The following is a 60,948-nucleotide window of genomic DNA, read 5'->3' on the forward strand; positions in this document are numbered from 1 at the left end:
CTTTGCCATTTTTATCTCTTCTCTTGTGAAGTCTCTCTTTAGCTCCTTTGCCCATTTCCTAATTGGTTTACTGGGCTTGGAGGGGCTTAGTTTTTTGAGTTCTCTGTAGATGACAGATATTAGGCCTTTGTCTGTTGCTGTGCTGGTAAAGATCCTTTTCCATATGGTTGGCTGTCTTTCTAGTTTGGTGGCTATGTCCTTAGCTGTGCAGAAACCTTTTAATTTGTAGTAGTCCCATTTGTCGAGTCTCTCCCCTATTTGTTGTGCCCTGGGACTCTATTCAGAAAGTTCCTTCCTGTGCCTAGAAGTTCTAGCGTCTTTCCTACTCTGTCTTTTTTTTTTTTGGCCAGTTCTGGGCCTCAGGGCTTGAGCACTGTCCCTGGCTTCCTTTTGCTCAAGGCTAGCACTCTGCCACTTGAGCCACAGCGCCACTTCTGGCCGTTTTCTGTATATGTGGTTATGTGGTGCTGGGGAATCAAACCCAGGGCCTCATGTATACAAGGCAAGTGCTCTTGCCACTAGGCCATATCCCCAGCCCCCGTCTTTCCTACTCTGTCCTTCAGTAGTTTCAAGGATTCAGATCTGATATTGAGGTCCTTGATCCATTTTGAGTTGATCTTGGTGCATGGTGATAGGCTTGGGTCTACTTTGAGTTTTCTGCATATGGCTGCCCAGTTCTCCCAGCACCAGTAGTTGAAGAGGCTATGTTTATTCCATTGTATGTCTTTAGCTCATTTGTCGAATATCAGCTGACTGTAAGAGTGCGGTTTTATTTCTGGATCTTCAGTTCTAATCCATTGGTCTTCCGGTCTGTTTTTATACCAGTACCAGGCTGTTTTTGTTATGATGGCCCTGTAGTAGAGCTTGAAGTCTGGTATTGTGATACCTCCTGCACTGCTTTTTTGCCTAGAATTGCTTTGGCTATTCTAGGTCTTTTGCTGTCCCATATGAATTTATGGATTGCTTTCTCTATTTCAGTGAAGAATGTGACTGGGATTTTGATAGGGATTGCATTGAATTTGTATAACAATTTGGGCAATATGGCCATTTTCATTATATTGATTCTGCCTACCCATGAGCATGGGAGGTCTTTCCATCTCCTTGTGTCTTCTTTGATTCCCCTTATTAGATTTTTATAGTTCTCATTAAATAGGTCCATCATGTCCTTGGTTAGGTTGATCCTTAGGTACTTTTTTTTTTTTTGGCTACTGTAAATGGAATTGTTCCCATAATTTCCTTTTCTGCTTGTACATTGCTGGTGCACAGAAAAGCTGCTGACTTTTGTGGATTGATTTTGTATCGTGCTACTTTGCCAAAATGATTTATTAGGTGTAGGAGTTTGGGGACTGAGTTTTTTGGGTCTTTCAGATATAAGATCATGTCGTCTGTGAATAGGGATAGCTTGATTTCTTCCTTGCCGATGTGGATCCCTTTGATGTCCTCCTCTTGCCTTATTGCTATGGCTAGGGATTCCAGCACTATGTTAAACTCTTGACCACCTGAGTTGTGGAACGTTCAAGGTTAAACCTGTGCCCTCTCATGAGTAGGTGTATCCGCCTGCATCATATGAGCCCCGCCAAATCCGTGTGCCAAGTCTGACTAAAATGATAGGTTGGCTCAAACAGTTGCTATCAGGCAGATTGTAACTCCATTGGCCACCTGTATGTGACCTGGCATGCTCTGTAAGTGTTGTAACCTCACTGGCCACCTGTGTGTGGCAGGTTTGACCATGTGGTATTTGCCTTTATAACCCCACCCCGAGCATGACCAGGGGCACACAGTTCCAGCTCCCAAGTCTGGGCTGAGGCCCTGGCCAGTGAGTATACTTTACTTCCCCAATAAATCCATCTTTTTACTTAAGACTGTCTCTGAGTGGTGGATTCTTGGAGGGATGGGGGATCTCCCCCACCCTCGGGCCCCATCACATTGTGGTCCCCTCCCTTGGGGGGACTCCATTACAAGCATCTAGGGAAATCCCATGAAGAAACACCTTTATATGAGTAATGTTTTTCCTGAGAATGTGTAGTTGAGCTGGCCATAGCTGGCCTTCCCTTCTCTTCTTCACCCTGCTTCCTGACCAGTTAGTCGGTCTCTTTTCTTGACTTTTGGACACTTCCATTCAAATGCTTTCTGCTGCTTTTCTTGCACAATGTAGGGTTCTTTCATCAGTATCCGCAGATGCTGCCCTGATTCAATTTGGCAAGAGACTTAGAGCACTTGGGGACAAGTTGAGAACTGAAAATAGATCCTGCCATTGACAGGGCAGGATGAAAGGGCCTGCTTCTTAACCGCCCAACATCAAGTTAGAGCTTGTCATGGCTAGGACATCTTATTCCAGTCCAGGGTGGATCTGATTTTGATCCAAAGGTGGCTTTCCTATTAAAACAGAAGTACTGACAGCTGGCACCGTGTGATAGTCTCCCTCTTCCAGACTCAAAGGAAGTTATGCAGATACACAAGTCTGGTGACATTTCTCTTCTCTTTTAAAAGAAGCACAAACCTCCCAGAACCCAACCTCTATCAAGGCCATCTGGGGAAACAAGACCTGTTATCTTTCTAAGACAGAAAAGATTATGATTTTCTTCCATCCTGTAGACTGAAGACCTTTTCATTTTACCCATTCTAAACATCTATAGTTATTTGTTAGGTAAATTTCTCCATGCCTTTGATTTACCTGACTGGGTTGACAGCAGATGTGAGAAGATTTCTTTATAAGGTAAGATGCCTTTCAGGAGGGAGGATTGCTGGGTTGAGTTTTCCCCTCTCACTTTGTCTTCACAGTCCTTACAAGACCTGACAGGAATTCTAGGCTTCCTCCTGTCTTCCTCCTGTTTCCTGGGGTGAAGGCTCCTTATGTAGGTTCGGATCTGTTTACCTAAATTTGAATTCCTGCTTATCTTCTGCCTATAGGATTTTGGGTTAGTTTAGTTTCTCTGGCCACTAGTTTTCTCATTGCTAAAATAGAAAAAGAAAGGAAGAAAGATATATATGTGTGTGTGTGTGTGTGTGTGTATGCTGTACTTACATTCTAGCTTATATTGATTAAGGAAAATAACATACAGTATCTGAAGGTGTCTTCAAGTCTGAAGACACAGCTCAGTAGTAAAGCACTTGCCTGGTTATGTGCAAGACCATGGGTTCCATCTCAAGCAGAGAGAAAAAAAGAAGAATGAAAATGTTTCTCAGACATTGTAAGAATTCTGTGTATTAGCCAGGGGCTGGTGGTTCACACCTATAATCCTAGCTACTCAAGAGGCTGAGATCTGAGGATCACAGTTCAAATACAGCCCTGGCAAGAAAGTCCATGAGACTCTTATCTCCATTTAACCACTAGAAAACTGGAAATGGCACTGTGGCTCAAGTGGTAGAGTAAAAATAGCTCAGGAACAGCACCCAGGCCCAGAGTTCAAGCCCCACGACCAACAATAAACAAACAAATAAAATCATACATAAAGGACCTGGGCACTGGTGACTCATGCCTGCAATCCTAGCTACTCAGGATGCTGAAATCTGAGGATCATGGTTCAAAGCCAGCCCTGAAAGGAGACTCAGTGAGTGAGACTCTTTACTCCAGTTATCTTAAAAAATCTGGAAGTGAAGCTGTGGCTCCAGTGGTAGAATGCTAGCCTTGAGTGAAAAAGCTAAGGGACAGTACCTAGTTACAGAGTTCAAGCCCCAGGACTGGCAAAAAAACAAACCCAAAAACATCAAAAAGATATGGCAAAATTGTTTCTGGTAGGGCTTTTTGTATGCGTGCGTGCTTTTATTTTTTTGTGGGTTTCCTTTATAAGTTTATGTTAGAAAGAGGAATTTCAATGTTACATTTATATACATGTTTACAATATGTTCCAATCAATCTTTCTCCCTGCTCTACACTTTCCCTCTTCTCTTCCCCCAAACAATTTCAGTGGGTTTTCTTATTCAATTTCATAGTTGCAAATACCTATTTAGAACAGATTCAACTTCTTTGATAATGTATCTCAAATTCTTTTTTTTTTTTTTTTTTTTTTGGCCAGTCCTTGGGCATGGACTCAGGGCCTGAGCACTGTCCCTGGCTTCTTTTTGCTCAAGGCTAGCACTCTGCCACTTGAGCCACAGCGACACTTCTGGCCATTTGGTGCTGGGGAATTGAACCCAGGGCCTCATGTATATGAGGCAGGCACTCTTGCCACTAGGCCATATCCCCAGCCCCAATGTATCTCAAATTCTTCACCTTTTATTAAATAATTCATTTTTGCTTCTCCCATCCTAGTTTCCTCTTAACTAGTTGTTTAGTTCGATTCATGTTACATGTTTATACATATACATAGTTATGTAAATGGATATTATATATGTAAATATATACGCATATATAGGCTCATGAATATATGTGTCTTTTAGAGCTTGCTGCAACATATGACTAAAAACATACAGAATTTGCTTTTTGACTTTGGTTTGTCTTGCTTAGTTTAATGTGTTCCAATTGCATCCATTTTTCTGCAAATGAGATTATTTCATTGTCCTTTATGTATAATATTCCATTGTGTGTGTGGGGTATACATTTACATTTCTCTTTTTCTTCATCTGTTGTTGGGCACCTCATCTGATTCTATCATTTAGCTATTGTGAACTGTGCTACAGTAAATATAGTTAGGCAAGTATCTTTCTGGTGTATTGATTTATTCTCCTTTGGATATATGTCCAATCTGCTAGGGTTTGTTTGTTTTTTGTTTGGTCCTAAGTCTCAGAAATAGCATCCAGGCCCCCTGAATTCAAGTCCAATGACCAACAACAACAACAAAAAAGCCCAAAGTAGAGCTGTGTTGAGACACAGTGGTAGAGTGCTAGCCTCAAGCACAAAAGCTCAGGGAAAGAACCCAGGTCCTGAGTTCAACCTCAGGACCAGCACACACACACACACACACACACACACACACACACACACACACACAGAAAGAGAGAGAAATGAAGTACAGTGGGTTCCTTTAGTACCTGTCATTTATAAAAAATTTAATTAGGGCTGGGAGTGTGGCATAATGGTAGAGTGCTTGTCTAGCATGCATGAAGCCCTGGGTTCCATTCCTCAGCACCATATAAACAGGAAAAAAGCTTGAAGTGGCACTGTGACTCAAGTGATAGCGTGCTAGCCTTGAACAAAAGCTCAGACACAGTGCTCAGGCCCTGAATTCAAGCCCCAGGACTGGATAATAATAATAATAATAATAATAATAATAATAATAATACAGGACTGGGAATATGGCCTAGGGGCAAGAGTGCTTGCCTCATATACATGAAGCCCTGGATTCAATTCCTTAGCACCACATATATAGAAAACAGCCAGAAGTGGCACTGTGGCTCAAGTGGCAGAGTGCTATCCTTGAGCAAAAAGAAGCCAGGTCAACTGAACTCATTGGGGGGAGAGGGGGAAGGGGAGGGGGGGGCAAGAGGGAGGAGGTAACAGTACAAGAAATGTACCCAAGGCCTAATGTATGAAACTGTAACCTATCGGTACATCATTTTGACAATAAATAAGAAAAGAAAAGACAAAAAGCCAGCTACAGTGCTCAGGCCCTGAGTCCAAGCCCCAGGACTGGCAAAATAATTAATTAATAACAACAATACAATAAATAAAATGACTTAAATTGTTTGTAAAACTATAAAACACAACAATTGAAAGACACTTAGAGGTTTGGAGGCATGTGGTAGAGTGCCACCCAATGAGTGGAAATGTTTGGTACCATGTTTCAGTCACAGCCTTGAACTTAAAAAAAAAAAAAAAAGCAAGGGCTGGGCATATGGCCTCATGGTAGAGTGCTTGCCTCTCACATACATGAAGCCCTGGGTTCGATTCCTCAGCACCACATAAACAGAAAAAAAGCTGGAACTGGGATGTGATTCAAGTGGTAGAGTGCTAGCTTTAAGCAAAAAGAAGCCAGGGACAGTGCTCAAGCCCTGATTTCAAGCCCCAGGACTGGCAAAACCAAAGAAAGAAAGAAAAAAAAGTGCCTATGCTTGTTTCATAAACACAAATACTAATATCGGAATGACCCAGACAAGATCAGTGTAGCTCATGAGAAAGGATGACATATGAATTCATGAAGCATTGCATACCTTTTGGTATTGACAATGATTTTTCTAGGTAGGACCCCCCCCCCCATAGCACAGGAAACCAATGCAAAACAAAACAAAGACAAATGAGATGACATCCAACTAAAAAGCTCTTCATGCAAAAGAAACATTAATATGGTAATGAGACCACCTATAGAATAGGAAAAATAGGGGCTGGGGACATGGCCTAGTGGCAAGATTGCTTGCCTTGTATACATGAGGCCCTGGGCTCGATTCCCCAGCACCACATATATAGAAAACGGCCAGAAGTGGCGCTGTGGCTCAAGTGGCAGAGTGCTAGCCTTGAGCAAAAAGACACCAGGGACAGTGCCCAGGCCCTGAGACCAAGAACCAGGACTGGCAAAAAAAAAAAAAATAGAATAGGAAAAATAGTCTCCAGATATTCATCTGACAAGTGGTTAATATCCAGAATATATAAAGAGCACAAAAAGCTTAACAACAAAAAATAAATTAATCCAATTAAAAACATTCAAGCAATAAGAATAGATACTTTTTTTTTTAATAGGTCATAGGGTTTGAAGTCTGGGCCTGGGCACTGTCTCTGAGCTCCTCAGCTCAAGGCTAGTACTCTACCATTTGAGCCACAGGGCTACTTCCAGTTCTCTGGTGGTTAATTGGAGATGAGTCTTATGGATTTTCCTGCCTGGGCTGGCTTTGAACCTTGATCCTCAGATCTCAGCCTCCTGAGTAGCTAGGATTAGCAGGTATGAGCCATCAGCACCCAGCAATAGATTATTCTTAAAAGAAATTGTAATATTCAATATTATTAGGCATGAGGGAAACGCAAATCAAGACTATAATGAGAAGACAGGCACCATAAACAAAGAAATCTTAAGCTGGTGCCATGGTTCATGCTTGTAATCTTAGCTACTGAGGATCACAGTTCATAGCCAGCCCAGGCAGTAGTCTATGAGACTCTTGTCTCCAATTAACCACTCAAAAGCCAGAAGTGGGGCTGGGAATATGGCTTAGCGATAGAGTGCTTGCCTTGCATGCAGGAAGCCCTGGGTTCGATTCCTCAGTACCACATGCACAGACAAAGCCAGAAGTGGCGCTGTGGCTCAAGTCGTAGAGTGCTAGCCTTTGGAACAAAAAGAAGCCAGGGACAGTGCTTAGGCCCTGAGTCCAAGCCCCAGGACTGGCAAAAACAAAACAAACAAAAGCCAGAAGTGGAGCTGTGGTTCAAAGTGACAGAGCATGAGCCTTGGGCACAAAGCTCAGGGACAGTGTCCCAGCCCTGAGTTCAAGCCCCATGACCAACAACTCATGACCAACAACAATAAAAGATAATAGTGATGCAAATCTTCCCTCTTAATGTAGCTTTGGTCAGTATATTTCCTAGCCCATTTGCCAAAAAGTAGAGATGGACTGAGATGCAAATCTACCAGCTCAAGGACAGTGGCTAACAGTGTGGGAAAGATGTAGAAAGAAGAAAAGAAACTAAGAGAATTGGTATCTGGACATTTAGGGGAGATATACATGAGCTGTATCTTGAAATGATCCAGGAAGCATTTATGTCCGGTGTGATGACTATCAACTTGCTTTTATGGTTGAGATGTTTGGGTTTTTTTTGCCAGTCCTGGGCCTTGGACTCAAGGCCTGAGCACTGTCCCTGGCTTCTCTTTGCTCAAGGCTAGCACTCTGCCACTTGAGCCACAGCGCCACTTCTGGCCATTTTCTGTATATGTGGTGCTGGGGACTTGAACCCAGGGCTTCATGTATACGAGGCAAGCACTCTTGCCACTAGGCCATATCCCCAGCCCGGTTGAGATGTTTTGAATGATTGATAGACAAGATTGTCCATTGAGTAATTCTCACATTCTTTTCTCAAATATTTCAGAGCTTGTATGGCTCATGGGCAGAATGTGGGCTTCTCTCATTAGAGCTGATCTGGCTACTGCCATTGTTGAATGTCAATCTGACTTCTATCCTCTAGTCCACAGACCTTGAGCCCTCAATTCAGTACCACGCTCTACAAAAAAAGACTGCCACCATGTGGCAGGTTGATTACATTGCCCCCCCCCCACTTTTTTTTTTTTTTAACTCTCTAGGGAATAGCAATTTGATCATTTATCCTCATTGGAATAGAAATCTATTCTAGATAATCAGCCATTCTTCCTTTTTTTTTTTTTTGCCAGTCCTGGGGCTTAGACTCAGGGCCTAGTCACTGTCCCTGGCTTCTTTTTGCTCAGGGCTAGCACTCTACCACTTGAGCCATAGTGCCACTTTCAGCTTTTTCTGTTTATATGGTACTGAGGATTCGAACCCAGGGCTTTGTTCATGCTAGGCAAGCACTCTACCACTAAACCACATTCCCAGACCCCCAGCTAAAATTCTTTAGAGGCATGTAATGCCAAATTTTTTGGTTTTGTTGCCCTTTGTAGAATTGCTTTTGCTCTTATGAAAGAAGTTTCTAATGAATTAATTTCATCAGGCAGCTTTAATTCTGTTTACTATTTATTTACAAGCTAGGGAACTGATTACTATTCAGGGTTTTTCTTCTTTTATCTAAGTCCTTTTCTAAAATTTAGGCCATGACAGTTTGCCAAGCAATAAAAGAAAATGGCTATTGAAAAAAAATACAACCACTGAGATTTGACTGAAAGTTCCAATGGAATTGAATAACACCACAACACTGCTAATACTTCTGCTTTTCTTATGATTCTTAATCTTGAGACTGAAGCATTAGAAGAGTTATCTGCTGCTAGTAACTTTAGTTAGTAGCTGGTTTGTAAACCTTGAGATTCACATTTCTCTTCTCAGTGAGATACAAAACAGAACTTTGGACATCCACAAAACCACAGATTCTTTTTTCACTTTTCCCATACAGGATAGATTAGAAAGAATGGAGAATAAAAAGTACTTTGTGGTGTCTGGGAATGTGGCCCAGTGGTAGAGTGCTTGCCCAGCATGCATGAAGCCCTGGGTTCTATTTCTCAGTACCACATATACAGAACAAGCCAGAAGGCCAGAAGTGGTGCTGAGTTAGGCCCTGAGTTCAAGACCCAGGACTGGCAAATATATATATATATATGTGTGTGTGTGTGTGTGTGTGTGTGTGTGTGTGTGTGTGTGTGTATGTATATATATGTATACATATATATGTATATATATGTAGTGGGCCAAGTGCTATGTTATTTGTTTATGTATGGAGTCTCAATCTTCAGAATGACCTCATTACCCACATTTAACAAAAAAGAAATTGAGGCCCAGTCTAGTTAGGAAATAACCAAAACATTGGGCAACTGATTAGTTGGTAAGAGGCAGAGTGCAAACTAATCACAGATCTGCCTTTATTCTAATGAGATACACAGCACAGGAAAAGATGAAGTTAGCATGAGTCAACAATCAATGTTTTATCCAAGTACTCTCAAAAATTAGAGGTCAATACAAAGCATTAACTTCAAAATTAATCATAAACTAGACCAATAGAAGTTAAAGTGGAGGGCTGGGATGTAGCTTAGTGGCAAAGCGCTTGCCTAGCAAGTTCAACATCCTGAGTTTGATCCCCAGTACCAAAAAGAAAAGAAAAGACAAAAAAAAATACAGTTTAAAGAAAAGTCAAAGTGGAGCCAGGTGATGGTGACTCCTACATCCAATTAACCTCTAGAAAACCCGAAGTGGTGCTGTAGCTCAAGTGGTAAAGTGCTAGCCTTGCCTAAAATTGCTCAGGAACAGCGTCCAGGCCTGGAGTTAGAGCCCCACGACCACCACCAACAACAAAAAATAAGTCAGGGTGATGTAGATTACAGGTCAGTGGTAGGCAACCAGGAGGCAAGGAACAGAGGTGAGGGGTTTATTTTATGCTTTTTTTAAAAATCACTCTTGGGGCTTGAACTCAGGGTCTAGGCACTATCCCTGAGCTTCTTTTGCTCAAGGCTAGCACTCTACCACTTGAGCCATAGCACCACTTCTGGCCTTTTCTGTTTATGTGGTACTGAGGAATGGAACCCAGGGCTTCATGCATGCGGGGCAAGCACTCTACTACTAAGCCACATTCTCAGCCCTATGCATTTTTGTGTACTACTGGGGCTTGAACTCAGGGCCTGGGAGCAGTTCCTGAACTTCTTTTGTTCAAGGCTAATGCTCTACCACTTGAGCCAAAACTGGCTTTTTGTTTTTGCTCTTTAGATGGAAATAAGTCTTAAGGCATCATCACACATATTTGACAGAAGGGAAATTTGAGGCTCAGTGTTGTTTAGGAATAATCAACAACTCTGGTACATTGATTAGCTGGTAAATTAGAAAGGAATGTGGGCAGAATATGAGCCTGCTTTTTATTTTCTACTTCCTTGTTAAGACCCATATAAGCCTGACCCCAAAGTCACCCCCTGGCACAACCTCCAATTCCATAGGAAGGTTGCTGCTCCTCCGTTTTCTTCAATCAACAGCCCTTCCAGTGGAAGGAAGATCAAGTCCAGCTTGTTTCTTTCTCCTCCATTTTCCTAACAATGATGGAGTCAGAAAAGAGTCTATGTGTCCCACAATGCCATATTACATGGGTAGTCTCTGTGCCTGTATCAGGAAAGCATAAATATCTCCTAAGCACAGGTCTCTGTGAAATTCCTCCTGCCACTCCTACTGCCTTGTTCCCTCTCGCCATTCCAGATTTTCTTTGCATCCAACTTGGCCAATAGTGGATGCTTTTGCTCTGTTTGGATGTCACTCACTAGTTCAAACTGGCTCTCGGTTTTGGTTTTGGACTCAGTACTGGAATTTGCCCTCTAGTCTCGTTTCCAGGCCTGCAAAGAGAAGCCTATGTATGCTTCTGCTGTCAGTATACTCATGAAATCAGGTACTCAAGGAGAATCTGATCAAGATCTACCATAGTATCAGAGTGAGGTCAGGTAACACACAAGTGAGAACAGGAAAAGCATGTTGCAAAAGCAGGAAATTAAGCAGATAAACAATCAAGCAAGGTCAGGGAAAATCTGGGGTGTGGATTAAGTGGTGCAGAGTGCCTGCCTAGGAAGCACAAAACCGGGAGTCCAAACTCCAGTTCTGAGGAAGCAGGGAATACAGGAATTAGTTTTGTTTGGTTTTGGTTTTTTGCTAGTACTCTACCACTTGAGCCACAGTGCCACTTCTGTTTTTTTCTATATATGTGGTGCTGAGGAATCGAATCCAGGCCTTCATGTATATGAGACAAGCACTTTACCACTAGGCCATATTCCCAGCACCAGGAATTAGTTTTTTTGTTTTGTCAGTGATGGGACTTGAACTCAGGGCCTGGGCATTGTCCCTGAGCTCTTATGTTCAATACTAGCACTTTATCACTTTGAGCCACAGTGCTACTTCTCATTTTTTCTGGCAGTTTGTTGGAGATAGGAGTCTCCCAAGTGGTGCTGTGGCTCAAGTAGTAGAGCGCTAGCCTTGAGCAAAAAAGAAGCTCAGGAGCAGTCCCCAGGCCCTGAGTTCAAGCCCCAGGATTAGCAAAAAAAAAAAATCAAATAAGAGTCTCCCAGGGGGCTGGGAATGTGGCTTAGTAGTATGGTAGACTGCTTGCCTAGCACTCATGAAGCCCTGAGTTCGATTCCTCAGCACCACATAAACAGAAAAAGCTAGAAGTACTGTTGTAGCTCAAGAGGCAGAGTGCTAGCCTTGAGCAAAAAGAAGCCAGGGACAGTGCTCAGACCCTGAGTCCAAGCCCCAGGACTGGCAAAAAAATAAAAATGAAAAATAAAAAAGAGTCTCCCAGACTTTCCTGCTTGGGCTGGCTTTGAACCATGATCCTCAGATCTCAGCCTCCTGAATAGCTAGGATTACAGACCTGAGCTACTGGCTCCCGGCTAGGAATTAGCTTTAATATTTTTTAATGATAACCATTTAATATAATATAAAACATTTAATATAATTTTAAAACTTTTTACCTAGGTACCAAGTGACTCATGCTTATAATCCTAGTCACTCAGGAGGCTGAGATCTGGGGATCATGATCTGAAGCCAGCTCAGGAAGATAAATCCATGAGGCTCATCTCCATTTGACCAGCAGAACCTCATGTGGAGCTAGGAGGGACAACATTGTAAGGGGTTGAAGTCACAACTGGGTGGTGGGGCTCCTGAGTTTGCTGGGTGTGCTTTAAAAGTGTCTGGATGAGCTCATTTGTACTTACAGGCCAGAGGCATGGGAAATCTTCAGATTTAATAAAAGAAGCTAGGGATGTTGGCAGGCTCTTCTCTGTGGGGGGACGGGGCAGTACTGTCAGATGCTCTGCTACTCCAGCTATACCTCAGCCTTAAAGGAGTTCTCTCAGTGTTATGAGGAGTACACACCATTTAATGTAGTTTATACACGATATGGTGGGTTTTCTGCTGGTCCCAAGGCTTGAACTCAGGGCTCAGGCAATGTCCCTGAGCCTCTGCTCAAGGCTAGCTAGCGCTCTACCACTTGAGCCACAGCACCAGGTCTGGCTTTTTCTGAGAAGTTTACTGGAAATAAGAGTCTCAAGGACTTTCCTGCCCAGTCTAGCTTTGAGCCATGATCCTCAGATCTCAGCCTCCTGAGTAGCTGGGATTACAAGTGTGAGCCACCTGAGCCCCACCCTTGGATTCTTTCTCCCTTCCTTCCTTTCTTTTTTCTTTCTTTTTTGCTATTTTGTCTCACACTTAAATGAATTTTATTTTTTGTTTTGTTTTGTTTTTTGCCAGTCCTGGGGCTTGAACTCAGGGCCTGAGCACTGTCCCTGGCTTCCTTTTGCTCAAGGCTAGCACTGTACCATATGAGCCACAGCGCCACTTCGGCTTTTTCTATATATGTGGTGCTGAGAAATCGAACCCAGAGCTTCATGTATACGAGGCAAGTACTTCACCACTAGGCCACATTCCCAGCCCCCGAATTTTATTTTTTAATCCAATTTTCTGATTTCTAGTCATAATTTTTTGTGTAGACTGCCAGTCCTGGCGCTTGAACTCAGGGTATGAGCCACCAAAGCCTAGCTTCTGTTCATATATATATATTTTTTATTTATTTATTTATTTATTTTTTTGCCAGTCCTGGGGCCTAAACTTAGGGTCTGAGCACTGTCCCTGGCTTCTTTTTGCTCAAGGCTGGCACTCTGCCACTTGAGCCACAGCGCCACTTCTGGCCTTTTCTATATATGTGGGAATTGAACCCAGGGCTTCATGTACAGGAGGTAAGCACTCTTGCCACTAGGCCATATTCCCAGTCCCTGTTCATAATTTTTAAAGACTTAAACACTAAATTAAATTGCTGGTGGCTCATATCTGTAATCCTAACTAATCAGGAGGCTGAAATCTGAGGATTGTGATTCAAAGCCAGCTCTAGAAAGAAAGTCTATGAGACTCTTAGCTTCAATTAGTCACTCAAATGTCTGAAGTGGAGCTGTCGGTCAAGTGGTAGAGCCCCAACCTGGGGCAATAAAAGCTAAGGGATAGTGAGTGCTCAGGTCCTGAGTTCAAGCCCCAGTGTGAGCACTAAATAAATAAATCAATAAAATTGCTTTTAGCTTTGAAGGCTTTCAATTGAAATTCTTTGTTGCTATTGAACTTTAATAAAAGGTTCAAAAGTAAGGTTTCCTCTGTTCTTACAGTCTTCTCCCTCCTTTTCTTTCTCAAGGGGAGGATTGTTCTAGGTGGATCTGGGGTAACAGGGACTTAATTGGTGGAGGAAGACTAAGAAAGAGAAGGGATAATAATGCACTTTTTTGTAAGCATCTCATTTTAGTTCTTCCCGAAGACAATATTCAATGACCAACTTTCTAAACACAGAAGAAAGTACTTGACTTCTTTTAACTTTGAAGACACATATTCTCCTTATGAAAACTGACATTTATACTGACTTGAAAATTCTGTGACATTTTTGGGAATTGCTGTGCTCAAATGGCTTTCTGGAAACAGAGAGCCAAAGAACCTGCCAGATGACATTTTTGCTCCAGGGAGGGAGGGAGGAGATAGAGAAGAGAAGGAAATTTGGATTCTTGGCTGAATGTCTGGCTTAGATGTTAAGCCTCTCTGGCTGAGACTGTGCTTTCTTGCCCCTGTTTTTTGGTGTAGTGCCAAGGGAACTGTCAGACTACAAATAATCATTGTTAACCTGCAGTGGAAACCAGAGCCATTAAGAAAAATATTAAAAAGCCTGTTCCAGGATCCTAGCATTTTTTGAGGGCATAGAAATAAGACACCTGTCTAACCTGTTTTACTAGGTCATAGATGGAAAATGTGCTGAGCAGCTGAATTTTAAGCAAGAACGGCAAATTTTCCATATGGCTTGTCAAGGACTTAAAAAAGACAATGTGCTTAGAAAAACAAAGCTGTTGTAAGTTGGGTCGTAGGGAAAACAGAGCAGAAAGTGTGGGTAATTCAGATTCATGATGTAACAGAATGATTTTGTTACTTGGCCAGGATTTTCTGTCTGATGCTTTTAAGCTCCAGGAAGTTGCCTGAGTCTTCTTTACAGGAACAACCCATTCTTCTGCAGACTGTACCCTGTACTTCTTTGTACTTCAATGTAAAAACCTTCTCAAAAGTGTATTTTAGAAGATGTTACTGAAAGGTTTAGCAAATGCAGCAGATCTCAAAAGGTTACTTTCATCAGTATACTAGTGGCATATGCCTGCAATCCTAGCTACTCAGGAGGCTGAGATCTGAGAATTGTAGTTCAAAACCAGCACAGGCCGGAAAGTCCATGAGACTCTTACCTCTAATTAAACCAGGAAAAGCCAGAAGTAGAGCTGTGGTTGAAGCATAGAGTGCTAGTCTTGTGGAAAAAAAAAAAAAAAAGCCCAAGGAATCCTAGCCCTGGATGGGCATTAAAAAAACAAAAACGATTACTTTCAGCAGAATCTACAAGTCTCCTGAGTTAAGGTAGTGAAGGACCACATGAAAGTGATAAGTAGGGGATGTGATGAATGGATTTGGTTCATTGGCTTCAGTTAACTATTTCTCTCTATGCATATGAAATCATTACATTGTATATATAATTTTGCCAGTCCTGGCACTTGAACTCAGGGCCTGAGCACTGTCCCTGGCTTCTTTTTGCTCAAAGCTACCACTCTACCACTTCAGCCATAGTGCTACTTCTGGCTTTTTCTATATATGTGGTGCTGAGGAATCGAACCCAGGTCTTCGTGTATGCAAGGCAAGCACTCTACTGCTAGGCCATATTCCCAGCCCCTACTCTTTTTAAAAAAAAAATTTATTGTCAAACTTATGTAAAGAGAGGTTACAGTTTCATACATTAGGCATTGGATACATTTCTTGTACTGTTTGTTACCTCCTCCCTCATTCCCCCCTCCCCACTCCCTCCCAGCCCCTACTCTTATTTTTATTATTATTATTTTTTTTTGGCCAGTCCTGGGCCTTGGACTCAGGGCCCGAGCACCGTCCCTGGCTTCTTCCCGCTCAAGGCTAGCACTCTGCCACTTGAGCCACAGCGCCGCTTCTGGCCGTTTTCTGTATATGTGGTGCTGGGGAATCGAACCTAGGGCCTCGTGTATCCGAGGCAGGCACTCTTGCCACTAGGCTATATCCCCAGCCCCCTACTCTTATTTTTGATGTTGTTTTGCTTTTTTGTTGTGGTTTTGTTTTTTGGCTAGTCCTGGGGCTTGGACTCAGGGCCTGAGCACTGTCCCTGGCTTCTTTTTGCTCAAGGCTAGCACTCTACCACTTCTGGCGCTATGGCTATATGTGGTGCTGTGGAATTGAACCCAGGGCTTCATGTACAAGAGGCAAGCACTCTTGCCACTAGGCCATATCCCCAACCCTCTCCTCACTTCTTTTGGGGTCGAAGGTTACCTTTTCTGCCAACCCCCCACCACACCCAACCAAATCTATATAAGCAACCCTTAGTTAGTGCACCCATGCAAAATTATTCAAAATTAATTAAATGAGTTATCTCTTTGCTTCTAGTCCTTCTGCATGTTTTATCACAGTCTTCTAAGGACAGTTTATATTATTATAGACTAAGAAGTAGAGGACTGACTCGGTCTTGTGGTCTAATATAATGTCCCAACCCATTGCTGACCTTCATCTGCTAAGGTCTACCCTGCAATATCTGGCCTCAGAGCTTCTCCCTTACCCTGCTGTCTTAGCCTGCCAGTCACCACATTACACCTCCCTCTATTCCCACAGCCTCCTGGTGGTCCCAACCACTACCATCTCCTTCTGTTTCTTCCACAGCCTGTGACCAACCAGTCTTCCCACCAGTCTTGCTTATTTTTGTTGGTCCCTGGGCTTAAACTCAAGGCTTTGGTGCTGTCTCTGAGCCTTTTTCTCAAGTTTAGTGTTCTACCACTTTGAGCCATAGTGCTACTTCTGTGTTTCTGGTGGTAAATTGGAGATTAGAGTCTCATAATGCCAGCCACAGGAGCCTGTAATCCTAGCTACTCAGGAGGCTGAGATTTGAGGATCATTGTTCAAAGCTTACCAGGACAAAAAAGTCTGTGAGAATCTTATCTCCAATAAACTACTCTGAAAAAGCTGAAAGTAGTGCTGCGGCTTAAAGTGGTAGAGTGCTAGCCGTGAGTACAGAGAGTCTTGGAGACAAAGCCCAAGCCCCGAGTTCAAGCTGTAGGACTAGCAAAAAAAAAAAAAAAAAGAGTTCCATGGACTTTGCTGCCCATACTGGCTTTGAACTGTGATCCTCAGATCTTAGCCTCCTGAGTAGCTAGGATTACAGAAGTGAGCCACCAGCACCTGGCCAGTCTTGCTCTTTTTTATTCACTCCTATACTGCAGTCAGCTCTCATCTATTTGCTTCCCAAACCTTTTAGGCTTAAAAATTGCTCCATGGTTTTCTACTGTGTTTAGGCTAAAACCCAACATACCTTACAAGGCTCATGAAGCTTTTGAGAACCTAGAGGTCAATGCCATCACTTTTGACCTGAGCAGCTGTTCCTGATGCTCTGGCCCTCAGCTAGACTGTCCTTATATTTCATTTATGTTTTTATTTTCTTTTGCCAGTCCTGGAGCTTGAATTCATGGCCTGGGCACTGTCCCTGAGCTTCTTTTGTTCAAGGCTAGCACTCTACCACTTGAGCTACAGTGCCACTTCTGGCTTTTTCTGTTTATGTGGTACTGGAATTGAACCCAGAGCTTCATGCATGCTAGGCAGGCACTCTACCACTAAGTCACATTCCTAGCCACAGACTGTCCTTTTAGTACCTGGATGAGCTGTGTTCTTCCTGGCTCCAAAGCTTTTTGCCTATATATCCCTTGAGCTACAGATTTTCTTCTCTCACTCTTCCTTCATCATTCATTTCCCAGTGTCTTTTAAGTTTTAAGTAGCAAAGGGGTTTCAATTAAACGTCATATTATGAGTACAATGCATCTGGATCAATATCACACTTCAATCATTCTCCCCCATCTTTTGTCATTCCTTCCATACCTTCCATTTTCATATATGTACGTTGAATATAGTGACTGTATTTGCCCTCTATTCCTCTCTCTATTCGGTTTCTATCCCCTTGTCCCCTCAACAAAACATGATTCAGTCTTCTGGTATTCATTTTGTTAAACTGTTCATCAGCTGTTCAGAGGAGTTATACTCTTGCTTAAGTGTCATGTGTTCATAAAAAACCCCACTGAACTGTTTTTTTCTCACACCCAAACCAGACCAAGTTGTCTTATTCCTCTTTTCTATAACACATAACTCAGCTATAGATAAATACAATTGTTTGGAAGAGTCACTTATTACCTGATTACTTCAACAAGTCCTCTACCTGTAGCCTTTCACCACCTCACATCCCATAGCACCATCTGCCTGGATGGCTGAAATGACCCCTTAACTTGTTTCCAGGCCTACATTCTTGCTTTCTCCTATAGTTGGCTCTCCAGGTTTTTGCCATGAAGATACTTTAAAAACCAATGGATCCAGTCACTCACTCACCTCCTAGTTCATGATTCTAGTTTCTCTCTCTCTCTCTCCTCTCTCTCTGTCTCTCTCTGTCTCTCTCTGTCTCTGTCTCTGTCTCTCTCTCTGTCTCTCTCTCTGTCTCTCTGTCTCTCTGTCTCTCTGTCTCTCTGTCTGTCTCTCTCTCTCTCTCTCTCTCTCTCTCTCTCTCTCTCTCTCTCTCTCTCTCCTGCACTGATTCTGGGGCTTGAACTCAGGGACTTAGGGCCTAGGCCCTGTCCCAGAGCTTCTTTGGCTCAAGGCTAGCACTTTACTACTTGAGCTACATTGCCACTTCTGGTTTTCTAGTGGTTAATCGGAGATAAGACATTCATGGACTTTCCTGCCCAGAATGGTATTGAACTGTAATCCTCAGCTCTCAGCCTTCTGAGTTAGGTAGGATTACAGCCATGAGCTTCCAGTCCCTGGCAACTCTGGTAGTTTTCTATCACAATGAGAATAACAGCCTAGCTGTTTCTCTTGGCCTGATGACCTGTTGGTCTGCTGTTTGACTACCTCTGTCTTCATTCTTAGTGCTCTTCCTCATCCTAGCCTCCTCCAGCTTCACAACCAAAACCTCATAGCTATCACTCCCTCATTTCTCATGTTAAGTTCTATCTCTGACATTTCTAATGAGGTTGACTAGTTTATGATTTATGATGGATGAGTTATAGACAGCTGCGGGTGTTGTCTCCTATGTTTTCAGTAACCACATTCTTCCTCAGCAGATTCTGTCCCATTCCAAGTTGTTTGAAAATAGGGGCTTGGGGCTAGGAATATGGTCTAGTGGTAAAGTGCTCACCTCGTATACGTGAAGCCTGGGTTCGATTCCTCAGCACCACATATATAGAAAAAGCTGGAAGTGGTGCTGTGTCTCAAGTGATAGAGTGCTAGCCTTGAGAAAAAAGAAGCCAGGGACAGTGCTCAGGCCCTGAGTTCAAGCCCCAGGACTGGCAAAACAAAACAAAACAAAACAAAGAAAATAGGGGTTTGACTGATAACCAAAAACAGGCACATACATTTGCAAATAAGCACAGATGAACCTGTCAGCAAAAACAATCTCATAAATTTAACTATTGTGGACAAGTCTATGTAGATGACTTGGCAACAGAAATACCAAGGTCCAGGCAGAATAGGGAAGCAAGTTAAGTCTGGGAAACAGGCCAGATAGAAGACAGATATGAAAACCTAGCATTCAAGCTGTTCCTAAGAGAGAAGTGTTTTTTTAAATTACCTTTTAATAATTGCACAAAGGGGTTTCAATTCAACATGTCAGTTTATGAATATAATCCATCTTAATCAATGTCACCCCTTCTGTCATTTCCCTCTCCACATCTATCTCAGCCCCACACTTCCTTTCAAAATACCAGGTTCCATTTTTCACATATATACATTGAATATTAGAACTGTATCAGGCAGGGCAAAATTTGAACCAAGATGCAAGCCAAGCAGTAGGTTTCACAAAACAGGAAATAGCCAACCAAAAGTTATCTCCTCCTGGGCACTGGTGGCTCATGCCTGTAATCCTAGCTACTCAGGAGGCTGAGATCTGAGGATGGAAGTTCAAAGCCAGCTCGGGCAGGAAAGTCCACGAGATGCTAATCTCAAATTAACCACCAGAAAACCGGAAGCGGAGCTGTGGCTCAAGCGGTAGAGCTCTAGCCTTGAGTTGAAGACCTCAGGAACAGTGCCCAGGTTCAGAGTTCAAGCCCCACAACCAACAAAAGCAAACAAACAAAAAAGTAATCTCAGAAAAAACATAATCCCCACCCTAGACCCTGTCTGGAATCTACTGTGCCTCTTTGGCAAGCTCTCTGCCTGCTTTGTCTCTTGTACCAGCATCCTCATAAACTATTTCTCCTATTCTCCTGTCTTGGTTAATTCAACAGCCTTCACCTGAGCTCCACATATCCACAACAACCATCACATCTAAATCTTCCCTTCTTTCTCTCTTTCTTTTTGGTAAGAACAATTAATATAAGGTCTACCTTTGAACATACAAAGCATACAACATAGTATTGTTTTTTTTGTTTTGTTTTGTTTTTTTGCCAGTCCTGGGCCTTGGACTCAGGGCCTGAGCACTGTCCCTGGTTTCTTTTTGCTCAAGGCTAGCACTCTGCCACTTGAGCCACAGCGTCACTTCTGGACGTTTTCTATATATGTGGTGCTGGGGAATCGAACCCAGGGCTTCATGTATACGAGACAACATAGTATTGTTAACGACATGTCCTATGCTGTACAGTAGAGCCCTAGGATTTGTTCATCTTGTAAAATTGAAATTATGAGCTCTTTGGCTAAAACTTGAATTTCTGCCCTCCCTAACCCCTGTTAACCACATGCTACTCTCTGCATCTGTGAGTTTGACTATTTTCTATTCCTAGCTTGAGTCCTACTCCAAACTAAATATTCCTCTCACTTCCCCAGCCTCCAGTGTGCATGTGGATCAAGCCTGATGTCTCATGTCCTTCCCCCTGAGGCTTTATGGTGCATAGTCTAACACTGCTACCCAGGAGAAGTAAACCATGTTTTTTTTTTTTCCTGCCAGTCCTGGGGCTTGAACTCAGGGCCTGGGCACTGTCCCTGAGCTTCTTTTGCTCAAGTCTAGCTCTCTAACACTTGCTAGGCAAGCACTCTACCACTAAGCCACATTCCCAGCCTAGACCAAGTTTTTTTTTTTTTTTTTTTTTGCCAGTCCTGGGGCTTGAACTCAGGGCCTGAGCACTGTCCCTGGCTTCTTTTTGCTCAAAGCAAAAACTCTACCACTTGAGCCACAGCACCACTTCCAGCTTTTTCTATTTATGTGGTGCTGAGAAATCAAACCTAGGGCTTCATGTATATGAGGCGAGCACTTTACTACTAGGCCATATTCCCAGCCCCCCAAGTCTTAAATTAAGCAATAATCAAGGAATTTTCTTAGCTGGACATTGGTGGCTCACGCCTGTAATCCTAGTTATTCAGGAGGCTGACATCTGAAGATTGCAGTTCAAGACCAGCCTGGGCAGGAAAGTACATAAGTCTTTTTTTTTTTTTTTTGTAAAGGTGAAAAACAAGGGAGTTACAGTTATCTAAGTAAGGTAATGAGTACATTACAGTGTTTACATGAGATTTTTTTTTTTTTTTGGCCAGTCCTGGGGCTTTGACTCAGGGCCTGAGCACTGTCCCTGGCTTCCTTTTTGCTCATGGCTAGCACTCTGCCACTTGAGCCACAGCACCGCTTCTGGCCGTTTTCTAGATATGTGGTGCTGGAGAATAGAACCCAGGGCTTCATGTATAGGAGACGAGCTCTCTTGCCATTAGGCCATATTCCTAGCCCCATGAGATTCTTATCTTTAATTAATGACCAAGAAATCTGGAAGTTGAGTTGAGGCTGTAGTAGTAGAATGCTAGCCTTGAGCAAAAGAGCTCAGGGACAGTAATCAGATGTTAAGTTCAAGCTGCAGGACTGGCACAAAATAAATAAGGACTCTTTTTTCCTTTCTTCTTTCTTTCCTCTCTCTCTTTGTTTCTTTCTTTCTCCATGTTACACTAGAGTTTAAACCAGAGCCTTCTGCTTGCTAAGCAGACTCTACTACTTGAGTTACTTTTCAGATATGGTCTCACATTTTTGTTCAGAGCTGGCTTTAGACCATGAACCTCCTACCTATAGCCTCCCATTACAGATGGGCACATGTCACCTTGCCTGGCTTACTTGTTGAACTTGAGTTTCACCTACTTTTCTTTTTTTTTTGTCAGTTATTGGGCTTGAACTCAGAGCTTGGGTGCTGTTCCTGAGCTTTTTCACTCAAGGCTAGTGATCTGCCACTTTGAACCACAGCACCACATTTTCTGGTGGCTAATTGGAGATGAGAGTCTCATGAAGCTGGGTGTGCTGGTGGCTCATGCCTGTAGCTGAGATCTGAGGATTGTGATTCAAAGGAAACCTAGGTAGGAAAATCCATGAGACTCCCTTCCTTCCTTCCTTCCTTCCTTCCTTCCTTCCTTCCTTCCTTCCTTCCTTCCTTCCTTCCTTCCTTTCCTTCCTTCCTGCCAGTCCCAGGGCTTGAACTCAGGGCCTGGGCACTGTCTCTGAGCTGCTTTTGTTCAAGGCTAGCACTCTACCACTTGAGCCACAACACCATTTCTGGCTTTTTCTGTTTATGTGGCACTGAAGAATCAAACAGAGAGCTTCATGTATGCCAGGCAATCACTCTACCACTAAGCCAAATTCCCAGCCCCATGAGACTCTTATCTCCAATTAATCACCATAAAATTGGAAGTGGTACAGTGGCTCAATGTGGTTAAAAAAAAAGCCTGAATGGTGAATATGGAAAAAAGACCGGATGCAACTATGCCAAAATATTAATAGGACTTCGTTTTGATGGTATAAGAGAAGTATAATTATTTTCCTTTTCTCTTTTATTTACTTTTCAACACTCCCTAAGTAAAATATAATATGAAAACAAAACTAATCATAAAAATAGGATATTTAGGGCTAGGAATGTGGCTTAGTGGTAGAGTGCTTGCCTAGCATGCATGAAGCCCTGGGTTTGATTACTCAGTACTACATACACAGAAAACCCCCAAAGTGGCTCTGGGGTGAGCAAAAAAGCCCAGAGACAGTCCCAGATCCTCAGTAGGAGCCACAAACCCAAAAAATAAAAAAGAATGACAAAAATCTCATGGATTTTCCTACTCAGACTGGCTTTGAACCACAATCCTCAGATCTCAGCCTTTTGAGTAGCTAGGATTACAGGCGTGAGCCACTAGCACCCAGCTCTCACTAACTTTTTATGTGGGCTGGCCCTAAGCTACAATATCCAGATCTTCACCTCCTGAGTGGCCTGTGTGAGCCACAGCCCTCAGCTCTTGTTTTTGAGACAGGGTATTACTATGTTGCCCAGGCTTGCCTCAAAATCACAGTCCTCTTCCCTCTACCTGCCAAGTGTTGGGATCACAACTATAAAAATTCCATTCTTGCACTACTCCTGCCTGTTATTTTTTTGTTTAGCCTAGTTATTTTGCTTTTTGTTATGGTTGATTTGGGAATTAAATCCAATACTTCACATGTGCTATACAAGCACTCTCCCGCTGAGCTCTGCCCCCAGCACAAAGATTTCTTAAATCTTTCAAATCCATTTATTCAACTGAAGTGCCAGACTTTGAAGTCAGACCCCACTTTACCACGCGAACCCCACTTTACCACGTGAACCTGAGATAAGCAGGCCCTGTGAGCAAACCCAGGACAAGCTTATTAGGGCCCAGCCGGTCTAGAACTGTAACCACTGGGAATGCTTAACTCTGACTGCCCCCAGAGTGCCTCGAGCCCTGAGCCAATCAGATTTGTACCTGTGTCCTAATCTTGCTTGCTTGAACACCTGATTGTTGTAACTTTGTTTTTTGCCTTCATAAGCCCTGTGTAATCGCAGCTCGAGGCTTCCTCCTAACCTCCGCTGTGTCGGTGGGTAGGACGAGGCCCGAGTTGCAGCTCGCTTGAATAAAGCCTTGCCTTGCTTTTGCATTTCGGAACGTCTGAGTCTCGGTGGCCTTTTTGGTGGTCGTTTTGCAACTTGGCATAACACAACAAATATTTATTAAGCACAAGCACTTTCTATGCTCCCCTATTTGCTCTGCCAGGCCTAGGAAAACATAGCAAGGGACAAAGCAGGCAAAAATCCCAGCCCAGGGCATTTCTGTAGTTTAGAGACATCCAAAGTAATTGCTAAAATTGTGGGTGCTAAAAAGGGGTGCAGAGAATGGAGGTTTGTGTTAGTCAAACTCTTCATTGCTGTAACAAATCCCTAAGACAAAGTTAAAAGGAGGAAGATTGGGTTGAGGGTATAGTGCATGATAGGGCACCCTGTCTAGGGTTTTTATGGCTCTGGGTTTGGTTCCCAGGACTTAAAAGGAAAAGGCATGGGGAGGGGGGGTGACTCAAAAGTTGAAAAGATTTATTTTGGCTCATGGTTTCTGATGGAGGTAATACATGGCAGAACCTACCAGCTAATACCAGCCAGGAAACAAAGAAAGGAACAGAAGACAAGATCCATCTTCCTAGGGCATATATCTCTTGTGCTTTATTTCCATCAACTAGGCCTCTGTCCTGCCCTTCACAACCTCCAAATAACACCACTGTATTATTAATCCCTCAAGGGATTAGAATTGATTAGGTCAGAGCCTTTGGGATCCAATCACTTTCCAAAAGCCCATCACTTAGTAACCCAACCACGGGTACCTGAATCTATGAGGGACATTTTATATTCCAGCCATCATAACAAAGATGCAGTCCAGTGGTCCAGCTTATGCTTTGCATATATAATGCCCTGGGATCAATATCCAGCCTCAAAAAATAAAATCAAACTTGAAAGGGGGGTACAGAGCATTTACCAGATCCATCTGAAACTTGTGATCAAATAAGTTTTATCTTAGACTTTTTTTTCTTTTTTGCCAATCCTGGGGCTTGAACTCAGGTTCTGAGCACTGTCCCTGGTTTCTTTTTGCTCAAGGCTAGCATTCTGCCACTTTCTGGCCTTTTTTATGTATGTGGTGCTGAGGAATTGAACCCAGGCCTTCATGTATGGGAGGCAAGCACTTTACCACTAGGCCATATTATTCTCAGCCCCTTATCTTAGATTTTTGTAGATTCTAAGACTAACCTGCTCTACAAAACATGTTAAAGATGAATGATATTAATAGAAAGGGACATTAAAATTCTGTTCTTTCAATGAGCTGAATCACTCTGCTGGTTAGAGAAAATATGTAATCGTTTCTCAATCTAAAATGACTCTGGAAAGCAGGGACAGGACACAAGGTCATTCTCATATCCTTTCTCTCCAGAGATTTTTCAGAATATCGGCACTGATTTAAAAGGAAATGAGAGAGACACATACAGAGAGATTGAGTCCAGTTTTAGGAACTGAAAGTACAAGAATGTATTATCGAAAAAAAATGGTTAAGCTAAGCTATTCCATAGGCATAGAATAAAAAAAAATCTTTCTTAATAACAGTTTAAATATCCTACTTTTTTTGCGAGTTGTGGGCCTTGAACTCAGAGCCTGGGCACTGTCCTGAGCTTCTTTTTGCTCAAGGCTAGCACTCTACCACTTGAGCCACAGAGCCACTTTGGGGTTTTTCTGTGTATGTAGTACTGAGTAATCAAACCCAGGGCTTCATGCATGCTAGGCAAGCACTCTACCACTAAGCCACATTCCCAGCCCTAACTATCATATTTTTATGATTAGTTTTGTTTTCATATTATATTTTACTTAGGGAGTGTTTAAAAGTAAATAAAAGAGAAAAGGAAACAATCATACTTCTCTTATACCATCAAAATGAAGTCCTATTAATATTTTGGCATAGTTACATCCAGTCTTTTTTCCATATTCACCATTCAACAAAATATTTTTATCTATCTCTGATTTGTCTTTCTCTCCATGTATTTGTTTATAAACAGATGGTCCATGGGGAGGTTGTGATCAAGAGGATCATCATTCAAGGCCAACTTGGGCAGAAAAGTTTGACAGACTCCATCTCAATGGAAAACAGAAAAAGCAAAAAACAAACGTGGGCGTGGTGATACAAGTCTGTCATTCCAGATATTATAAGAAATAGACAGATCAATGCCCAAGTGCATATACAGGGAGAAGTGAAACCCTATCTCAAAAGAAGCTAGGCACTGGTGACTCATGCCTGTAATCCTAGCTACTCAGGAAGCTGAGATCTGAGGATCATAGATCAAAGCCAGCCCTGGCAGGAAAATCTGTAAGACTTTTTTTTTTTGCCAGTCCTGGGGCTTGAACTTAGGGCCTGGGCTCTGTCCTTGAGCTTCTTTTGCTTAAGGCTAGGGCTCTACCACTTGAGCTACAGTGCTACTTCTGGCTTTTTCTGTGTATATGGCACTGAGAAGTTGAACCCAAGACTTCATTCATGCTAGACAAGCACTCTACCACTAAGCCACATTCCCACCCCGGTAAGACTCTTATCTCCAATTAACCTTCAGAAAACTAGAAGTGGAGCTGTGGCTCAAAGTGGTACAGCACCAGCCTTGAGCGAAAAGAGGCTCAAGGACAGTGCCCAGGCCCTGTGTTCAAGCCCCAGGACCACACACACACACACACACACACACACACACACACACACACACACACACACCTTGTGTCATTTCACCTTGATGGGCCTCACAGTTGGAAAATTTAATTACAATCTTCTTTCTTAGAGACCTCATGACCCAATCCTGCATTTTAGGTTACCTTTACATTGCCCTACCACTCATGGCATTCCCTGCTCCAGGGTTTGGGACCCTAAAAATCTTTTAGTGGGAAATGGAAGTCAGTGTGTCTACTTCTGGCTAACCTGATGCAACCTGAGGCCAGAATTCTCTTGCTCTTGTCCTCTGTGGAAGGAGACAGCTGGGACAGCTAGGATCCTCGGTCTTAGATGATCTAGTGAACCCTTGCAGAAGAATGTATATCCTTTGGAGAGTATAACCAGTGGCAGCTGTGCTTAAGGGAAAGGAGCTATTCCTGTGACTACAGAGGACCGAGAAAACCAGAGACTTCCAAGTTTATATCAGAGTCAGACATTGCATTGATTTGGATTCAGCTATATTGACTAAATTGTCTGGAATATGAACACGACACAGTAGTTATTCTTTTTTGGGGGGGAGGAAGGGGGTAGATGGGCCATAGGGCTTGAACTCAAGGCTTGGGCACTATCCCTAAACTCTTTTGCTCAAGGCTAATTCTCTATCACTTTGAGCCCCAGGCTCCACTTCCAGTTTTCTGGCATTTAGTTGGAGATAAGAGTCAGATAATGAGGTCCTTCCTTCCTTCCTTTCTTTCCTCTTCCTCTTCCACCTTCTCTTTTTTGTTAGTCATGGGGCTAGAACTCAGGGCCTAGGCACTGTCCCTGAGCTTTTTCCCTTAAAGTTACCACTCTACCACTTTGAGCCATAGCACCACTTCTGGTTTTCTGGTGCCTTATTGGAGATAAGAGCCTCACAGACTTTTCTGCCTGGACTGGCTTTGAACTGTGATCCATAGATCTCAGCCTCCTGAGTAGCTAGGCGTGAGCCACTAGCACCCAGCTATAAGTACATTTCTTTTTTTTTTTCCAGTCTTGGGGCTTGAACACTTGCTCTATCAGTTTTTCTCTCCAATGTCTACCCACTAGTTGTATAGTTCATTTTTAATACAGTGTCTAGTGAGTACCACTGATGCATTTGTTCACCCTTTGTCCCTCCATTTCTGTGCCCCTCATTCCTCTCAAAGTCAGATAAACCTGTCTAGTCATCTTTATCTCAGAGTATAGTAGAGTTTGCTCTTAAGCATATCAATTACAGTTGAAATGAGAGGAAACAATCTTGATTAAAACATTAGGGCTGGGAATATGGCCTAGTGGTAGAGTGCTTGCCTCATATACATGAAGCCCTGGGTTTGATTCCCCAGTACCACATATATAGAAAATGGCCAAAAGTGGCGCTGTGGCTCAAGTGGCAGAGTGTTAGCCTTGAGCAAAAGGAAGCCAGGGACTGTGCTCAGGCCCTGAGTTCAAGCCCCATCACTGGCAAAAATAAATAAAACATTAACATCTGGGTGGGGGTGTCTCATACCTATAATCCTAGTTATTCAGGAGGCTAAGATGTGAGGGTAAGGGTTTTAACCCAGCCCAGGTAGAAAAGTTCATAAGATTCTTATCTTCAATAAACTAAAAAAAAATAAAATAAAAGCTGGAAGTGGCACTGGGCCTCAAGTGGTAGGGCAGTAGCTTTGAGCACAAAAAGGCTCAGGGACAGCACCCAGTCCCTGAGTTCAAGCCCCACAATCAACAACAACAAATTAATAAAAGAAGCATATGTGTTTCTTATGTATCTGTACAAAATAGTGATAATACACCAGGCCACCCACACCTGTAATCCTAACAACTCAGGACGCTGAGGATGGTCTTTCAAAGCTAGCCCAGGTAGGAAAGTCCTTGAGACTTTTGTCTCCAATTAACCACCAAAAATAAAAAAGCCAGAGGTGGAGATGAGGCTCAAGTGTTAGTGCTAGCTTTGAGCACAAAAGCTCAGAGACAGTGCTTAGGCTATGCGTCCAAACCTCAGGACTGGTGTGTGTGTGTGTATGTGTGTGTGATGACACAGTGATGACACAAAGGCAAGAGTGCACCTTCTGAAGAGCCAGACTAAAGCCATTTTGAAGTCAGGCCCCACTTTACCACGCGAACCTGAGATAAGCAGGCCCTGTGAGCAAACCCAGGACAAGCTTATTAGTGCCCAGCCGGTCAAGAACTCTAACCGCCTGGGAATGCTTAACTCTGACTGCTGCCAGAATGCCTCGAGCCCTGAGCCAATCAGATTTGTACCTGTGTCCTAATCTTGCTTGCTTGAACACCTGATTGCTGTGTTATGCCAAGTCGTGAAACGACCACCAAGAAGACCACCGAGACTCAGACGTTCCGAAATGCAAAAGCAAGGCAAGGCTTTATTCAAGCAGGCCACGGCCCGGGCCTCATTCTACCCACCGACACAGCAGAGGTTAGGAGGAAGCCCCAAGCTGCGATTGCACAGGGCTTATAAAGGCAAAAAACAAAGTTACAGCCATCAGGTGTTCAAGCAAGCAAGATTAGGACACCGGTACAAATCTGATTGGCTCAGGGCTCGAGGCATTCTGGGGGTGGTTAGAGTTAAGCATTCCCGTAAGATATCACAAGAAATGTACACACTGCCCTACTATGTAACTGTACCCTTTTTGCACAACACCTTGTCAAAAAATTTGTGTTCAATTAATAAATAAATTTAACAAAAAAAGAGTTAAGCATTCCCAGGCGGTTAGAGTTCTTGACCGGCTGGGCCCTAATAAGCTTGCCCTGGGTTTGCTCATAGTTTAAACAGACAACAAAATGGGGGCTGCCTGAAAATGGGGTTTACTTTAACTCTTCATTCCCCACTTCAGCTGTAACTTTGTTTTTTGTCTTGCTTGAACACCTGATGGCTGTAACTTTGTTTTTTGCCTTTATAAGCCTTGTGCAATCGCAGCTCGGGGCTTCCTCCTAACCTCTGCTATGTTGGTGGGTAGGACGAGGCCTGAGTTGCAGCTCTCTTGAATAAAGCCTTGCTTTTGCATTTCGGAACGTCTGAGTCTCGGTGGCCTTCTTGGTGGTCTTCTCGTGACTTGGCATAACAGTTCCTGTTCAACCAGAAAGTAGACAAGCATGGGCACCAGGTGACTATGCTTAGGAACATTTCCTTGTCAACCTCTCAGCTTTAGTTGCTTTGGACAGCTATCTGGATCCTGACATCACTCTCTGCTGTCTTCACAATGTTCGCTGAATGGTTCCTCGCCAGGATAAGCTTTGTGCTTTGTTGCTGGGATGAGATGCCCCAGTTGATCTGATCCCACATTGGAAGCATGTGACAGATTATATGCCAGTAATGTAGCTTGGTAATCACATGGTTTGGGAAATTATCAGAAAGCATGGATGCCAGGGCTGGGAATGTGGCTTGGTGATAGAGTGCCTGCCTAGCATGCATGAAGCCCTGGGTTCAATTCCTCAGTACCACTTACACAGAAAAAGCCAGAAGTGGAGCTGTGGACCAAGTGGTGGAGTGCTAGCCTTGAGCAAAAGAAACTCAGGGACAGAGCCCAGGTCCTGAGTTCAAGCCCTAGGACTGCCAAAAAAAATGAAAGCAAGCAAGAAAGATTAGATGTCTCTCTCGTGTTAGGAGGCTGAACTACTACAATTAGCTTTTTTTTTTTTTTCTTGCCAGTTCTGGGGTTTGAACTCGGGGCTTGGGCACTGACTCTACCACTTGAGCCACAGTGCCACTTCTGGCCTTTTCTGTTTATGTGGTGCTGAGGAATTGAACCCAAGTCTTCATGCATACTAGGCAAGTACTCTACCACTAAGTCACATTCCCAGCCCCCAAATATTAGCTTTCTTTGCTACACTGAACCCCGTGGGCCCTTTGGCCCCCCAGTACTCCCATATTGCTCAAGGCCCTGGCAACCCATGCAGGCTCCACTGGTGGGCACCTTGCTTGTGTTAGCCCCATACTCCACTTCCCTTATGAGCTGTGAAGGAATTATGCCCAACTCCAGTGTTCTGCTGCTTCATTGCCTCTTTTCAAGCTCTCTCTCTTCCCCACTCCTTGAAGGGCTCTTGAATCTTACTCATTTCTGAATCTCCATTGCTTGGCAGACTGGTATGTAGCAGCAGAGTTGCAATAGATATTATTTAATTTTTTAAAATTATCTTTCAACATACAATGGAAAAAACAGAGCCTCTTCAAATACTGGTGCTGGGAGAACTGGGCAGCCATATGCAGAAAACGCGAAGTAGACCCTAGCCTATCACCATGCACCAAGATCAACTCAAAATGGATCAAGGACCTCAACATCAGACCTGAATCTTTGAAACTACTGGAGGACAGTGTAGGAAAGATGCTAGAACTTATAGGCACAAGAAGGAACTTCCTGAATAGAGTCCCAGGGGCACAACAGATAGGGGAGAGACTTGACAAATGGGACTACTACAAAATAAAAAGTTTCTGCACAGCTAAGGACATAGCCACCAAACTAGAAAGACAGCCAACCATATGGGAAAGGATCTTTACCAGCACAGCAACACACAAAGGCCTAATATCTGTCATCTACAGAGAACTCAAAAAACTAAGCCCCTCCAAGCCCAGTAAACCAATTAGGAAATGGGCAAAGGAGCTAAAGAGAGACTTCACAAGAGATAAAAATGGCAAAGAAACATATGAGGAAATGTTCAACATCCCTGGTAGTAAAGGAAATGCAAATAAAAACAACCCTGAGATACCACCTCACCCCAGTTAGAATGGCCTATACTCTGAACTCAGGCAACAACAAATGCTGGAAGGGGTGCGGGGAAAGAGGAACCCTTCTCCATTGTTGGTGGGAGTGCAAATTAGTACAACCACTTTGGAGAACAGTATGGAGGTTCCTCAAAAAGCTCAATATAGACCTACCCTATGACCCAGCCATACCACTCCTAGGCATCTATCCTGAACAACAGGTCCCAAGATATCAAAAAGAAATCTGCACTTCCATGCTTATTGCTGCACAATTCACAATAGCCAAAATATGGAAACAACCCAGATGCTCCTCCACAGATGAATGGATCCAAAAAATATGGTACCTCTACACAATGGAATACTACATAGCTATTAAAAATGGTGAAATATTGGTATTCACAGGGAAATGGTCAGAACTTGAACAAATAATGTTGAGTGAGACAAGCCTAGAACACAGAAAACAAAGGGGCATGATTTTCTTGATATATGACTGTTAAGGAAGAGGGAGGGGGAGACAGTAGAGACCAGGTCTGTGAAACCAAAAACTTCTTGTCAAATGGTATTTCCCACAGGTTTGGGTCAGAGACCCTACACTGTGTAACTAAAACCAAACGACTACTCAACATATAAAGGTCAAAAAGTGACCTTTCAGTGGAATACAATAGCTCAAAAGCTATGTATGTATGTTCATATAAGACAAGGATAAGCAAACCCTATTGTCGACATTACATTTAAAGCTCTAGGCAAATTTCCTTTGGCGTAGGCCACGTGGCTACTGTATATGTTCTTGATACATTGTGTATTGTATATATGTCTACCTGACCTAGGGAAGGGAAAGAAAAACAGGGTGTAAGATATCACAAGAAATGTACACACTGCCCTACTATGTAACTGTACCCCTTTTGCACAACACCTTGACAAAAAATTGTTTAATTAATAAATTACAAAAAATAAATATAAAATTATCTTTCAGTAGTTGTACAAAGAGGTTTCAACTTAACATATCAATTCATGAGTACAATGCATCTTGATCACTGTCACCCCTTTGCATTGTTCTTCCCCGTCTCTCCCGGCTCCAGCCATGCAATATTTTAAACAAAATAATGAATGGTATTTGTTTTCCAGCAACATTACCAAGGCACCCGTGACACTTATCTATTTTATGAGGTTATCACTTTCAACCTGTACAGTGATTTGTTTGCGTGCAATGAGAGCATTTGACAGGCAAGAACCACTTAACATTGAGCAGAGAGCTTTGAGTATAATCAACACATAATTAATATTTAATGCAGTTGAGCAAATTTGTTTTGTTTTTTTGTTGCCAGTCCTGGGGCGTGGACTCAGGGCCTGAGCACTGTCCCTGGCTTCTTTTTGCTCAAGGTTAGCACTCTGCCACTTGAGCTACAGCGCCATTTCTGGCCATTTTCTATATATGTAGTACTGAGGAATCGAACCCAGGGCTTCATGTATACGAGACAAGCGCTCTTGCCACTAGGCCATATTCCCAGCCCAGAGCAGTTTTTTTTTAAAAAACAAAAGTATCTAATTAGTACGAGAAATAAGTACATGTATGCTAACCCAGATGCAGAACTATAAATAGGTCTTTATTTCCACCCTATGGTCTCCCTAGAGCTGACGGGGGATTCTGAGGTATCAGCTTGCTGATTTATGCACATAGGGGCTAGCAACCAGAGCAGCTCAATCAACTTGCTCTTTCTGTCCCTCCCTCAGGCTTCCCCTCCAGCTAATGATAATTTTGACTTACACACACACACACACACACACACACACACACACACACACAAATTGATGCCTGGAAAAGTCACAAGGTTACTCTAGTTCTAACACTAAAGTGCAAAGTCAAGAATAGATCTGGGGGCTGGGGATATAGCCTAGTGGCAAGAGTGCCTGCCTCGGATACACGAGGCCCTAGGTTCGATTCCCCAGCACCACATATACAGAAAACGGCCAGAAGCGGCGCTGTGGCTCAAGTGGCAGAGTGCTAGCCTTGAGCAAAAAGGAAGCCAGGGACAGTGCTCAGGCCCTGAGTCCAAGGCCCAGGACTGGCAAAAAAAAAAAAAAAGAATAGATCTGGGGGTTGGGAATGTGGCTTAGTGGTAGAGTGCTTACCTAACATGCATGAAGCTCTGGGTTCGATTCCTCAGTACCACATAAACAGGAAAAGCCAGAAGTGGGGATGTGGCTCAAAGTAGTAGCCCCGGTACTGGCGCACACACACACACACACACACACACACAAATTCACAAAGCGATAACTCAGAACTGATGTGGTATTTTTGCTGTATGAAGTTGGTCTGCTGGGTCTAGCTTGTCTTCTAAGATGACTTCATGGTTCAAGATGGCTGCTCACCTCTATCAATATACTACCCAGCCAGGATGAAGAAGTAGGGGATGGAAGATTCCTAAAGACTGCTTTATTATAGTGATGGTTATACATCCTTTTCCTGAACTTAGTTACCAGTCCTAACTATCTGTAAGGCAGGCTGGAGAAATGTCTTTATTCTAAGTGGCCATGTAAAAATCTAAAGCATAGGGGGCTGGAAATATGGCCTAGTGGGAAGAGTGCTTGCCTTGTATACATAAAGCCCTGGGTTCAATTCCCCAGCACCACATATATAGAAAACGGCCAGAAGTGGTGCTGTGGCTCAAGTGGCAGAGCGCTAGCCTTGAGCAAAAAGAAGCCAAGGACAGTGCTCAGGCCCTGAGTCCAAGGCCCAGGACTGGCAAAAAAAAAAAATCTAAAGCATAGGGAAGGGAACGGGCTGGTACCATACCATGGTGCCAAGGACAACTAGAAGCCTTTGTGCACAGAGCGCACTAGGAGGGTTGCCATAAAGGGACTGCCACATGGTTCAGGCAGAAGAGAGTTTATTTGGAGAACCAACCTGCCAGCCTGCACCAGAAGTAGGTGTGCAGAGAGCGAGAGAACCTATGGTGGAGAGAGATTATATAGGGGAGAGTAAGGAGGTGGTGTGGCTGCAGCAAATGTAGTGACCTCAGAGCCCTGAGTCCTTTTGCTGACTCACAGTCAGGTGATTGACAGTTACAGGTGATTACAGGGCAAGTGATTTCTGGTAATGCTACCTGCTGTCCTTCAGGATGAGGATAAACTGGGGGCTGTTTTCCCTGGAGGACCACAGACCTAACAACCACAAGGACAGAGTCTCAGAATGCTTCATTCCTGTAACAGAATTTGCTGTATACAACCACTCCTAGTTTAACTTGACTAAAATAACTTCTTAGCCTGGGAAAGTTATGATTACCATAACCATAAAATCACGAGGACCACAGCAGACCACATACTAATTAAATGAGGTTAATTGTGACGTTGTTGTTGTTGGTGGTTGTGGTGGGGTGTGTGTGTGTGTGTGTGTGTGTGTGTGTGTTTTCCTAGTCCTGAGGCTTGAACTCAGGCCTGAGCACTGACCCTGGCTTCTTCTTTTATTTTTTATTTTTTTGTTCAAGGCTATCACTCTTATCACGTGAGCCACAGCCCATTTCTGGCTTTTTCTATATATGTGGTGCTGAGGAATTGAACCCAGGGCTTCTTGTATACAAGGCAAACAACTCTACCACTAGGCCATATTCCCAGCCCCTTGGCTTTTTGTTTTGTTTTGTTTGGCCTGTCCTGGGGTTTGAATGCAGTACCTGGGTGCTGTCTCTGACCTTTATTCTCAAGGTTAGCACTCTATCCCTTAAGCCACAGACACACACTTTCTGTCTTCTTCTTCTTCTTCTTCTTCTTCTTCTTCTTCTTCTTCTTCTTCTTCTTCTTCTTCTTCTTCTTCTTCTTCTTCCTTCTTCTTCTTCATCTCCTTCTCCTCGTCCTCCTCCTCATCTTCCTCCTCCTCGTCGTCCTCTTCCTCCTCCTCGTCCTCCTCCTTCTTTTTGAGTAGTTTATTGGAGATGAGAGTATCACAGACTTTCTTGCCTGGGATGGCTTCTAATTGTGATTTTGAGATCTCAGCTTCATAAGTAGCTAGTATTACAGGTGTAAGCCACTGGTACCCAGTTCAAATTGTGAAGTTTTAGTACACAACAAATCAGAGTTTAATTTTTGGAAACATTGCATCTTAGGAAATGAATATAAGAAACTCAAATGACCAGTATTTGAAATAATAATTGTGTGTCAGTTGGTGGTTCCAGTTCTTCCCTCTAGTAGTGTCAAATTAACTGCTGCTTTATTTTTAGTTATGTAAAATGTTTCACTCAGTACCCATTCCCTGGCAGAGTCATTGATTGAAGCATGAACAATATTTGTACTCAATGGAGTTGCCAAGTCTTCATCAAAGATTAACCCAAACTGACAATTTAGGTTTTGGTACACATTGACAGTCATCTTTCAACTCCCAAAAGTCATGATAACCTCAGATGTGGAACCTGGGCAACTCTTAGTTTTCCATGTTTGGCAGTCTTCAAACTTTTGCTGGAGAGAACTGTATTCTGTAACAGTGCTATTCTGATGGCTTCTGTGGAGTGCTGGCTACATCCCAAGGCCTTGCCATACAGAGTCAACCTCAGAGAGAAAACTATAGCCTTGAACACTGAGTAGGAATTAGGTTGCCTACATGCAGGCAAATACAATCATCTTGACTTGCCCGAGGAAAGTTGCATAGGGCAGAATCAAAAGAAAATTTACATTTTGTAAACAAAAAACTGGGTGTCTTTCAAGTTTGATCTCAGTTCCTGTCATCACTCATTGCTGGAATTGTTTAGAAAAATAGAGTTTTAGAGGTAGATAATAAAATAGACAGCCAGGCAATGGTGGCTTGCACCTGTAATCCTAGGTACTCAGAAGCATGAGATGTGAGGATCATGATTTGAAGCCAGCTGGGGCAAGAAAGTCTGTGCGACTCTTTTTTTTTTTTTTTTTTTTTTTGGCCAGTCTTGGGGTTTGAACTCAGGGCCTGGGCACTGTCCCTGAACTTCTTTTGCTTAAGGCTAGCACTCTACCACTTGAGCTTCAGTGCCACTTCCAGCTTTTTCTGTGTATGTGGTGCTGAGGTATCAAACTCAGGGCTTCATGCATGCTAGGCAAGCACTCTACCACTAAGCCGCATTCCTAGCCCCTCTGTGAGGCTCTTTTTTTTTTTTTTGCCAGTGCTGGGGCTTTGGACTCAGGGCCTGAGCACTGTCCCTGGCTTCTTTTTGCTCAAGGCTAGCACTCTGCCACTTGAGCCACAGTGCCCCTTCTGGCTTTTTCTATATATGTGGTGCTGAGGAATCAAACCCAGGGCTTCATGTATACGAGGCAAGCACTCTACCACTAGGCCATATTCCCAGCCCCTCTGGGGGCCTCTTATTTCCAATTAACCATCAGAAATCTGGAAGTAGTAATGTGTCTCAAGTGGTAGAGCACTAGCCTGAAGAACAAAAGTTCAGGGACAGCCCCCAGGCCCTGAGTTCAAGCCCCTCAACCCCCACAAAAAAAAAAAGAGCTAGTGGCTGGTGGCTCATGCCTGTAATCCTAGCTTCTTAAGAGGCTGAGATCTAAGGATCATGGTTTGAAGCCAGAGCAGGCAGAAAAGTCCTAGTGAGACTCTTACTTCAATTAACCACTCAAACCAGAAGTAGAGCTGTGGCTCAAGAGATTTCAAGGTCTGATCCTTGCATAAGATAAAGAAAGTGATTGTCCCTTAGGGAATTTTTTGTTGTCTAGCTATTTATCATACTCAGAATGGAGTTCAGTGCCTCCTGCATGCTAGGCAAGTACTCTGCCACTGAGCTCTACCTCTACTACAGCTTTTCTAAGGCTGTTGAGACATAGAGCTAGAGAAGAGCTGAAACTGATAGAGATCAACAGGCTGTGTGTGTATGTGTGTGTGTGTGTGTGTGTGTGTGTGTGTGTGTGTGTGTGTGTGTGTGTGTGTGCTGGCAATGCTACTTGAACTGAGAGGCTTGGTTTTGTCCCTTAGCTTTTGTCCCTTTTTGCCTAAGGCTGGCATACCACCACTTGTGCCATAACTCCACTTCCTGTTTTTTTGTTGGTCAATTGTAGAGAAGAGTCTCACCAATTCTCCTTCCTGAGGTGGCTTTGACTTGTCATCTTCAAATCTCAGCTAGGATTACAGGCATGATCCACCATCACCTGGCCCAACTATTTTACACGTTAAAAAAAAGTACCAAGCCAAATACTGGTGGCTTATGCCTGTAATCCTAGTTACTCAGGAGGCTGAGATCTGAGGATCATGGCTCAAAGCCAAGCTGATCCGGAAAGTCTGTGAGATTCGTATCTCCAATTAGCCACCAGAAATCTGGAAGTGGCCCTGTGGCTCAAAGTGGTAGAGGATTAGCCTTCAGCTGAAGAACTCTGGGACAGAGCCCAGGCCCAGAGTTCAAGCCCCACAACCAAAAAAAAAAATGTACCAAGTCAGGCATTAGTGGCTCACACCTGTAATCTAGCTACTCAGGAGGCTGAGATCTGAGGATTGCAGTTCAAAGCCAAGCTAAGCTGGCCAGGAAAGTCTGTGAGACTCTCATCTCCAATTAAGCACTAGAAAACCAGAAGTGGAGGAGCCGGGAATATGGCCTAGTGGTAGAGTGCTTGCCTCATAATACATGAAGCCCTGGGTTCGATTCCTCAGCACCACATATATAGAAAAAGCCGAAGTGTTGCTGTGGCTCAAGTGGCAGAGTGCTAGCCTTGAGTGAAAAAGAAGCCAGGGACAGTGCTCAGGCCCTGAGTTCAAGCCCCAGGACTGGCAAAAAAACAAAACAAGCAAAAAAAAAAAAAAAAAAGAAAACCAGAAGTGGAGCTGTGGCTCAAAGTGATAAGATTGGTAGCCTTGAGCAGAAAAGCTAAGGGATAAGCACCCAGACCCTAATTTGAAGCCCCACAACAGACACAAAAAAAAGGGGGTGGGGGAACAAAACAGCTGAATGACATTGGGCAATATTATTAATTGTCATATTATTGGCCACTGGGGGGCGTTAAAACTCTAACAAACATTCTTAGTCACTTTTCAAAGAAGTAACAAGACTGTTTTACTTTTTTTTTTTTTTTTTTTTTTGGTTAATTGAAAATAAATTGAAATCCTCCTGCATGCAAGGCAGGAGTTCTGCCATAAGTTCACCTCTACCCCAGGACAATTTCTGGTCTACTTTGCTTTTTTTTTTTTTCCTCTCGTGGAACTTGAACACAGGGCCTGAGTACTGTCCCTGAGCTTTCTCTGTTCAAGGCTAGTGCTCTACCACTTGGAGCCACAGTGCCACTTCCTCTCAGACAGGGAAATAGAGGTGTGGCTAGTTATATACTGTTTCATTTTCAAGTTGTTACATTTGTCTTGTGTTCAACAACTAAGATATGAGCAGACAACACAGTTTATAATGCAATTATCTTTTTTTTTTTTTTTTCTTTCTGTGGATTCTGGGACACTGGGTAATCTAAGCGAGCTTTTTTGCTGGAGGCTAGTGCTCTTCCACTCTGAGCCACAGCACCACTTCTGGTTTCTGGTAGTTAATTAGATATATGAGTCTCATGGACTTTCCTGCCCAAGCTGGCTTTGAATTGTGATTGTTAGCTCTTAGCCTCCTGAATAGATAGGATTACAGGTGTGAGCCACTGACACCTGGCTGTTTTTTTTGTTTTTTTTTTTGCCAGTCCTGGGGCTTGAACTCAGGGTCTGAGCACTGTCCCTGGCTTGTTTTTGCTCAAGGCTAGCACTCTGCCACTTGAGCCACAGCGCCACTTCTGGTCTTTTCTATATATGTGGTGCTGAGGAATCAAACCTAGGGCTTCATGTATACAAAGCAAGCAAACACTCTTGCCACTAGGCCATATTCCCAGCCCCAACCTGGGTATATTTTTAAAAACAGCTGGAGGTGTAGCTCTGTGTTAGGTACCTTGGCTAGCATGATCCTGGGTTCAACCTTCAGTGCTGCAATACGTTAATAGTTAGACAGTAGCTAGTACCTAGCTCAATGTTTGGTATCATATAAACACTGGCTAACCATTTGGATATATAAATGTGAGGTTTTCCAGAAAGGAAACTGCCACATGGTTTAGGCAGAAAAGAGTTTATTAGAGAGCAAACTGCAAGCAGTCACCAAGTGAGGGTTCAAGAACAGTGCCCAGTGTCCAGGCCCTGAGTTCATGCCCCAGGACTGGCAAAAAAAAAAAAAAAAAAAAAAAAAAAAAAAAAAAAAAAAAAAGGACATAGCTTTTTTTCACATCATGCCTCAGCCCCCCCCCCCCCTTTTTTTTGCCAGTCCTGGGGCCTGGACTCAGGGCCTGAGCACTGTCCCTGGCTTCTTTTTGCTCAAGGCTAGCACTCTGCCACTTGAGCCACAGCACCACTTCTGGCAGTTTTCTGTATATGTGGTGCTGGGGAATTGAACCCAGGGTTTCATGTATTAGAGGCAAGCACTCCTGCCACTAGGCCATATCCCTAGCCCCTCAGCCCCCTTTTGCCTTAATTTTTTTGGAGAAGGTCTTTGAGAAGTCAGGCCCCATTTTACCACGTGAACCCCATTTTACCACGTGAACCCCTGGAAGAAATCCTACCCAGGTATGGCTTCCCATCCACCATTGGGTCGGACAATGGACCGGCTTTTTCTCAAAAGTAAGTCAGGGAATAGCCGCAGCACTGGGGACGGATTGGAAATTGCATTGTGCTTATAGACCCCAGAGTTCAGGACAGGTAGAGAGAATGAATTGGACTCTAAAAGAGACCTTAACTAAATTGGCCTTAGAGACTGGCGCAGACTGGGTGTCACTCCTTCCCTTTGCTCTGCTTAGAGTAAGAAATTCTCCCTATCAGCTTGCCTTTACTCCTTTTGAAATAATGTACGGGTACCCCCCGCCCATTATCCCTAGCCTTCAGACTGAATTGCTTGCTGATTTGGATGATACTGAATTTTTGTGTAAACTTGATTATTTGCAGCTCGTGCACAAGAAAATGTGGCCCCAACTTAAGGCATTATATGATTCTGCTTCTGTCCCTACCCCCCATTTATTCAGACCAGGGGACTGGGTGTTCGTCCGGAGGCATAACCTCAAATCCTTAGAACCACGATGGAAGGGACCCTACGTGGTGCTACTGACTACTCCCACCGCCCTTAAGGTAGATGGCGTCACCACTTGGGTCCATTGCTCCCACGCCAGGCCAGCTGAACCTTTTGCCCTGGACGATGACTACTGTAGTGGATGGGAAGTCTCCAAGCACCCGACTCAGCCGCTTCGCCTTCACCTCAAGAAAAGAAAGTTAGACAGAATATTGTTATTTTCTTTTTGCCTTCTTTCCTTGCTACCCAGGCTAATGTTAATGTTATTTTGGCAGCTCACTCCAAAGGGAGGTGACCCCTTATTTTAGGTAGTTTTGGCCTTGCTCAGGAATACAGGTATAGCCACCCGACCCTTAGAGCACAGCTGAGAAGTTTATGTATTATTTTGTTGCTTACATTTGGATACTAAACACTATACAGCTAATGGTAAGTCTGTATCGCTGAAAGTTAATTTTCAGTTTGCAGTAATCCTGCAGTCCCTTGGTAAGGTTATAGGTTCCTGGCTAGGTAAGGTCAACGCCCCTGAGTCAGCCTGAAGAAGTTACAGAAGATGGATGATCTTCACCCATCTGCCCCCCTTTAAAACTGAGGGACCAGAGTTATTTTCGGATACTACTTTGGGCCCTACTGGCCCATGCCTTACCTCTATATCATCCCCTAGACATGCAAGCCATTGAAATGAACAGAATGGAGCCATGATTGGCTCCCAAGGTACCAAAAAGAAAAAGGGGGAAATGAAGTGCCAGACTTTGAAGTCAGGCCCCATTTTACCACGTGAACCCCATTTTAGAATCCAACCCTGAGCCAATCAGATTTGTACCTGTGTCCTAATCTTGCTTGCTTGAACACCTGATTGTTGTAACCTTGTTCTTTGGCTTTATAAGCCCTGTGTAATCACAGCTCAAGGCTCCCTCCTAACCTCTGCTGTGTTGGTGGGTAGGACGAGGCCCGAGTTGCAGCTTGCTTAAATAAAGCCTTGCCTTGCTTTTGCATTTCGGAATGTCTGAGTCTCGGTGGTCTTCTTGGTGGTGGTTTCGTTACTTGGCACAACAGCCTTGACTTTTTTTCCTGGTGATGACAGTGAACCATGGGAGAACAGCCTCTCCCTCCTTCCTCTTCACCTGGCTGAAACCAGCAATCACCTGTCAGTCACTGGACTGTGAGTTGGCAAAGGACACCAGACTCTGAGGCCACGTCCTCATCCACTGAGGTCATTTCCTGGACTGCCTTGGTCATGCCTCCCTCATAGTGAGAGGTTCCCCAAGCTCTGAGATCACTTCCCTATCCACTGTGGTCCTGCCTCCTACTTTTCCCTATATAATCCGGCTCAACAGGAGTCCTCTCTCTTTCTCTTCTTCCTTCCCTCTCCTGTCTCCTGCAGGCCCACAGTTTGCTTCTTCTTCCCACCCCCATAAACTCTTTTCTGCCAGCGAATCTTACACTTCCTACCTGTGCTTCCTGTTAGATAGGATTACAAGTGTGAAACACCAGATCTGGTGTGTTATTTGTGGATGAGGTTTTGCTAACTTTTTTTTTTTTTTTTGCCAGTCCTGGGCCTTGAACTCAGGGCCTGAGCACTGTCCCTGGCTTCTTTTTGCTCAAGGCTAGCATTCCGCCACTTGAGCCACAGAGCCACTTCTGGCCATTTTCTATATATGTAGTGTTGAGGAATCAAACCCAGGGCTTCATGTATACGAGGCAAGCACTCTTGCCACTAGGCCATATTCCCAGCCCTTTGCTAACTTTTTGCTTGGGCTGGACTTGTACGACTTGTACATTGATACTTCTAATCTCTGCCTCTTGAATGGCTGGAATTACTGTAAGGTTCATAGAAAAGATGAGGAAGTAGGTCTTTTGCTGACTCACAGTCAGGTGATTACTGGAGTTAGGAAGAGGGGAGGGGCTGTTCTCTGGGCCGACCAAACAATTATATGTATACTTGACCATATGAAGCCCAATACCTTGTTCTTTCTCTGTTAGATGTCATTAACATTGGGATTTGTAATATAGTCAGTGTCTAGTTGTTGTTTTTTTGTTTTGTTTTGTTTTTGTTGCCAGTCCTGGGGCATGGACTCAGGGCCTGAACACTGTCCTTGGCTTCTTTTTGCTCAAGGCTAGCACTCTACCACTTGAGCCACAGCACCACTTCCAGCTTTTTTCTATATATGTGGTGCTGAGGAATCGAACCCAGGGCTTCATGTACACAAGGCGAACACTTTACCACTAGGCCATATTCCCAGCCCCTAGTTGTTCTTTTTTTAACTTCCTCTTCCCCACCCCAGAGATAACAGTTTCAATTTTTTGCTCTTCAATAGCTAAGTAAAATAAAACAAAAACAATCTAATACAAACATGGAATAAAGAGCTCCTCAACAATTTAGGTGGCAGTTGTTAGCATTTCCCTAGCTGATTGTAACTGAATAATGATTTGCTGGATTTTGGAACAAAGCTTTCTTCTTTCAACTTCACATGCTTTGAGAATGCTTATGAAAAACTACTTACACAAACTTGAGTCATCTTTCTTCTTTGACCATCTTTCTAAACAGTAAATACAAATGAAAGGCTGCATTTTTTCAGTGCATTTTTCGCTATGAAGAATTTTTTTTCCCCACATTGAACAAATCTTTGTTCCTATTTTATGGGAAAGGACTACAAATGTGAAATTATCCTATTTAGGTTTGCTGGGAACTTCAGAGATCAATGTTCAGTAAAGGTTTTGAGGGTGTCAAGGTGAAGACTGACTTCTGAGGAGCCTTGCAAAAGTCACATCTGTCCATTTCTCTTTCTTGAATAAACTTCTAAGCAAGCACAAATGCCTGTAATGCTGAGAACTACATCTAACAAGACAGCAGTTGCATCTCCAGCTTCTACTGCTTCTACAATAGGCAGAAACAAAAACAGTGAATTGAGGACTACCAGCATCTGTGCAGAAATGGAGGTCATGATGTTGGGATCTTGAGATCTGAGGGCTCCAAAGAAATGAAATAAAGTTCTATCTGAAATATTTCCTTTCTGGAGCTCCAGATGCTGAGGCTTCCAGGAAGCAGCCGTTGCATGAATGGTGGGGAGGAGGCTAGATACTCTTAAGTAAAAGAGCAGATACCATTGTTATACAGGGATTTGATCACCTGATACAGAAAAGCCACAGTTAGAGTAGTTATTACAAAGGTTGCCAAAGTGAGGGGACCTGAGGGGACCCAAAAGAACTCCAGTGTCAAATCCAGTTAATACAAAGCTTATAAAGGCAAAAATTTACATGATTGTAAGGAAAGTGTGTTTAATGAAGCAAATCCAGCTAGATGGAGCAATCTGGGGCTTAGGGCAAGAATTCTCTGGAGCAAGACCTGGTGCTAAACATCACATGACACATCTGCAATTCAAAGAGTGACCAAGGGCTGGGAATGTGGCTAGAGGTAGAGTGCTTGCCTAGCATGCCTGAAGCCCTGGGTTTGATTCCTCAGCACCACATACACAGAAAAAGCCAGAAGTGGTGTTGTGGCTCAAGAGGTGGAATGCTAGCCTTGAAGAAGAAGAAGAAGAAGAAGAAGAAGAAGAAGAAGAAGAAGAAGAAGAAGAAGAAGAAGAAGAAGAAGCCGCCAGGGACTGTGCTCAGGCCCCAAGTCCAAGCCCCAGGACTGGCAAAAAGAAAAGAAAAAAGTGGAACCTATATCACCTCTAGAGTGCTTAATAACCCATAACATAGCTGTGGTTCAAAGAATGACTTATATTGCTTCTAGAGTTGTTAGGACTGGATGATAATTACCTTGGCATCTATTAAGATGCCAAGATGGTGGTGGGGACAAGATGCTATTACTTAGACTCAGTATCCATATTTCACCATCCTAGTGTTGTAATTTTGAAGATCAAGTATGTTAGGGGACTAATTCAAGATCAAACAGTTGAACTTTCCCTTTTATTTTGCTCCAAAGCTAACTTGAAGAAAGCTATCAGATCTTATTTATTTAAAAAAAATCATAAACCTTCAAAAGAGTTTAAGATCATTCAGATATTTTATTTTATTTATTTATTTATTTTTTTGGCCAGTCCTGGGCCTTGGACTCAGGGCCTGAGCACTGTCCCTGGCTTCTTCCCGCTCAAGGCTAGCACTCTGCCACTTGAGCCACAGCGCCGCTTTTGGCCGTTTTCTGTATATGTGGTGCTGGGGAATCGAACCTAGAGCCTCGTGTATCCGAGGCAGGCACTCTTGCCACTAGGCTATATCCCCAGCCCCTCAGATATTTTATTTTCTTCCAAGGGATCCTAAGATTCATTTAACCTTAGAATTTACAACAGGTAAAGAGGTGACAGTGATCTGGGAGGGGTTTATGGACTGGAAATAAGTGTACAAAGAGTGATTAAGCATTTCATTAAAGTGCTGGGTAAATGTAACAGCTGGTTTATTTTGTCAGTTGCAAGCTACAGACCACCTGCTTAGCCAAACCTGCCTACAAAGTGTGGCAAATAGATAGAATGCTGTGTAGAAGCTGATTTGGTCATTTGGAGCACCAATTCACATTGCACATACAGTTGGAGAAACTTTTAATCTAGAAATGTGATGGCTTCTCTAGAAATGCTCCACTAAACAAAGATTTGTTATGTTATTAAAGTGTGTTTGAATTACAATTTATTACAATTTAATTACTCTCATGCTTAATAACAGTATTATTTCAAGAGAATCCAACCTTGAAGACTGATGTGTATCTATCATAATCGTGTGTGTGTGTGTGTGTGCGTGAGTATGTGTGTGCGTGTGTGCCAGTCCTAGAGCTTGAACTCAGGGCCTAAGTGCTGTCCCTGAGTTTTTTTGTCAGTCCTGGGGCTTGAACTCAGGGCCTGAGCACTGACCACTGGGCCATATTCCCAGACCCTTGAGCTTTTTTTGATCAAGGCTGGCACTCTACCACTTGAGCTTCACTTCTGGCTCCTTGGTGGTTAATTGCAGATAAGAGTTTCACAGGCTGGGAATGTGGCTCAGTGGTAGAGTGCTTGCCTACCATGCATGAAGCCCTAGGTTCCATTCCTCTGTACCACATAAACAGAAAAGGCCAGAAGCAGCTCTGTGGCTCAAGTGGTAGAGTGCTAGCCTTGAGCAAAAAGAAGCTCAGGGACAATGCCCAGGCCCTGATTTCAAACCCCAGGACTGGCAAAAAAAAAAAAAAAAAAAGAGTCTCACAGGTAATTTTACCTGAACTGGCTTCAAACTGTGATGCTCAGATTTTTTTTTTTTTTTTTTTTTTTTTTGGCCAGTCGTGGGCCTTGGACTCAGGGCCTGAGCACTGTCCCTGGCTTCTTCCCGCTCAAGGCTAGCACTCTGCCACTTGAGCCACAGCGCCGCTTCTGGCCGTTTTCTGTATATGTGGTGCTGGGGAATCGAACCTAGGGCCTCGTGTATCCGAGGCAGGCACTCTTGCCACTAGGCTATATCCCCAGCCCCTGTGATGCTCAGATTTAAGCCTCCTGAGTATTAGGCTATAGGTGTGAGCCACCAGCACCCTTATTGTTACATTTCTATACATGTATTGTAATGAGCATGGATCAAATTTTATCTTGCTGAGCAAATAGATTCTGATGTTTCTTACAAGTATTTTTTTTAGTAAATGCATAGTAAATATGGAAAGATTAACTTTCAAAGCAATGTTGAAAAGTTAATTATTGCATACTTCTTGTTCAAGCTAGTGAGTTATTATGAAAGAAGTTCACATTTAAGCATGAGAATTAGAACATGTCATCTCATCTGAAAAATATTTCTTGGGTTTAAAAATTTTTTTTAAAAGTGAGGTACATTTGATGTTCACAGTTAATTTTCACAGTACCAACTGTTGACTAGCATCTGGCATTCTGGTGGCTACACCTGGACATGGTAAAACCGAGCTCCTAAAGAAGCAGAGTAAGGGTTAGATTCAATCAGAGAAGCCCTGGGGACATTACAGGGCAAAGCCTGAGTTGAACCACGAGGTGTCAGATTTGATCAAAGGACTCCCCTGAACAAAGAGAAGCCACAGATCAGAAGCTGGGAAGGGGGGAGGGGTAGTGGGAAAGAAGGTATAGCTACAAAGTGGGGAATGTAGACAGAAAGTATCTGCTTGGTGTATTTGGGGGTTTAATCTATTCTGTGTCCAGTACACCCCACTACACTGCCAAATGAGCATAAATACCATGGCAGCTGGAAGCCTGGGTTTCAGGGAAAGGAAATCTTAGGACCTGCTCAGATCTTGCTGCTTCAGAGGCCTAAACTACAAGGGCAATTATGAGCAATGAACTAAATTGTTCCAGGCTTAGTTTTTTTTTCTTTTTGTTTTTGTCTTTAACTAATTTTATTTGAAATTAACTTTTTTTCTCCTGCCTTAATACTGTGTGGTGTTCTCCTTTATTGGCTACCTACTTTAACAAACATATATTTAGGGGCTGGGGATATGGCCTAGTGGCAAGAGCGTTTGCCTCGTATACATGAGGCCCTGGGTTCGATTCCCCAGCACCACATATACAGAAAACGGCCAGAAGTGGCACTGTGGCTCAAGTGGCAGAGTGCTAGCCTTGAGCAAAAGGAAGCCAGGGACAGTGCTCACGCCCTGAGTCCCAGGCCCAGGACTGGCAAAAAAAAAAAAAAAAGAAACATATATATATATATGCACATAGATTACCAATGTATATATGTATATATACATATATACACATACACATATTTAACATATATATTTATTTAAGTCCATTGTGAGGCTTGAACTTGGGGCCTGAGCGCTGTCCCTGAGCTCTTTTTGCTTAAGGCTAGTGCTCTAGAACTTTCAGCCACAGCACCACTTCTGGTTTTGTGATGATTAATTGGAGATGAGTCTCACAGACTTTCCTGCTTGGACTGGATTTGAACTGCCATCTCAGTTCAGATCTCAGCCTCCTGAGTAACTAGGATTGCAGTTATGAACCACCAGTGCCTATTTAGATTTGCTTTTTTTTTTTTTGTGCTAGTCCTAGGGCTTGAACTCAGGGCCTGAGCACTGTCCCTGGCTTCTTTTTGCTCAAGGCTAGCACTCTACCACTTGAGCCACAGCACCACTTTTGGCTTTTCTATATATGTGGCAAGCATGAAGCCACTAAGCCACATCCCCAGCCATAGATTTACTTCTTATAGATAAAGGATCTTACCAGGTATGATGGTGTACACCTGTCACTCAGCTCCTTGGGAGGCTGTGATGGGGACAATTGTGGTTTCAGGCTAGCCCAACAAAGATCTCATCTCAACAGAAAAATCAGGGCATGGTCATACACCTGTCATACCAGCTAGAGAAAAAAGTGAGATACTAACTGTAAGGTCAGCCCTGGGAGGGCTCCAAGCAGATGCGCCCCCCCACCTGGTTAAGTCTCCACCCAGTTACCTGGGTAACCAGCATACCTGGAGGCAGTTACTTCCTCATTTCCCTGAGGTCACATCCTAATCCACCTGGCCACACCCTCCTGCCCCTGCCCTACATAAGGCAGGGCTGGGTGGGGGTCGCTCCTTTTCTCCCACCATGCATCATCTGGGTCACAGCCCTGCAGTTCAGTAATAAACTTTCTCTCCTGCCTGAATATCATATGGCGTTCTCCTTTACCGGCTACCTACTTTAATAAGCCTTACATATATGGTGCCTTGACTGGGGAAGGGCTTTGAGTCAGGACAGGCGGAATTCCCCAGTTTTTCTCCTTTTTTTTCTGGGAGTATCCCCAGTCCTGATAGCCTTTTTTCTGTGAACTGAACTGCTGCGAGAGGCTACTTGGGACTTTTCACCAATACCATCGCTGGCCTCCACATCCACCTCCACACCACTTCACTACTCTGGTGAGTGAAACTGCTGCTCAGGTTCTCTGTCACTCGGTACCCCGCCAGAGAACTTTCCAGGCCCAGGGCCCATCACCTCTGGGGCCAAGGACGCTTGGCTTTGGGGGCATGGCCTTCTCTTTCTCTGAAGGGCTCCGGGGGGGATATGTCCACGAGACTCCATCTTCAATTAACCAGCAAAAAAGCTGGCCTAGAGGTGTGGCTCCAGTGGTAGAGCACCAGCTGTGAGAAAGAAACCCAAGTTGGGGCTGGGAATGTGTCCTAGTTGTAGAATGTTTCCCTAGCATGCATGAAGCCCTGGGTTTGATTCCTCAGTAGCACATAAACAGGAAAGGCCAGAAGTGGCACTGTGGCTCAAATGGTAGCGTGCTAGCCTTGAGTAAAAGAAGCTCAGGGGCAGTGTCCAGGTCCTGAGTTCAAGCCCCAGGACCAGCCAAAAAAAAAAAAAAAGGAAGGAAGCAAGCAAGCAAGCAATGGCTGTCCTAGGAAATATAAGCGGGCATGGAACTTATTACACATGAGCTTTTTTACTCAGTCTGCTTCACTGCATTTGCAGCCATTTGTGCTGAGAATGCCAAGGAAGGAGGAAAGGGAGAGAATGGCTCACACTTTCCTTTCTCATCTTCCTCAGCCAGCAGTAAGCTGAAGACAGTGTGGGTGGGGCTTCACTACCTCAAGACACAGTTTGGTGCAGTGTCGAGGCTGTCCTGTGAATGAAGTGCATGTGCTTCTATTAGTTATGACCCATATGAGATGTTTACTCTTGATGATTTGGCCTGGGATAAATACTCTAGTAATTGCATATCTAATGGCCATTGGCACAGTACAAATAAAAACAGGAAAACTCAAGTTAAATTTAAAGTTCTTTAACTAGAATGATGTTAAATAGCAAATACGTACAGTGTTACAAGTCTAGGAATAGACTTCAGAAGAGAGGACAATGCCTTCTAATTTAGTATATTTTAAAAATGGCTTTGTTGAGATCAGTTCATATAGTACATTTATTTATTTATTTATTTATTTATTCATTCATTTGGTTATGGGGCTTGAACTCATGGCCTGGGTGCTGTCTCTGAGCTTTTCCACTCAAGTCTAGCAGTTTAACACTTTGAGCCACAGCACCACTTCTGGTTTTCTGGGGGTTAATTGGAGGTAAGAGTTTCACAGGCTTTCCTGTCTGGGCTGGCTTTGAACCACAATCCTTAGATCTTGGCCTCCTGAGTAGTTAGGATTACAGGTGTGAGCCACCAGTGCCTGGCTAATTAAATTACATTACACAAGGGATTTTAGTATGGCCACAGACAGATGCAACTGTTTGGAAAATGGAGAATGGAAAATGATTAGGCCAGCACTGTTTCTTGCCTATGAGGGGCAAAGACCTTCTATGGGTTTGGAGGTTGTAGGAGCGACTGGATTTTGGAGTGGGCTTATATAGGGCTTTAACAAGGACACAGTTTCTTTGGGGCCAATGGCATGTCCCTGGCCAGGCCCACAATGGAATGCTTCACCTGGGGTGAGGGACTGTTGTCTCCTGGGGCCAAGACCAGAATGATCTGCCTGTTGACAAGCATGTAGAGTGAGCACACACTTGGTACATTGCTTGATTAGGCAGGAGTCAATCCTTCATTCATAGTCTTTATTTTTGTTTTCTTTCTTTTTTTTTTTTGCCAGTCCTGGGTCTTGAACTCAGGGCCTGAGCACTGTCCCTGGTTTCTTTTTGCTCAGGGCTAGCATTCTACCACTTGAGCCACAGCGCCATTTCTGGCTTTTTCTACATATGTGGTGCTGAGGAATCGAATCCAGGCCTTCATGTATACTAGAGGAGCACTTTACCACTAGGCCACATTCCCAGCCTCATTCATAGTTTTTAGATACATAAAAGGATCGGGCCAAGAGGGGAAAGTCCAGTCCTTCAGCAACAATCATCATAATCAATCCTATAATCCTATAATATGTTTATTTATCTTTGCCAGTCCTAGGGCTTGGGACTCAGGGCCTGAGCACTGTCGCTGGCTTTTTTTTTTTTTTCTCAAGGCTAGCACTCTACCACTTGAGCCACAGTGCCACTTCTGTCCTTTTCTGTTTATGTGGTGCTGAGGAATTGAACCCAGGGCTTCATGCATACTAGGCAAGCACTCCACAATGCAAATGTTGCCGGGTTTTCAGTATAGATTGGGGAGAAAGGATTTAGGTTTGGTAATAACTGCAGTGACTATGTTTGATTTTTCTTACTCTATTATGACTAATGTCTTTCATGAAGCTAAATCACAGATGGTTGGTGAGTGGTCCAGATGGAAAGACAGTGTGGGAGGGGGGGCCCAGTCTGAAGGAAGAGGAGCCCTTGTGCATCATCCTTGAGTGAAAAAGCCAAGTGAGAGCTCCAGGGCCTGAGTTCAAAGCTCCAGCACCAGCACCAAAACAAGAACAAACAAAACAAAACATAGGCAAAGCATAGGCAAAAAGAAACACTTTAAACAAATGGAAACATGTATACCTAAGTGTAGATTCATCATTTACTCATGCTGTGCACTGAGCTTTCAGTACACCAGGAGAGAAGACTTAGTCCTTTGTTTTTGGGGAGCTCAGGCTAAAAGGAAGATGCAGATAAGGAAGTCTAAATAAATCACATTGTGAAAAAGTAAAATGGAAGTAAAAACAATGTGAATGGAAGCACAGAGGAAGGAAATTCTAATTTGGGCACTGGAAGGACAAAAGTCTAGGCCTTTTGAACTGGCTCTTGATGGATGAGAGTGAGGTCATCCTGGAAGTTCTCCCAAGGAGGGAAAAACAGGGCAGAAGACCCAGGACCAGGAAAGGGCATGCTGGTTTGGGAGAATGTTACTGAACTGGGACTGAGAGTGGGGTGCACTGCAGAGGTCTCAGGGATAGCAGCCAGCAAAGAAAGGTTTGGATCCTAGGCCTGGGAAGGTTGCTCTTGTGTTATGGAAACAGAGATCTTTTAAGAACAAGAATGAAAGCGGATACCTGTGACTCATGCCTGCAATCCTAGGTATGCAGAAGGTTAAGATCTGATCTTCCAGATCTGAGGTTAGCCCAGGCAGACAAATCTGAGAGATTCTTCTTCTTCTTTTTTTTTTCTTTTGCCAATCATGGGGCTTGAGGCCTGGGCACTGTCCTGGAGCTTCTTTGGCTCAAGGCTAGTGTTCTACCACTTGAGCCACAGCACCACTTCTGGCTTTTTCTGTTTGTATGGTACTAAGGAATCAAACCCAAGGCTTCATGCCTGCTAGGTAAGTACTCTACCACTAAGCCACATTCCCAGCCCTGAAGGACTGATTCCCTTACTTATTCCCCCAGGTCATGAAAGATTCCAGGCACAACTGAACAGACTTGACCTGCCTGTCCACAGGCAGGGTATTACAATCTGGGCTTGGCCATGGATACCACCCATGGTCCCCAGGGGACAACAGCCCCTCACCCCAGGTGGAGCATACCACTGTGGGCCTGATCAAGGACATCACCCTGGGCCCCTAAGAGACAATTTTCTGTTTTCTGCTTCCTTGTTAAGGGCTATATAAGCCCACCTCAAAATTCAGTCCCTGGCATAAGCTCCAATCCTGCAGGAAGGTCTGTGCCGCTCACTGCTCTGCAATAAACAGTCCTCACCTGTTAATGATTGAGTCCAGCCGATTCCTTTTCCATTTTCCTAACAAGCATCATCTGAGAGATTCTTGCCTCCAATTAACCAGCAAAAAACTGGAGCTAGAGAAGTGGTTCAAATGGTAGAACCAGTCATGAGTTAAAACAAAACACAAAAAAGGTGCAAGAGAGGCTCACAGTTCAAGTCCCACTACTGGCACAAAGAAACAAAGAAAGAAACAAGAATGACATGATCAGAAGTTTCAGAAGAATAACTTAGGAGGACAACTATGGCCTGGGCTTGGATGCTGACCCTGAGCTGTTCAGCTCAAGGCCAGTGTTCTACCACTTTGAGCCATGGCCCCACTTCAGTTTCTGCTCTCCTCCTGTGGAGAGTAGGGATGGGCTTGAACCCCAGGGACCTGGCTTAACAGGCATCTGGGGAAACCAGGCAGTGGGGAGGGGGTCCTGGCAAGCCTCTGTGCTGGACTTGACTGGGCTGGTCAGCCCCATTCTGACCTGATATGGTAGGGGCTCCAGGGAGCCAGTGCTCTACCACTTAGAGCCACAGTGCCACTTCCAGTTTTTCTGGTGGTTAATTGGAGATAAGCATCTCAGGGATGTTCCTGTCTGGTGTGGCTTTGAACTGAGATCCTCAGATCAGCCTCCTGAGTAGCTAGGACTACAGGTATGAGCCATCAGTGCCTGGCTTGCTTTTTATTTTTTATTTTTTAAACACTAACAGGTCTTACTTGTGATTTGTTTTCATTATTTAGCCCCCCCCCTTTTTTTTTGGTTCATCTTGAGGCTTGAACTCTGAACCTGGGCTCTGTTTCTGAGCTTTTGCTCAAGACTAGTGCTCTACCATTTGAGCTATAGTTTGTTGGAGATAAGAGTCTCACAGACTTTCTTTTTTCTTTTTCTTTTTTGCCAGTCCTACGGCTTGGACTCAGGGTCTGAGCACTGTCCCTGGCTTCTTTTTGCTCAAGGCCAGCATTCTGCCACTAGGGCCACAGTGCCACTTCTGGCCTTTTCTATATATGTGGTGCTGAGGAATTGAACCCAGGGCCTCAGGTATACAAGGCGAGCACTCTTTCCAGTAGGCCATACTCCCAGCTTAGGACTGTGACCCTCAGATCTCAGCCTTCTGAGTAGCTAGGATTACAGGTGGCAAGAGCCATGGCACCAAGCTTATTTAAGCTTTTTAATTAGAGTGTATCAGTTTTACATTTAATGGAATCCACATGTACTGATCAAATCCAATTTCCCTTTATCTAGCACTTCCTCTCAGAGGGAGGCTTTTTTTGTTTGTTTTTGCCAGTCTTAGGGCTTGAACTCAGGGCCTGGGCTCTGTCCCTGAGATTCTCTTTCTGATCAAGGCTAGAGCTAGCTCTAGCTCTACCACTTGAGCCATAGCACGCCTTCCGGCTTTTTCGGTTTATGTGGTACTAAAGAACCAAACCCAGGGCTTCATGCATGCTAGGCAACACTCTACCACTAAGCCACATTCCCAGCCCTAGGGAGACTTTTTTGGAGGCAGAAGACAACATGGTCTCAGACACCAGTTAGTGAATGATAGCCAAATGCAAGCTGGAAACAATAGTTTAGGGACTACCTAAAAGTCCTCACTTACAGACGTTTTAAATTGAGTTGAAAAAGTGAGAGAGATGAACACAGAGAAGGAGAGGGAGAGGGAGAGGGGGAGAGAGAGAGAGGAAGGAGGGAGAGAGCACTAATTTTGATGTTAGAGTTTAAACCCAGAGCACTGAACTACATCTGCAGTTTTTCACTCTGTACCAACATAAATATACTTTTGGGGTGTATTGTGAGAAGTGAGATTTCCAGGCTGAGGAGAAAGAGTTGAAATGACTGTGAAATGCCCTCAAGCAGGCTGGGCATCTTGCATTTTCAACAGCAGCTCATTTCTTTCTGTAATGCCAGTAAGCAAGCATGTAGCGGGCACACCTGTGTTTTAGCATTCTGAGAAGCATAGGATGTTATTTCAGTTCATTTTAACTTGCAATTTATCTTCTGCCATCATCTTTTAATGGTTAAGGGCTATTGGAATTTCACTTTCTGCGCCTTCATGTGTTGCCTGAACACTGGGTGAACAACTTTTCAGAGGAAAGTCAGTAGTTACATCAGGGATTAAACAGAGTGAAGCCATTTTCACTTTTATAAAGGGACTTGAAGATGCAAAACTAAAGTCTAGTCCAAGCCAATGTGCTAGAGAAAGAACTAATGTCAGGGAGACAGGCAAGTCCAGGTCAAAAAGACTAGGAGATATTTTTTTTCCCAAATTATTTATTTATTTTGCCAGTCCTGGGCCTTGGACTCAGGGCCTGAGCACTATCTATCCATGGCTTCTTTTTGCTCAAGGTTAGCACTCTGCCACTTGAGCCATAGCGCTACTTCTGGCAATTTTTTTACATATGTGGTGCTGGGGAATTTAACCCAGAGCTTCATGTATATGAGGCAAGCACTCTTGCCACTAGGCCACATTCCCAGCCCCTGGAAGAGGTTTGAAACAGAGAAATCTAGACCAAGCTGGGTGCTGACAGTGGCTCACACCCTGTAATCTTAGCCACTCTGGAGGCTGGGATCTTAGGATCATAGTTCAAAGCCAGCCAGGGCAGGAAAGTCCGTGAGATTTTTATCTCCAATTAACCACCTGAAAACTGTAAGTTGGCAATGTGGCTCAAAGTGGTAGAATGCTAGTCTTGTACTAAAAAATTAGGGACAGTGCCCAGGCCCTGAGTTTAAGCCCCATGAACTGATAAAATAAAGTAGTAATAAAAAGAAAGGAAAGGGCTGGGAATATGGTCTAGTGGTAGAGTGCTTACCTCACATACATGAAGCCCTGGGTTCGATTTCTCAGCACAACATATATAAGAAAAGCCAGAAGGGGTGCTGTGGCTCAAGTGGTAGAGTGCTATAGCCTTGAGCAATAAAGCTCAGGGACAGTGCCCAGGTCCTGAGGCCTGAGGACTCAAAAAAAAAAAAAGGAAGAGAGAAGGAATGGAAAGGAAAAGAAAGTAAATGGGGTATATTGTGGCTATTGTCAGGGCTTAGTAGAGAAAGAGGAACTAGCAAATATGAAAATAGAAATCCCAGAAGAGAGAGTTGTGGTTTGAATATTCCCTTTACTTTATAGACACATCTTGATAATGAGTTACTTCATTTTCTATTCTTCCTCATGGTCATATCTTACAATTAATCATATTAAAACTTTATTTAAGGGAATTAATTTAATTAAGGGAATCATTTTCTGTCCTTGCTTTAGGTGCATTTTTTTCTTTTTTCTGTTGTTTTTTTTTTTCTGCTAGTCCTAGGGCTTAAAAGTCACACCTGGGTGTAGTTTCTGAGCTTTTTTGTGCTCAAAGTTAGCACTCTACCACTTAAACCACAACTCTACTTCTAGGTTGTTTTTTTTTTTTTTGTAAAATTACTTGAGATAACAGTCTTATGGACTTTCCTGCTCAGATCTCAGCCTCCTGAGTAGCTAGGATTATAGGCGTTAGCCACTGGTGCCTGGCTTCACAAATATTTTTAATCCCACTCCTAATATCTTCTACTTCCAGTTTAAATAAACAATAAATTTTTCACTTCCTCTTCTCCCTTTTTTTTTCTTCCTCTTCCTCCTCAAGAAAATGTTCATCTTGTGGCTGGGAATGTGGTTTCATGGTAGTACTTTCGTGGTAGCATGCATGAAGCCCTGGGTTCTATTCCTTAGCACCACATAAACAGTAAAAGCGCTGTAGCTCAAGTGGTAGAGTGCTAGCCTTGAGCAAAAGAAGCTCAGGACAGTGTTCAGGCCCCAAGTCCAAGCCCCAGGATTGGCAAATAATAATAATAATAAAATAAAAAGTTCTTTTGTTCTTGCCATGTGGGAATGGAACCCAGGGCATTGGGCATGCTTGGCCAATGCTGAGCTACAATCTCAGCCCCTAGAATATTAATTACTGTGTGTACAATGACTAATTTTTGATTTATACCATTTATTTTTCTAGGAATAAAATCAATTTGTCATTAGAAATTGTGTATTTTAGAGACAACTATTGGCTTGTATATATATATATGCTTTTATGAAAATATGGAGAATTCATTATAATGAAGAGGTATAGAGCAACAGAAGAATTCTTTCACAGAAGCTCCTTAGCAGCAATAGCAGAATGAAGGCTAAAGCAAAAGTTGTGGCATGACTGTAAAGCCAAGGCCACCAAATCTATTCACAGGGAAACTATTGTCCATGTAAGTGCTAAAAATGCTGAATGGGTTAGGAGACTCCAGCCATAAACCACTGGACTTCTGTGGCCTGAAAGCAATTGAGGGCTCACCCTTCCAAGACCATTTCTCAATTTCTCTGGTTACAGCAACTTGGATTGTGAAAATGTATAGAATGGATTATGTTTCCTCTTTTTATGAGCACAGCTTGTAGGAGGGAGGTTAATACTGTGGGAATCTTTATGCCATTCATCACTCTGAATGCATAGTTAGGGTATTTACACCTCTAGAGTTTAAATGATCACTCTTGCCACCATCTGTACATGGATAATTTTTACCCTTATAGTTCTTGGTGCCAGGCTATTGTTTTGACATTATGCACTACAATTGATTCACAGAGAAGTAAATACCACAGCAGTTTTTGTGCTCTGAAACAAAATTCAGACCAATTATTCTCACATGATTACAAAATTTGATATGCTGATCATTCACACTGAGTTCCCTATGTAATCAGAGTGAAAGAACTATGTAGAAATTATCACTCCTTTGACAAAAAAGAAGGTTTTCAATGAGGGTTCAGGTATGGTTCAGTGGTAGAACACTTACCTAGCATTTGGGTTCTATCTATAGTACTATCTGTCTGTCTTTTTTTTTTTTTTTTGGTCAGTCTTTGAACTCAGGGCCTGGGCACTGTCCCTGAGCTTTTTCTCTCTCAAGGCTAGTGCTCTAACCATTTTGAGCCACAGCACCACTTCCTGTTTCCTGGGGGTTAATTGGAGATAAGATTCTCACAGACTTTCCTATCTGGGCTTGCTTTGAACTGTGATTCTCAGATCTCAATCTCCTGAGTAGCTAAGGTTATAGGCGTGAGCTACTGGCACCCAGCTCTATCTCTTCCTGTACTTGGCACTGAGGAAGAATGATAGCACAAACACCATGCATTTCTTTCCTTCCTAGCTTGCTTGCTTTCTTCCTTCTCTGTCCCTTCCTCCTTTCTTCCTATTTATCTTTTTCCCTCCCTCCCTTATCTTCTTTCCTGCTCTCTCTCCTTCCCCTCTTTCTCTTTTTGGTGCCATTGGGCATTGAACTCAGACTCCTAGTACCCGCTAAACAAGCACTCTATTACCTAAGCTATAATCCTAGTTCTGCTTTTTTAGTTTCTTTTTCAGATAAAGTCCTTAGGTTTTGCTTGAGTCAGCCTCAAAATCATGATCCTTCTATGTCCACCTCCTAAGTCTTGAAAGTTGTAGGTATGCACTACTGTACCTATGGACCATGTATTTTTTTTTTTTTTTTTGGCCAGTCCTGGGCCTTGGACTCAGGGCCTGAGCACTGTCCCTGGCTTCCTTTTTGCTCAAGGCTAGCACTCTGCCACTTGAGCCACAGCGCCACTTCTGGCCATTTTCTGTATATGTGGTGCTGGGGAATCGAACCCAGGGCCTCATGTATACGAGGCAAGCTCTCTCGCCACTAGGCCATATCCCCAGCCCCTCGACCATGTATTTTTAAAATTAATTTACCTTATTGTTATAGAGGTGATGTACAGAGTGATTACAATTACATGAGTCAGGCAATGAGCACATTTTTTCATACAGTGTCTTTTCTTGCCTCATTTTCTCCTAGTCCCTTCTTCCCAGCTCTACCCAGGAGTTGTATAGTTCACTTTCTTTTTTTTTTTTGTGGGGGGGGGGGCAGTCCTGGGCCTTGGGCTAGGGGCCTGAGCACTGTCCCTGGCTTCTTCCCGCTCAAGGCTAGCACTCTGCCACTTGAGCCACAGCGCCACTTCTGGCCATTTTCTGTATATGTGGTGCTGGGGAATTGAACCCAGGGCCTCATGTATACGAGGCAAGCACTCTTGCCACTAGGCCATATCCCCAGCTCCTATAGTTCACTTTCATCCATGTCCAATGGGTGCCACAGCTGTACTTGTTCACCCTTTTTATCTTGTTCTATGCCCTCTCCCCCACATGCTGTGAAGATATACACCACACATAAGGAAAAGAAGACTCACCAAAAATAATTTAAAAAAGAGATCTCTTTTTTCCATATATTCAAGCTCATTTTGATTATGTATAAAAATTTATATAAAAGAGGCATGTAGACGTTGTCTTTATGTTTCCTAAGAGTATACCATGTATTATTTTTTTTGCCAGTCCTGGGCACACAGCACCACTTCTGGCCATATTCTATATATGTGGTGTTGGGAATTGAACCCAGGGCTTCATGTATATGAGGCAAGCACTCTTACCACTAGGCCATATTCCCAGCCCACCATGTATTTTATTTTATTATTTTTTTAAATTCTGGTTTAGATGTGGATATTTGGCCTGGTCATCTTTTTTTTTTTTGCCAGTCTTGGGGCTTAAACAAAGAGTCTAGGTGCTGTCCCTGAGCTTCTTTGTGCTCAAGGCTAGCACTCTACCACTTGAGACACAGAGCCACATCAGGTTTTTGAGTGGTTAATTGGAGATAAGAGTTGCTTGGGGACTTTTCTGCCCTGGTTGGCTTTGAACTGTGATCCTCGGATCTCAACTTCCAGATAGCTAGGATTACAGGCATGAGCCACTGGCACCCAGCTTTAATTTTTATTATAAAGGTGATGTACGGAGGGGTTGCAGTTACATAAGTCAGGTAAAGAGTACATTTCTTTTTTGACAATGTCATCCTTTCTCTTGCTGTTTTCTAGTTTTTCCCTCCCTTCCCACACACAAATTCATCTTTGTTGTTGGTGGTGGTAGTGGGGCTTGAATTCTGGGCCTGGCATTGTCCCCACTGAGCTCTTCAGCTCAAAGCTAGTGCTCTACCACTTTGAGGCACAGTACCACTTCTAGTTTTTTTTTTTTTTGCCAGTCCTGGGCCTTGGACTCAGGGCCTGAGCACTGTCCCTGGCTTCTGCCCGCTCAAGGCTAGCACTCTGCCACTTGAGCCACAGTGCCGCTTCTGGCCGTTTTCTGTATATGTGGTGCTGGGGAATCGAACCTAGGGCCTCGTGTATCCGAGGCAGGCACTCTTGCCACTAGGCTATATCCCCAGCCCCCACTTCTAGTTTTCTGGTAGTTGATTGGTGATAAAAACCTCATGGACTTGGGACTGGGAATGTGGCTATGTGGTAGAGTGCTTGCCTAACATTCATGAAGCCCTAGGTTTGATTCCTCAGTACCACATAAACAGAAAAAACCGGGAGTGGTGCTATGGCTCAAGTGCTAGAGCACTAGCTTTGAGCAAAAGAAGCCCTGGGACAGTGCCCAGGCCCTGAGATCAAACTCCAAGACCAGCAAAAACAACAACAACAACAACAACAAAAAACCCACACACAAAAAACAAAGTCTCACAGACTTTCCTGCCTGGGCTGGCTTTGAACCATGATCTTCGGATTTCAGCTTCCTGAGTCTTTAGGATTACAGGTGTGAGCCATCAGTGCCCAGCCCTTCCCACAAATTTTAGTTTATTTTCCACATAGTGTCTAGTGAGCATCACTGCTGTGTTTGTTCACCTTTTGTCCCTCCATTTCTATGTCCCCCCCTACTGTCCCAAAGACAGATGGACAAACAGAACAATCAAGGCAAAAAGAAAACAAAAATAGCAACAAAGAAAATCCTCTCATTTCCACTTCCTGGAGTTTATTTCGATAAATATTGTTTTATATCATCAGATACACATAGGCACTGCACCTTTGTGTTACTCACCTAAGAGTAACCTCCTTTGTTCTCACTGTGTGTGAATGCCTAGAGTCCTGTATAATTTATCATGTCCCAGAATTATTTCTTATAAGGCTAGTGGCAATAGAAATGAAACAAGAGCTGAGGAAGAACAATTGGTTCTATAGATTTTGAAGGTATCAGCATAAAGTGGAGAGTTCAAACCTATTGGAAACTCATCCAAGAAACTAAATTACCCAAAGAAATAGTTGAAGCTGGGCATGGTAGTGCACATTTGTAATCCCAGCACTTTGAAGTCTGAGCCTGGAGGACTGTATGCTTATAGTCAACCTGAGCTCTATAACATCTTACATAATTAAAAAAAATAAAAGAAAAAGCCAGGTGCTGGTGGCTCATAGCTAGCTATTCAGGAGGCTGAGATCTGAGGATCACAGTTCGAAGTCAGCCTGGGCAGAAAAGTCCATGAGACTCTGATCTCCAATAAACTACTGAGGAAAAAACTAGAAGTGGCGCTGTGGCTCAAGTGATAGAGCACTAACCTTGAGCACAAAGAGGCTCAGAGACAGTGGCCAAGCCCTGAGTTCAAGTACCAGGGCTGGCAAACAGAAAGGAAAAGAAAAGAAAAGGAACAGAAGTGAGAAGTAAAGAACAGAAAAAAGAAATGAAAAAGAAGGAAGGAAAGAGAGAAAAAGAAGGGTAGATTCTAACCAATTAATTGTAGACAGTCCAGTACCCTGGAGAGCTCCCAAGAGAGCCCTTGTTTTGACAACCAGGGAGCTTTCCAATTCCCCAGCTGGTGTCATGTATGACCTTTCATGTCCAACAAAAGTAGCAGAAACTTTCATAACTGCACTGCATGAGGTGTGTGTGTGTGTGTGTGTGTGTGTGCGCGCGCGCGCGCAAGCGTGCCAGTCCTGGGGATTGAACTCATGATCTAGGTGCTGTCCCTGAGCTTGTTTGCTCAAGGCTAGTGCTCTACCACTCAAGTCACAGCTCTACTTGTGACTTTTGGGTGGCTAGTCGGTAAGAGTTTCAGGGACGTTCTTGCCTTGCTGGGACTGGCTTTGAACCCTGATTCTCACATCTCAGCCTCCTGAGTAGCTAGGATTACAAGTGTGAAACACTGGCACCTGTTAGCATGAGTATTCAATTGCTCATTTGAAAATATCGTGTTTTTTTCCCTTGCCAGTCCTGGGGCTTGAACTCAGTGCCTGGGCACTGTCCCTGAGCTTCTTTTTCCTCAAGGCTAGCACTCTACCACTTGAGCTAGGGCCACTTCTGGCCTATTCTGTTAATGTGGTGCTGAGAAATCAAACCCAGGGCTTGATGCATGCTAGGCAAGCACTCAACCACTAAGCCACATTCCCAGCTGCCCCCCCTCCTCTTGAGGGGTTTAATACTGATTTTTTTAATGTTTATTGTTAAATAGAAGTCTGATCAGGACACTGAACATGGTTGAGAGAGTGGGTTGGGGGAATCTGGCCATATTTCTACTCTCCATTTCCAAGCAACAGCCCTTTTGCCTGAGGCTTATTCAGATGGCACTGATGACTCCTGCAGTCCAGAAAGTCTTAGCCAATACCACTTGTCATATGAAACCTCTCACAGTGAGACATAGCTACCTGTTTACCCGTTTTTTCCTTCCTTCCTTCCTTCCTTCCTTCTTTCCTTCCTTCCTTCCTTCCTTCCTCCCTCCCTCCCTCCCTCCTCCTTCCCTCCCTCCCTCCCTCTCTCTCTCTCTCTCTCTCTTTTTTTGCCAGTATCAGTCTTGAACTCAGGGCTTTAGGCTTCCTGGACTTGCTTGCTCATGGCTAGTGTCTTACAACTTTACCCACACCTTTAGTCCTTTCTGGCCAATTTTTTATTTTTGCATGGGATTTCA

General features: G+C 43.6%; 1 protein-coding gene, 1 long non-coding RNA gene and 1 other non-coding gene across 3 annotated transcripts; 2 read left to right on the plus strand and 1 right to left on the minus strand.

Moving 5' to 3' along the window:
* Positions 1–5,991: 5,991 nt before the first annotated feature.
* Positions 5,992–6,094, plus strand: LOC125355777. Its single transcript, XR_007211712.1, has one exon. It is a non-coding gene; the product is annotated as a U6 spliceosomal RNA (small nuclear RNA).
* Positions 6,095–40,988: 34,894 nt separating this feature from the next.
* LOC125354381 lies at positions 40,989–58,027 on the plus strand. The gene is made up of 3 exons (XR_007211484.1): positions 40,989–41,159; positions 57,058–57,064; positions 58,017–58,027. It is a non-coding gene; the product is annotated as an uncharacterized LOC125354381 (long non-coding RNA).
* LOC125354380 (small integral membrane protein 30-like) lies at positions 42,534–42,798 on the minus strand. Its single transcript, XM_048349975.1, has one exon. It carries the CDS (start codon positions 42,711–42,713, stop codon positions 42,534–42,536), a length of 180 nt encoding a protein of 59 aa, XP_048205932.1. The 5' UTR covers positions 42,714–42,798.
* Positions 58,028–60,948: the final 2,921 nt, after the last annotated feature.

Source organism: Perognathus longimembris, chromosome 7 (assembly GCF_023159225.1).
Source record: "Perognathus longimembris pacificus isolate PPM17 chromosome 7, ASM2315922v1, whole genome shotgun sequence".
In the NCBI taxonomy this organism is placed as follows: Eukaryota; Metazoa; Chordata; class Mammalia; order Rodentia; family Heteromyidae; genus Perognathus; species Perognathus longimembris.

What these genes read in the sequence shown, in the direction of transcription:
- LOC125354380 (XM_048349975.1), bottom strand. Translation starts at nt 42,713, where the DNA reads ATGACCTCCATTTCTGCACAGATGCTGGTAGTCCTCAATTCACTGTTT.